Raw genomic sequence first — 71,383 nt, forward strand, 5'->3', positions numbered from 1 at the left:
AAGAGAGGACTACAAGGTGGGAGGAGACAAGAGCTCAGTGCAGTCTGAGGAGACAGTGAGAGGACAGGATCCCCCTTTCCATCTTTGCGTTGGTAGAGATGAAAGGTCTCTCTAGTGGCTGGCCGCACCTGCTGCTTCTCTGATCTCTCAGCTTTCACCCCCCTAATATCTGACTCTGGGTTTTTATTAAGAACAATTAGAATTCATGCTACAGTGGAGGACAATTCCCAAAGAGAACTTGAAATTGTTCCCTCAGTGGTGAAGCTAGGCATGTGTGTAAAGAGGAAAGGTCAACCATGCAGAGGCAGAATGGACCTTAAAGCTGACCTGCACAGCTCCCCGAGGGACCACTCCTGGGACCCGAGGCCTTTGGGTTCTGGGGACGTGCCTGCTGCTCTGGATGGCTTTCAAAAGTCACCTCCACCCCGACAATGCATTCTCTTTTATAGGAGATGCTTCCACTCTGTGTGCTGGGAAGCTGTTGTTTCCTCTGGGTTTCTAGATCAGAAAGAAGGGATGGGTTTGTGTAGGTCGGAGGCTGAACGTTGAAATGCTGTAGATCTTATGTGTCGTGCAGGCCATATTTGGCTAAACTATGAATGGCCCTTGCCTCTTTTCAAATTCAGTTCCAAATTTGTAGCATTTAAAGGCAATTGCTGTTTAAACTGCAGGTGATTTTGTGTGGATGCCAGTCTAACAATCCCAGGTGCTCCAGCCTGCAGGCTCAGCACTGCCTTCCTCAATCTTAGAATAAGTACAGGGAACATTATCCTGCAAGGTGGTGACTCTCACCATGTCTCTGGAGAGAGGATGCAGACAGTACTCTCTGGGATTGGTACAGGCTGAATTGATTATGGGGCTGGAAAGGTATTTCCAGTGTGTGTGGGGGGGGCTATAGGGTGTGTAGGGGGTTATGGCAGGGGGATGGAGTGGGGGGGAAGTTATGGTGGAGGTATGAGGTATTAGGGAAAGGTTATGGTGTGGGGGTATGAGGTGTGGGGGACTAGACAGACGTATGTAGGGGGAATATGGGTGTGTGTGGGGGGTTCTCTGGAAGAGTAACAAGTGCGCTTAACTTCTGAGTGGCTCCTAGTCCCAGAATCTGCATTTATTAAAGTCAAATGGTGTAGGATGGAGCTCCAGGGCTGAACCTAGAATGTTCAAGGCCCGAGTTTGATGCCCAGCAACACACACATAAACACACAAACATGCGCGCGCGCGCATGCACACACACGTGCACACACAGAGTACAGTTGAAGAACATGGTGGCTTGTTAGAAATACAAGATAATGAATTCCTGGCTACAGGGGGATCCTGGAGTAACACATCTCAAGACTCAGAAAGGACCTCTGATAGCCAGCAGCATTTAACAGCCCATAACTCCTTGCTGCCTTCAGAGGCATCAGATTACAATGTTGGCTACACTAAGACAGACCTTGGGGAGACACGCTATAAGAACCTCTGATGCCCCAGATACCTCTGAGGATTTTTCTCTTCGATTAAAACACCACGATTCCTTTTTAGCCAATAAGTAAATAGAATCTGGTTCAAAGACTTGCAGACTGCCACCTGCTACTTCAAAAGCTCCTTCAATTCCCTGAGCAATTTACTGAGGCATCTGGACTCCTGGGTGTGGCGCCGCAGTTCCCTCTCTCTGTGTGGGGAGAATCTGCTGCTGAAGGCAGGTCCTCAGCATCCTCTTAGGTAGGAGCCTTCGTGGCTGTAATGATTAAAACTGGAAGAGGGCCAATTTTGATGGGTGAAAACTACAGACTGGTCCACATTTTTTTTTAAATTGATTTTTATTGAGCTCTACATTTTTCTCTGCTCCCCTCCCTGCTTCTCCCCTCCCTCCTTTAGCCCTCCCCCAAGGTCCCCATGCTCCCAATTTACTCAGGAGATCTTGTCTTTTTATACTTCCCATGTAGACTAGATCAATGTAAGTCTCTCTTAGTGTCCTCATTGTCTAGGTTCTCTGGGATTCTGTTTTGTGGGCTGGCTTTCTTTGCTTTATGTTTAAAAACCACCTATGAGTGAGTACATGCGAAAATTGTCTTTCTGGGTCTGGGTTACCTCCCTCAAAATGATGTTTTCTAGCTCCATCCATTTTCCTGCAAAATTCGAGATGTCATTATTTTTTCTGCTGTGTAGTACTCCATTGTATAAATGTACCACATTTTCCTTATCTATTCTTCGATCAAGGGACATTTAAGTTGTTTCCAGGTTCTGGCTATGACAAACAAAGCTGCTGTGAACATAGTTGAGCACATGTCCTTGTGGCATGATTGAGCATCCTTTGGATATATACCCAAAAGTGGTATTACTGAGTCCTAAGGGAGATTGTTTCCCAATCTTCTGAGAAATTGCCACACTGACATCCAAAGGGGCTGTCTGGTCCAAATTTTTAAGGGCATTGAGAAACCTGGATTGTAGCTCAATGTTTTCAATCCTGGAGTCACTGAAAGAGCCTCACTGGTGAGTGGCACTGCTTCTGAGTCTGCAGCCTGTGTAGAGAAAGCATCCTTTACGGTGGCGGTGCATACCTTTAATCCCAGTATCTGGGAGGCAGAGGCAGAGGCAGGGGGATCTCTGTGAGTTTGAGGCCAGGCTGGTCTACAGAGTGAGTTCAAGGACACCCAGTGCTGTTACACAGAAACTCTGTCTCACAAAACCAAAACCAACAAACCAACCAACTAAACAAACAAAAAAACAAAAGAGAAAAGAAAAGAAGGAAAAATAAAAGAAAGCATCCTCAGGTACCAGAATTATTAGGGAACAAAAACCAATGACCACTGCTGCTAAAGAAACAACACACTATGAGCCCAGGATTGATGGGATTACAGACCTGGAGCAACAGGCCCTGGGTTCTTGGTGGAGTTCAGAGCACTTTCCTACCATATAGAAGATCCTACCCCCCAAAGAAGGAGGGAGGGAAAGAGGGAGGGAGGGAGGAAGGGAGGGAGGAAGAAAGGAAAGAAGGAAGAAGGAAGAAAAGAAAGAAAGCTTGGCATGATGGTGCACACCTTTGATCTCAGCATTTGGGAAGCAAAGGCAGGGGGATCTCTGAGTTCGAGGTCAGCCTGGTCTACAGAGTGAGTTCCAGGACAGCCAGGACTACATAGAGAAACCATGTCTTGGGGGAAAAAAAAGAACCCTGGATCCAGCCTCAAATAACAAAAGTAAATGAAAGAAAGGAAGATGAAGAGGAGGAGGAAGAAAAAGAAAAGAAATGGAAAACAGCGTTCAGGAAGCTGTAGAAAAGCTGGACCCCTTATGCACTGTTAGTGACATTGTAAAGTGCTGCAGCCATTACTGAAGACAATGGGCTGTTCTCTAAAAAAATAAAAATAAAAAATATAACAATTCTATTCCCAAATATATAATTCCCAAAAATAACCCAAAGCCCTCAAATCAGTCTCAGTGAGATATTTGGTCCCACATTCCTAGAAGCCTTATTCACAGCTGGCAAAATGTGGAAGCATCTCCCATATCCACTGATGCGAGAGCCTTTGTGAAGCAGGCCTGGTCAGATGGTTGCTCAGGAGGAAAGCACATGTTTGACATGCATGAGGCTTTGTATTTAGCCATTACTCCAAAAAGTCAAAAATCAGTAGGTGGTATCACAGGCAACAGAATATTATATGACCTCAAAAAGACAAGACACAGATTCTAACAGATGCTAGAACACGAATAAACCTTAAGGATTACACTGAGTGAAACACAGGAACCATTACCGGCAAAGCTGAATGGCTGCCCTCGTGTGAAGGTAGGCAGCCCAGTCATATCAGAGGCACAATGGTGACCTACAGCCCTACAGCTGCCATGGAACAGGAACAGTGCACGATGAGACAGTTTCAGTTCTTCCAGATGAAAAGAATCATGAAGGTTGCATACAATAGGAATGTACCAAATTCTTAATTGTGCATGAAAAATAGCAGCAGTATTGCACAGTAGAGATGAAGATGGAACTCACTGAAACAGCACTTTCTAGCATGCGCAAATAAATTTTGTGTTAGCAAAAAAAAAAGTAACATCACAAAAAGCCAACAGTTTTGAATTTACATTGTGGTGGAACAAGATGCCCATCCTCGTTATATTTAAGTTCTGATGTTTCTGTGCGAAGTTCAAGTGGAATCGGTATAATTCAGTTGGGTGGCCACATGCAAACCTGGAGGGTTGGGTCTGGGTTGCAAGTGAACATCTGGGTTCGTTAAAACATTTAAAGTCTTTAAAGTCATTGGGCTAGGCAGAATCATACTGCATCCCCATGCAGTGTGGCCACTTGTGCTCCTCTGGGCACTGGGGCATTCTCATCTGTGAGGGCCTGGCTGTCTGAGCCTTGCAAGCTTGTTTAGCTGTGAGCCAGCGTCTGCCCACTATATGCTACAACCAAAAAAATGTCCCCGTAGACTGTTAAATGTCACTGGAGAAAGGAGTAAAGGTAAAACGAGCCCTGGGTGAGAGCGGCTGAGTCGGGGAAGGAAGCCCGGGAAAGCTGGAGCAATATTGACATTTGGAAAGTTGATAGAAGAGGAGTGAGCCGAGATGAACAGCAGCAAATAGTAAGATGAAAGCAAAACCAACTAAAGCCCCAAGTGTGGAGGAAGACAGCGCTAGGCTTGAACTCAACGCCTCTAGCTCAGGTGAAACGGGACAGAAAAGCATCTACTAGCTTCCTTCTGGACTGGAACTCTGCGAACATGCTATCTCAGATGCGTTCATCTCCAAAATTCTCCCGAGAGAGGTAGCAGGACTGGGCATGGGGCTTAGTGGCAGTGCACAGGGCAAGGAATGGCCTAACCTGCTTTGGGAGTGGGGGCGGGGCTTGAGCGTCTCCCTCAGGAGGGAAACTGGTGATGTGCGGTGAGTGTAGAAGGAGAGCATCCCTGTGCTCCATTTATGTGGCCCACTGACAACACTGCTCCCCGCAGGCACACAGAGACAGGGGCTGCTGTCATCAATCAGGACTGCCCCTCTGCATGCTACAGCTGCAGCAAGCAGGAGGTGTCCCCACTTAGGGGCTGCAGGGAAGAGGGAACACACCAGGGGGACCTAGCAGAGAGAAGAGGCCCAAAAAGAAGAATATGACCAGGAAGAAAGCCTTTGAGCCCAAGAGGGTGTGGCCTCTCAGCAGTACAGGTGAGGGAGAGCCTAAGTGGAGACATCAAAGAGAACCACCCAGCTGCCACAGATGTACAAGAAGCAGGAAGCGGAGCAGAACGATGCCAGGAGAGCAGCCGCGCAGGTGATAAAGCCGCTGGCTGGTGGCTGGTGGCTGGAGACATGGCTCAGTGGCTAGGGACACTGGCTGGTCTCGCAAAGGACCCAAAGTCAGTTCTCAGCACCCACAGGTCTGAGACTGTCTTTAGCCAGCTCCAGGTTGGCCTTTTCTGGTCTCTGGTCACACTCACATGGTGCACATATAAACATGCAGGCAAACACTCATGCTCATAAAATAAAACCAAATAATCTTTAAAAGACTAAATTCACTCCAATTGGAAGATTTGAGTCTTTAAACTGAAGAGTTTTTATAGGTAGATAGGAAGGAAGGAAGGAAGATCGGAGCACCACGTCAGCCATCAGTTCCTGAGATCATGTTTACAGACAGCCAAATGTTTGAAAAAGGAAAAAAAAAAGACAAAAAACCTAAAATGTCTTCAAATTTGAGGGTACACTTTGATCCTGTTATCAGTTGCTTCATAAGAACCCACTTCAAAACTGGGTGACTTCAGAGCTCTTTGAGGTGTCTTAGAGAGTAAGAGTGTTTGCTGCCAAGAATGAGAGCCTGAGTTCGAGCCCTGGGACCCACAGGGACAATGGAGAGAACCAACTCCATATGAGTGGAGGTCATTTATTTATAGAAGGGTAGAATGCATGACACACACGCATTCTACCCTTCTATAAATAAATAAGAATAAGGAAAATAAATGTAAAAAGAAATAGTGACTTCAAATGGCCACTATTTCTTTCATCATTAAGGTGACAGCATTTCAAGGCAGAGGCACTGGCGGGAGCAGTGGTCCTCTCTGGAGGAGGAGTGCTATGTCTCAAGTGACCAAAGAGATGGGAGGAGGAGCCAAAAAGGTGCCCTGTCTCCAAGATAGGAGTCCCGTTCATAAGGCCAAAGCCTCATAGTTCCGTCAGCTCCCAAAGCCACACCTCTTTAATGCCATAGAATTAGGAAAACACAGAGGCCGCTGCAGTGACATCTGGAAAAAGTGGAACTATGGAGAAAAGGCTGGGGGAGGGGCAGGCCAGGATACCGGGCTCTATGGGCAGGGAACCTGTTCTGCGAGTTCTTAATAACGGTGGGATTCTTGTCATTATCCAGTTGTCAACCCTCACAGGGCGTTCAACTCTAAGGCCAAAGCCTAATGCAAACTGTGGTTCTTTAGGTAATACCCTATCAATACTGGCCATCTACCGTAACATGAACCTAACACTGACATTATACACGCACTGATAGGGCGTGGTCACGCGTGTCAAGGTAGAGTTTCCACTTTATACTCCCAGCCTTTTAGAAATGAACCGCAGGGATGGAGAGAAGGTTCGGCGGATCAAAAACACCTGTTGCTTTGCTGCCAGCGCCTACATGGTGTTTCACAACTACCTCTAACTACAGTTCCGGGAGACCTGATGCCGCCTTCTGCCCTCCGTGGGCACCAGGCACCCACGAAGATGTAGGCAAAGCGGTCATACACATAAAAATAAATGTAGAGCAGTGTAAAAAATAGCCGTGTGTACTACGAAACCATGGTGGTGTCTGGAAAGAGAGAGTCAAGGTTTGTTTCTGAAAGAGACATAATCTGTGTTTCTTATACTTTTGACTTTTTTTGGGAAGCTATGTAATTTTCTATCCTTAATAAATAAAAATAGCTCCACAAAAAGGAACCGGCAAGAAGATAGAAACTACATAGATATTGCTATGAATAAAAGCAGGCCGGGTGCTGATACGAACCATGCCGGAGATGGGAGGTACAGGTGGGTCCTCGGAAGTGTGCAGGAAGCAAAAGAAGAGTGTTCTGCTCCACCTTCCCCACTCCTAATCCCCACTGTAGAGGGGTCAAGGAGCAGGTCTGGACAGAGACCAGAAGTGGAGCTGGGATATGGGTCCACATCCTTCATCCTTTGCTTGACCCTATAGGAGGTTCTGGAGCTCAGAAGGCTTCAGTCAATCAGCGACCATGGGCCCGCCCTGTGAAGGGATCTGCCTGCCTTTAAATCCTGCTGCTTTCCGTAGAGACTCTGCAGCCAGGGATAGCAGATGAATGGATAACATGCTCTCAGCTGGTACATTAAGGAAGGTATCTTGGGGATGAGAAATGCTGAGGTCTAGAGCTCTACTGGGGTCAGTCTTGTGTCCAAGGGAGTCAGCAGTGCCCTGCCTTCTGGGTGTTCCCAGCGAAGCTCTAGAAACCCTTGTCTCAGGGGAGAGAGGCCCAGCTCCTTTCAGCACTTCTTTAATCTCGGGAGGCAGAGGCAACAGGATCTCTGAGTCAAGACCAGTCTGGTCCACAGAGTCTACATAGTGAGTTCCAGGACAGCCAGAGCTATATCGTGAAACCGTACCACAAACCGTGCCACAGACAAAACAAAACAAAAGAAGAAAGCTTGTTTTAGAGCCCGGGGAGGCGGGTGTCCTGAAGATACTTAGGGTTGTAGCACAACTTTTTGTCTCCTTAGGAAGTCTGTGGTGAGAAAGACAAATGATATTGGTCTTTTTCAACCTTCTTTCTTTCCTTGGGAAAGAAGGTTGCAGCATCTTGACTGGGAGAGGTGAACCCCCAGAACTGGCCTGGGGTTTGAGGATCTGCTTCTAAGAAGAAGGGCTGAAGACCAATCTATGACCTGATGTTCTGAGGCTCAATAAGCAGAGCTACTTGGATTCGGACTTTCCTGCAGGCAGGAATGGGAGGCAGATTAGGGCAAGCAGTGTAGATCTGCCAGAGCACAGGTCAGAGTCCTGGCAGGAAAGAACCACCCCCTTCAATTGGGAACTCTGACGAAAGTATAATCAGAGGACTCTTAAGGGGCGGCAGAGTCCTAGCTTTGGCAAGGCACAGCTGAGTAAAGGTCGCTTTGCCCCCCTCAATTTGAGCAGCCCTCCTGGTGGAGCCTGTAGACAGCCAGGCTGTAGGGAGAGGACTTCCTGACAGAAACTGACTTTCAGAGTAGGGAAGCATCCACCCAGAAGGGCACCAGGCATCTCTGGGCCTCCCCAATTTCCATGCCCTGACCAGGGTGCCAGGAATCCCCGGCCCAGTCAGTATGCCCTGCACAGTACAGAAAGACTGCAGAGTGAGCGCGGCACTTAATCATCGCATCACAAGCTACCAGCCCAATCGTTGGGTGTCACACATTTTTTCCTTTATGTTATAAGGACTCGTATCTCCCTTGTGAGGCTGGCGGCTGGGTTCCCCAACGACCACAGGCTTTATTTAGTCAGAGTCCAGGTTCAGCCTCCCACTGAGACTGATGTTGGCTCTTCTTGCCTCAAAGAGGGACCTGGCAGTCCGTTGCTTTTCTAGCCTTTTTGGCGAATCACCGCCCCCAACCCCACCATCTCCATCTCCAGGGAATCCTCACCCACTCCCCCACCCTACGCTTAGCCTCTTGGCTGCCGCATCCTTAGCCTTGGGAGGAAACAGAAAGGACCCCGGCGCCTGTGACGTCCAGGAGGCGCCAGCAGTCGTAGGTATCGAGTCTAAACCTCTCCTTAAGGCGCTGCCGAGAGCAGATGGCAGCGACCATCAATCCAGCAGTGGCGCAGCCGGAGCGCTCCCTGGCGGGCGGGCAGGGTACCCGCGACCGCACCCACCGCCGATCCCTCCCGCCTGGCCAAGGAGGGCAGATCCGGCTAGCAGCTGCTCAGTTCCTGGGGCGGCTGAGCTGGCAAAGAGCGATGCTGAGGGTTCCGGTGGCAGGAACTGGGACTCTGGAACGCCGGTTCAGGCCGCCCAGGAAATGTTGCTCTGCAGTCTCCCAGGGACAGGCGGGGGTGGGGAGTGGTGGTGGGGGAGAAGCCACCAGAAAGGAGGCTGGTCGCAGGCATAGCTGGAGGAGGCGGCTGCGGGCTGCTGGACCAGCAGTCCCAACGACCCTAGGATGGAAACTCAGGAACGTGTTCTGCTTGAATCTTGGTTCAAGCCAGTCCTTTTAGAAAGTTTGGGGACACAACAGGTTGCTAGCAGCAGGACCTGGGGGAAAAGGGCAATGACTACCGCTGCCCTGCAGATTAGGACCGCCATCCAGGCCCTGGGTACGCGCCCCCACTAGTTAATCATAAATAAAACAACCCAAATAAGACCTCACAGGTGTGCTGAATTTGAATTCTCTCCTTAACGTATATTCCAAAGAGCAAACGTTGTGGATAAGATTATTGGAGGGAAATCTTTTCTTCTGGTTTTGGTGGTGGCTCTTGATGGATGCCCAGGAGCGACAGATAAGGGAAGGGGGTCCAGCTGGGCTCTCAGTCAGCTTGGCTTTCTGCTCTGCCTAGGAACGAACCTCGGACCTCACGTTTGTTGCGGTAAGGCCATGTAAGAGATTACATCTGCTGAGGTCTGATCGAGGGGAGCAGAGGCTCAGGTGTAACTCCCAAAGGCTGCAGGACAGCTTCTCAAGAGCCCGAAGGCAAAAGGGCCAAAGCCAGCGTTTGCCGTCTGCAACTCGCTGGCGCTGCGACTCTGACCTTGGGTGGCCGGTGCTTTAGCGTGGCCCAAGGGGAGACCTCCCCTATTGTTTTCCGCAGTGGAACTGAGTGGGCTAAGCTGCGACTTAGCCCTGGGGCGCTCAGCTCAGCGCCACACTCTTGGCAATTTCCGACGCCCACGTCTTTTGCTTCCACTTGCCGCCTTCCTCCTTCCACCCCCGGAAAAAGAGACTCCAAATATATCCGGTGGCCTCGATTTGTAATCGCTTACTTGCTCACTTTGCTAACCCACAGGACAGGGATCATTTTTATTCCCACTCAGTCAGGCCTGAAGGGAGCCACGTGGGAACTACAATTCACCACGCACAAATCAGTAACTTCCTTCCCATCTAAATAACGAGAACTTGAAAACGCGTTTTTCGGAGGAGTCACCGATGATGCTTCCATCTCGATCTCAAAACAAAAAGTCGGGCAGAAATGCATTTGCTCCCTGCATTAGAAGTTTAAAATAAAATGAAATTGACCGATTAAAAATGAGGGCGATTAAATCACTTCGAAGAACAAACATCTTAGGGGTAGCGGCGGCGGGAGGTTGGGGTTGGGTGGGATGGGGACGACACAACCCCGGAAATTCTAACTGCTGTAATAAACTATAAGAAAGAAAAGTGTCCTCCAACCAAATGACTTCCCTCCCGACAGTTTTGGCTTGGGCTCGAGCTAGATACACAGAGATGTCTAAAGAGCATAGCAGAGGCACGTAGGGTCCGGTGGTGACCGCTCTGTCATCTGTACCCTCTTTGGTCATCGCGATGGCTAGGATGCACTTTCAAATCCGAAGTGCGCAACTCAAACTCGCTTTCTTAGCTTGATTCCGATGGCCGAAAGCCGTACTGTGTCGGGGGAGCAGCAAGAGCTCCGGACCCTTGGAGACTTATTCCGGAAGGGAAAGTATGCCCTCTGGTTACCTGTACATTGGTCCCAGATAGCTGAGTGGGGGAGGGGGGGGAGGATAAGGTCTGTTCCGCTTCGCCCGCCCGTGCCCACCGGGAAGAGCAGCATGCCGTTGGCCGCAGAGTGAGTCACCTCCTGGGCCTCCGTGGCGCAGACGGGGGTCGAAATGAATGAATATTCTGCCCCGAATCGCACGCAGCCTGGCACCAGAGTCCTGTCGGCCTTGCGGAGGATGGGTTCCAGGCGATGAAAGGCCCCAAGTCACCCGGGTAAACTCCCAATATCCCGACCTTCCTAACTCTGAAGGCCGGCGCAGGAATTTAGCCCCGCGAATCACCAGCGCCCGCGCTTCCTGCACAAGTGCCGACAGTTTCTGCGAAGACCCTCTTGCCGGCCTCTCCCCTAGACAAATGTGCGAAATTAGGAAGGACTTTGGAATGGATTTTCATTATTAAATAGGTGCTACTCACTACTCGTGGATGTGCCTTATTTCGACATTCTTCTTTTAAAAAATGCTGGAGAAAAACGCCTAAGAATCAATGTCATAGGTCAGAAAGCCATTGTTTCTCCTAAGCAGGGGCAGGCAGATGCTGGCTTTATTGTTTATTTAAGAGAAAGGGAAGTTAGCGTATTGTCAAATTAATGTTGCCAAAGAACAGTTAGCCATATAAAACCTCCTACATGCGACTTTAAGTTTCAGCTAAGGTCTTAAATTAATCAAACTATCTCCCTCCCCTCTACCCACCTCCCCAGCCCTTTCAAGACAGTTGGGAAAGCGCAAGGTAGAGTTTCCGTCTGTCCCAGGCAAGCGCAAGGAGATCACCCTCAACAAATATTAAGACAGAACGGGGGAAAGGCTGTCAGTGACTTCCGCCCAGATTTCCCGTTTAAACTTCCTAAATCAGTCTGTTTCCCCTCCCCTCCCCCATCCTAGAGTGTGGAATTGGGTTCGCGGTGGGGCTTGGGTACAGGTTGGGGTTCCCTCTTCATCTGTCTCCGCCCTGCAGCTCTTACACTCAGGAACCGGATGGAATGGCGGAACTCTTGGATGGGGACTGCACAAGGCGACTACAGCCAAGACTGGCTCCAGGATCGAGTGCGGAAAAGCGCGCGTGTACAGGAGAGCTCCACTCAACTGGGTGGGACCTCTTCCAGCGCCCGGTCACTCCAGCATCCTCACCATCTGCTCCTGTCACCAGCTGGTGGCCCCGCCTCCCCGAGCCTGCCCCTTGAGTTCTGAAGCCAATAATAACCCCAGACTGCTCTACCCCCCCTTTCCGAGCCCTTTCCACACCCCCACGTTCCGAGAGACGATTGGCTGTTTCGACTTGGGTGAAGCTCTGACATTTGCATGCAGCTCGCGGTTCCTGGTAGGTAGCGCAGCCCGTCACTCGGAAGGCCGGGACCGCCCACTCTACCTCAGTGCCGGGCTCTCTTCCTGCGCAGTTCTCCTCCGCAGCCTCTGCGGACAAGCGCCGGGGCTGCTCTCAATCTCCTGGCTGCTAGGAGGCAGCCCCGGCGAGCTGCCGTGCGCCCCGTCCAGAGTATCCGGGGTGCGGGGTACAGCGTCCTCCACAGCGCATCTGCCCGCAATTCCCGCCGCCCTGACTTTGCGTTCCAGTCCCGGCTTCTGGTGGGCAACATGTCAAGAGCCGTCGCCGCTGCAGCTGCCGCCGCCACCCGGGAAAGAGCCGCAGCCTCGGCAGCAGCGCGCACACGAGGGCAATAAGCCGAATCCTTCGGGCGCAGAGCGGCAGGGGACCCTCCTGGTGCTCTCTGCTCCAGCAGGACTCGCGCCATGTGCTGAGCCATGCCCCTGGCCGCGCCCGCCGGCCGCGCATGGGGCAGCGCCTGAGCGGCGGCCGGTCCTGCCTCGATGTCCCGGGCCGGTTCCTGCCGCAACCGCCGCCGCCCCCGCCGCCGGTGAGGAGGAAGCTCGCGCTGCTCTTCGCCATGCTCTGCATCTGGCTCTACATGTTCCTATACTCGTGCGCCGGCTCTTGCACCGCCGCGCCCGGCCTGCTGCTTCTGGGCTCGGGATCCCGCGCTGCTCAAGCTCAGCCAGCCCTGGTCACAGCTCCGAATGAGACATTCCCTAAGATGCCTTTCCGGGCGTCGCTGGCTGCAGGCAAGGATAAGACAGTAGTCGCCGGGAGCCAAGAGGAGCAGAGTCCGGAGGCACCGGACTCCCCCAGCCCCATCTCCAGCTTCTTCAGCGGCTCCGGGAGCAAGCAGCTGCCGCAGGCCATCATCATCGGCGTGAAGAAGGGCGGCACGAGGGCGCTGCTGGAGTTCCTGCGCGTGCACCCCGACGTGCGCGCCGTGGGCGCCGAGCCTCACTTCTTCGACCGCAGCTACCATAAGGGCCTCGCCTGGTACCGGTGAGTTTCCTCTCCAGCGGCCCGCTGTGCTGGCCGCGATCCCGGCCGTGAGCCCCCACCTCCACCTTCACGCCCCCCCCGGAGCCGTTGCGCGTCAGGTGGGAAGGTAGCAGGAGTACAACTTCGGGCAACCGAGGGAGGGCGGGAACCAAAAAGCGACCTCACATTGTGGGTGGACGGTGGCAGAGAATCCGGGTGTGTGCGGCTAGGCTGTGACAGCAACCTACAGAAACTTGTAGCGGGGCGCGGGTGGCTCCGTGGTCCGCTGCGCTCTATAATCATTGAGGCGACCTGGCTGCAAAGACACCCGGCAGCTACTGGGGAAGTGACAGAGGAACCAGCTACTTTCCGGCGGCGGCGATATCCCACTCTAATAACTAACTCTGTGTGGCTAAGATTTTGTTGTAGTTCTCGCAGCCTGGGACGCGGGGAGGAGTGCTGTGGGAGTGTTGTGCGCCTCCGGGTCGCAGCCTCCTCCACACACCAACCGCTAGAGTCGCTTCTACTGCCCAGATGGGGAGGGGGGGGGGGCAAGGTAAGGCTCGGCGCCAAGGCTGCCTTGAGTCTGTTAACTTTTTGTTACAATTCTCCTTGTTACCGGAACCCGAAGGGGTTCTGACCCACTTGGCTGGAGAGCCCCTGTGTTTGGGATGGTGGCGGGGTTGTTGCGCCGCTTTGCTGGCTGCTGTGCGCCGGGCGTGGAGCTGTGCTGGTCCCTGTCGGGCAAAGGCGCGCACTGCAGCCCGCAGCCACTTCGAAGGCTTCTGGGCGCTCGCCCGGGGAGCTGCCGGCGCGTTGCCGTGTCCCTGGCCTCTGTACTGAGAGAGCCCCGGCCAGGACACTAGTTTCCGCGGACCTAGTAACACGTCCGGGCTCAAAGAATATCCCTGGACCATTGATTGAGAAATGGGGGTTGCTTCGAGGTCGTGACTTCCGGATGTGTGTCCAGTTCCAAAGGGACCCAGACTCCGGGGTCACAATCGCGACCTCTGCCCACTGCATCCCCCGGGTTGTTGGGCTGGTGTGAGCTGCTGGAGGGGTCACACCCCAGTCTCCGGAAACCCGGTCGGGTCCCCAGTCCCTTAGGTCACCACCCAGCCCTCTCCTCTCCCTCGAGTTTTTTTTTCCCCGACCCAATTACTTTCAAAGAGGGTCACGACTTCCGAAAATAAGGAGAGACATGAACCGAACCTCGCTCTCTGCTTCGACCATACTTTCCAGGACCCGGACGGCGTGGCGAATAAAAGGGCCTGACCCCCGAGGATTAAAGCAGCTCCTTTCCCAGCCTCGCCCGCCCCCTCCCCTTTGTCCTTTATGCTTTTTTTCCTTTAATTGTGAGGAGTTGCCCAAGTCTCGAGATTTAAGCCATCTGTGACAACCGCCCTTTTCTCGGTTCCCAGGACACTGCGGGTTAAGAATGGGGACTCGGATGCAACGTCCGGTTTCACGTCCCACCGGCGGGTATGGGTGCTCTTAACGGAGCCCTGGAATAACGCGGATTCTGGATGGGCCCGGAAGGGCCAATACTTTGGTGTAGCCAGGTGCAGTTTACCATGGGGTTAGCCTCGCTAACCATAGGCTATTTCCATCGATATGTTGATAATATTGCCTCTATCCCACATCCTCCCCATACACACCCCGCTCCTGGGATAATGTTCAGAGGACCGGGTGGCAGGCTAATGATTAGAACCATTTGTGGTGGAGCAGAGCCCAAGGCAACCCTGTTTTTTTGGTCAGACCCACATGAGGCCGGGTCGGGAGGAACTGGAAAGCGAGTCACTGCGCACTTGAGAGTGTTAGAGGCACCTGGGGCAGGCGGTGGAAATCCCCACTGGAAGATTCGCGCGGAGACAGAGGTGGCTGCCTCCACCTGCCACCGCCCTTGCTGCGCTGGAGGCCCTGGGCTGCACTCAAAGGGCGGAGAGCGCAGCCCAAGAGCGTGGCGGGGACCGGCGACCCGAAGCTGCAGCGCCAGCAGCCTCGGAGACCGGGCTCAACCAGGTCGCGGTGAACCTGGGTCCTCTACCTTCTGACGCCACCGGGAGGCACAGGCCCCGCGGCGGTGACCTGGTGGATCTAACTGCCATGGTACAAGAGTCCTGACTGCGGCCTTCCCGGGCTGTCTCACCAGGGATCGGCGTGCCAGCAGAGTTACTGGATATTTTGTTAAAGAAAAAAAAAAAAAATATGTAGAATGCTTTCTGTGTACTTAAAACTTGTAAATCACTTTAGACTTTTCTGGGTGACTGGGCCATTGTAAGGACTTCACAATTAATTTGAAAGCAATCCTGAAACTTTAATTTCAACAAGCGCCAGAAACCCCGACCCAGAGCGCTGCACCTATCCGGGCTGGAGTCCACCAGGCTCACAGGGCCAAATCAGGCCTGCAGGGTCCCTTCTGCTCTGTCCGGAGAGAGGCCCGCCCGCTGGAGAACAGCATAAATAATAATTAACCAGAGAGTTGCAAAGCAGAATAATGGTTAAAACCAGCCCTCAAAGCCAGAGTGTGAGCGAGGAGTGGTCTTTTTAAAGGCATTTGTGACAAAATGGGAGGGGTTGTGGAATGGTGAGTTTTGGGGTCAGCAAGCAATGGGTTGTAGAATGAGATCGTGGCTGTGTCTGAGCAAGTTGTTAATGAGTTTAATGGGTTAATACAAAGCCCCGCCAGGGGCCTAACCAGGGCCTGGTGGGTTTTCCTGGATGCCAGGGAATTTGCAGTCCTTCTAGCTCCCTACCAAGAAACCAACAGCCAATGGGTGACCCAGACTCCTGGTAGGCCAGAGTCTGCAGAGGTGGCAGCTTGGAGCTGACTCTGTGCCACCACCCAGACGTAATGATTCTTTACAGCACCCGAGTTTACAAAAAGCACCAAGCTAATGCGATCTAGTCCCAGCCTCTGGCTGCCTGAGTCCCACTTTGTAGAACTGAGTAGATTTTCTAGTTCTCTAATCGGTCTCCAAACTTAGACAGTGCGCGATGGTGATGTCTAAGAGCCTCATGGAGCTGTTGACTTTTACCCTCAGGTGGGAGTGCGGTGAAGGAGAGATTTGGGACTAGGGGAGCAGGAACTTAACCCCCCACCCCTAGGTGAAGCAAACCTCCAACCAGCTTGGTACCTGGATTTAAACTGGAGAAGTATTAATGCTGCAGTTTTTAAAAAGCATTTCTTCTTGATCCAGTTTAAGTTTTTGTATATTTCCATGAATTTGATGGTCCAAGTTTAGGAATTAACTTAGTTCTTGTTGGCTTGTCATTTGCTCCACATAGTTTACTGGTGGTGGGAACTCCTGTCACAGAATGGCTTTCCTTTCCATTTCGGAAAATTAGGCGGCACTTCAATGACCATCCCCCACCCCCACCCTGTGCCCGTGCCCGGGTGGGTGGGTGTGGGTGGGTGTGTGGGTGTGGGTGTGTGTGTGGGAGAGAGAGAGAGAGAGACACGTGTGGTTTAACAGTGTTGTAGTTAAACTGTCCTAAATGTTTGAACCAGGCACTGTTTCAAATGATCATGTTAGCTAGTTTAATCCTCATTACCATCCATGAAGTGGCTACTTTGATAGTGAGACACTGGCAAAGAGGTTAATCAACTTGCTCAAAGTCTCCCAGCTAGAAGTGGCAGAGGTCTTATTTCAACAAGAGGTCATTCTGTGCCAGGCTCCCTGATTTTAGTGACCAAAATATGCCGTTACTCATGTGTAATTATTCAAAGTGATTTCTGCTCTAACAGCGTTTGTGGGTTTCCTGCCCACCTCCAGCCCCCGCCCCACCATGTAGAGTGCCCACTCTATCATTTTTTATCTTAAAGCCTTTGTAATGTCAGGATGGTTTGGAACCATCCTACACTGGTTTCTAACTAGATGTGGACAGTCATACCGTTCTGGCACTTTTATTTCTCTGTACCACACAGCTAGAAGCAAAGGAGTCATTAAAATGACAAAAATATCCCTCAAGGATATTGGCTGAGAAAACAGCCAGTGTCTCCTGGAGGAAGTGGTTTATTCGATGCCATTTGCCCCTTGCAGGCCGGGAGGCCCAGGTTAAGTGACATATTCTCAAGCCCCTTGGAATTAATTTCTTCACTGGAAAAGATAGAATGATCCCAAGACAAGAAAGACACAAGAATGACTTTGCACTTATTAATCAAAAGGCAGATGTAGCAAGAACTCTGCAGTTTTCCTAGAGGTTCTAAAATCCAGCAATAAATGTCTCTCCAAGACCGCTGAAAATAGTAATTTCCTTTATATTTTTAGCTGATCTCCTGTCTCCATATGCCTAGTCTGTTTCGAAAAACTTGGTGGCCAGCCCTGTTATTGACTTCACTAGAGACTAAGATCTCATTGAGGATGGCCTGTTTCTAAATAATTGCTCTTCCTCGGTCCTGGAGTTTAAGGCAAGTATGGGACCCACTTCTAGGCTGCTGGGAGGAAGTCAGACATCTCCATTGAGATGCAACAATTTGAAATACAAACCATTATGTAAGAACGCTGTCGAGATTTACCAGCAAGACTGTGTAGCATGTGTTGGGCTCTGTTTTTAATTAGGTTCCTAAATTACACCATAAAATGGTTGATTAATCTTTTACAAGTTGGGGGGAAAATATAACATAAATTAACCTAATCATAAGTGTTTTCCCAGATGCTCAGTTAATAAAATTGTCAATATTTAATAGCGGCCTATTAGTTTTAGATAAATAAAATGCCAAAATGTATGAATTGAATTACACTTATTATCTTCCAAATGACCTTCCAGCAGGTCTGGGAAAATTAGTTTGTAGTTTATATCTTAGGACAAATTCTTAAAAGATAGGCTACTACAGTAAATATGGAATCAAATGCTGATCACGTTTGATTTTTGCATTTTTAAAAGAATCTACTTATTTAAGAAGTGGTGACTTAATGTACACTAATAATTACAAGATGTGTTTCCCCTGTCAGCAGTATTCTGTTTGCCATGGCAGAGTGATCTTACACAGCTCCCGATTTGCTCATTTTTTTTAATGTTTTGAAAAATCAGCACGTCACAAATTCTCATTCTAAATATGCTTGCTTCGGTTTAATCTTTTCAGTTTAAACCAGACTATGAGACATAAAGTTTTCTCCTACAAAGTGACTTTTTGAATCCCTAGACTTATTTCCAATTGAAAGTTGGCTAGGAATAAACTTTTTTTTTTTTCAAGCAAAACAAAAACAACGGGCAGCTCTCTGAGATCAGCATTATGTTGTTTACACAGCATCAGATCCGAAGCCCAGAACCAAGACCCCTGGGGTGAACACAGAAGTTAAACTGACTGACAGAAGTACAAAATGCCTGCACTACAGGCCCTGCATGGAGACAGCTTCTAGGGCTGTGAAGGGCATTTCCAGAGGGTTCTGAAGTTCCTGTCACTGGGTTATCCCAGAGAGCAAGAGGAATTCAGGGCAGGGCAGTGAGAGACACTTGACCCCCCCTCCCAGGGTGTGGCACAGTGTTGAGGGCAATGAGAGCATATCCTGCCTTCTTCAAGTGACAAGAAAGATGACATGGGACACCAGTATCACCGAACACTAATAGATCAGAAGACTTCTTTATAATCTAAATTGTTACCTTGTTAGGGCTGTCTAATTCCTTGCTCCCAGACTATCCTACCTCAAATAAAATTGCTGCTTATGCATATAGACTGGTTCTTATCCTTGTCCAGAGATGGGCGAGGTTACCTTTGAGGAGCAGTAATTATTCTTAGTAACTTGCTAGAAATTCCATATAGCCAGGAGGCTAAGTGTTACAATGTCCCTGGTGCTCAAGAAGCCCTACAACACCGTTCTGAAGCACAGGAGTGGCCCTCTATTATATCTGCTTAAAATTCTTTGATGTGTGCCCTTTACACACTTTGCTGTCATTTGATACTTTTAAAAATTAGCTTAAGTTCCTGACTCACTCAAAGAACTGACTTCACCATGACACGTGAGAAGCATGCACAATGAAGTTGTACTACTCCGCTTTTGCCCCACAAAGTTATGAAGTTCTGTGGCACAGCAGGGAGAATCCAATCAACAATAACGCATTATGTAACAGAAGAAACTTGTATGTCCCCACTACGAAGAAGGCGTAAGGTGATGGATATGCTAATGACCCTCGTGTATCCAGGAATTGAGACATCACATTCGGCCTCATGACTTCATACAAATGGTGTCAGTTAAAAACTACATGTAAAAGTTGAGTGTGTATCCAGGGAAATAGACGCTATTAAAGACCTTTAGTAAAGAGTTCACATTTCTCAATATTTAAAAGGACACGAAGTACGTTGGTTGTTAGAACGAGACATTTTCTTTGTGTGCAGGGTAGATGTGAACAGTAGTGAGCACCCTGTTAATATCAGGTCTCTGTCACTTACGGCCCAGCCTGACCATGACCATTCCTGGTGTGTCCATCCGCGACTTAGTGGGATGTCCAGATCTAAAAATTGCCTCACATAACTTTGCAGCGCACGCACGCACGCACACACACACACACACACACAGTAAGCTGGGATTCTGGGCATTGAGATCGGGGGTACCCAGTAAAGATTGTAAACTGCACTGCGAAGAGCCGAGAGAGAGAAGCCGTTTTCCACACCCTCTCCTGATGTGAGGGAGGAGCCGCCGCCCCCTATCCAGGCCTGGTGACATTAGCGTGCAATGGGACCCACGCCGGCAGGCCGCTGCCACGCGTGCGCTTCTGGCAGGACCTCACCTGTGGGGCTGAGCCGGGCGGAGCTGCCTCATCCCGCGCACATTGGTGGGAAGGGACTGCCCAGAGACCAATGGCGTCGGGCTTGCACGGAGGCCCGCCCACGGGCTTTCTCTGAGCGATTCTTTGCCCAGTTTTAGCCTCTTGTTAGCCTTGCAACAGCATTAGACTCACCAGTCCGGCAGGGCCAGCCTTCGGGACCCCAGCCTGCAAGCGTTCAGTGGAAACTAACTTCCTTCTGGCGTGAGGAGAGGGGAGCAGTTGCTTTCTTATTGCTGCAAGTGGCGCTGAAAAAACAAAATCCAAGATTTAGCCCATTCTTGCCCTAAAGAACAGACTCTGTGGAAGAGAGGAAGACTGGGAGACTGACACAATCAGACACCAATCCCTCCAGACCCCTCCCTGCCTCCTGGAAGCTGGTCCTCGTTCAGTCCATGCCTTACGAGTCCCTGGAGGCCTCCCAGATGATTGTTCCAGAGGCTCCAGGCATTTAGCATGTGCCAGCTCTGCCAGTTAACACAGATACACAAAGAAGAAACATCCTGTTTCCACCCATGAGCTCCACAGAAGCCCCAGGTGGGTGGGTGGGTGTGTACCGGAGCAAGTGGAGCAAAGCTTAAATCCAAGGCAGATCCCAGTCAGCTCACCCAGGCTGACCTTTATCTTGGGGTCCTTCTGGCTACTGAGTAGGTTGGATTAGAGGTGTGTGTAACCAGGCTCAATGAGTAATGAATGCACTCTTATAAACTGTATTTACTTTCCCCCCTACTGCTCTAACAAGGGCATATTTATTGGGCAGTTGCCTTCAAAAGATAGGCTTCATTTTCTGGAGCAGTTTTAGGCTCACAACAGAGGCAAATGTGAAGCGCAGAGATCTCCTGGGTACCCTCACTTCAATACATCATTCTTCTGATACCCATTCTCCACGTTTCTTACAGTGGAAGAGCCTGTGCTAACAGGTCTTCACTCGGACCTTGGTTCAAATAAGGGCCTTGCCATCACCCTGGCTTTCCTTAGCTGTTCGGGAGCTGTGAAGATGCTGTCAGTGTTGAGGATGGGAACTGTGTACAGCAGTCCAGATTTGGTGCTACTTTGGCAAAGGGTCCAGCGGGTTAGCCCCTCTCAGCTGTACTGGGCACGGAACACATCTTGCTCACCCCTCCCCCATTCCCTGTCGTTCCACATGTAGCCTAGTTCCCTCATTGGCAACCCTGGCATTGGAGAGAGCTGCATGCTCTGTTCCATGTCAAGGATGCACTTTTCATTGTGAAATTTCCGCAGCCTTGTTCTGTGCAGACATTCGGAATGGGGTTTACCATTTCTTCTCACCCATTTCGCTGCATTTGTATTTGAACCTCTGCAGTCATCCTGGGACAGGCCTTACTCGGCCAGGTGCCCTAAGTCAGTTTCAGCAAGAAATTTCTGTCTTGAAATGTTTAGTTCCCTAATAGATTTTTTTTCCCACCGGTTGGTAACTCTCAAGGTCAGTTCTTTGCCACAGATACTTTTATACCTGAGAAAGTCACTTATCTCTGATGCCAGCACCCCCTCACACAGCCAGGGCAGGACCTGAACTGAACCAAAGACACGGTGTGGGAGATAACTATGCTGCCAGCTCTACCACACAGAGTGGCTGCGGTGCACATTGGCCTGTTCTCTGTTTAGTGAGCTCTCTGGCTAAAGTTATTGGTGTTACAGGAATGTCTAATTCTCTGTCCCTCTCTCTCTCTCTCTCTCTCTCTCTCTCTCTCTCTCTCTCTCTCTCTCTCTCCACACATATGACATACAAAATATATGTTTAATTTTGCTTGACCTAGCATCTCCTTTTGAGCCAGAATCCTGTTTGTATCCTGTTTTCGTTCATGTCAACCATCATCTTGTGACGTGTTTGTCTCGATGCCAACTTGGAGTATGTTGGTGGAACAAGCCTCTGAGTTTTCTTGCAGTTCGTTGACCTCCTGATCCTGTTCTGTGTCTCTGCTTTTGCCTCCCTTCCTCCATCTCCAGCCTCCCTCCACCTTTACCCTAGGAACAGGTAGTAGCCCCTTCTTACTATTTGAATAAAATCCCATATGCAAGCCTGCCTCTTGGGCTCTTGGGGATAGCTGTTCAGATACAATGTGGCCTCCTCCAAGAGGTTTGCTACAAAGTGAACAATAACAAGGAGAAGCAATGGGCAGTAAATCAAAGGCGGGGGTTAGAAAGTGGCCAACTGAGGAGTGGGAGGCAGGCTTGCTAAGGAGAGTTTCAAGTCCGGTCTTGCCATTGGTTTCTTTAGCAGGCCTCCCCTGGCTGTTGTTCCCCAGAGCAGGCTAATTGCAGGTTCTGCTTTCCACGAACAGCCTAGGTCTGCTTTCAAAGGCGAGTCTTGGGGTGTTTACCGAGCAGGAGGGTGTTTGCCTGCGTTGGAAACGATGGAGCTAGTCTCCGCCCTGCTCAGCAGTGTTCCTGTGGTCTCTTGCGTGTTTTGCCCTGACCCCAAGATCATTGTTCTTCCTGGATGCAGTGCCGAGGTCTTCACTAAATAATGTGAACAACACTTCAAAACACCAACAGCCTGGGGCTGGAAGCAAAACAAAACAAAAAAAGCACATGTTCTGTTTTTGTGTCTGCACTCTTAGAGAATGCTGGAAGGCACCCTGAGCCCCACAGCACCGGAAAGAGAGGAGCTCTCCGGATTGGGTGTCATTAGGACAGGAGGTGGGTGGGACATTTTAGCTGAACAGCTGGGGGTTGATTACTGCTGGTGTACACTTAGGTTTCAGGAGTGTCTGTATTTCAGCCTGCTAGGATCACCTTCTTATCTCCTGGCTCAGTGTCTTGGGTAGGCCCCTCCCACTTGGTGTCTGTCTAACACCTGCCAGGCCAGGATGCCATCAACCCCGACCCCCTGCTCAGAGGCAGACATTTGGCAGAGGCAGTCCACGGGACAGAGAGAGAGCAGCCAGGCACACCGCGAGATCCTGTTTGCTGGTCCTGAACTTTTTATGCTTACCTCTTTCTGGTCCTCTAAAGTTCTATGTCTGTTTGGGGGGGGGGGGACATTGAATGCTCTCTCTCTCTCTCTCTCTCTCTCTCTCTCTCTCTCTCTCTCTCTCTTCCCCCCCCACTTGGGGCCTTGTGGGATTTGGGCAGTTACAGGGCAGGTTTACCACCAGTCATGCCTAGGTAATACTTCTCACCTCTGCCATTCATTCTTGATTTCCTCTGCCAAGTTTTGAACATCTAAACTGGATCAAGTAGTAAGTAGGCACTTAGTAAGCAAGCTGTTGTTTTCTGTCTGGGTCTTCAGGGAGCCCACAGTGTTGGCTAGGGTCAATTTAATAAGAAGCATAAGGAATAAAGAGAAATACAGCAGGACCAAGCAAAGGGCCCTACTATGTTGGGCTTTGAAGGGTGGATTTGAGTTTACTGGCAGATCATTAAGGAAGCTGTTAAGGTGTTCAGGGCAGAAAAAAAAAGGCCTGAGAGTCTTGGTAGAATACTAAAAGTTGGTCAGAGCACACAAGAAGTCAGAGTTTAGGCATGGGGAAGAGTTAGGCAGGGGAATCCTTCATTTTACTAGTCATAGGGAGTTTTCAGGTCACCAGATTCTCCTGTGTCAAAGATTGTCACCAGCCTTGTTTGAGCTATATGTCTGAATTCTTCCTATGGATCTCTGAGGGAAATGAAGTAATTTGATAGGTCAGGGCAGGCTAGACAGGAAAGTTGGTAGGCTTCACCCTGAGGTAGCTAGCACTAAGCCTGCTTGACCAGGCTTGCTCAGGCATCTTGGCCAGATGCTGTGTCCTCCCCAGTGTGGTCACCGCAGTGTCCATGCCCAGCTTTTGGGTACCTGAGTGCCCTCGGTTCATGGAGGTCTCCTCCGTCCTGGCTCTGAAGCTCTGTGGGAAAAGCCGTAGTCTATTATTCCCATCTACTCCAGACACCGGAATGTGTAAGGACACATGGGCCCTAGTCTGCTGTGGGCATGGCTGCCGGCGTCTGCCTGTCCTTTACCCACTTCTGTGGGTTTAGAACTCGGGCATGCCTGGACAAGACTTGTCTGCGAGCACGGTGAGCCAGGAGGCCAGTGAAGGAATGCCACATGGGCAGGGCCAACCTTCATTTCTAAGACTCAGACTTCTGAGGCCTGGAGAAGCCACATTGCCCTCTTTCCCACATGGCTTAGGCCTGTCCCTGCTTAGGCCTATCCCTGCCCTGACTTCAGAGTCACTCAGTTTGGTCTGGAACCTTCCATGAGAACATATAAAAGTGATCGCAATTGCTGATTGGCTCTGGCTTAGAACTACACCCTTTTATCTGGGGTTCTGAGGTTATAGGAGACCCCAGGCGAGGTGTAGCTCCTGGGTTGGGCTGCCCCACCCCTGCCTCCCTTCCCACCATCTCCTCCAGGGCATGACCACTCGTTCATTTGTAGTTATTTTGGGGATTGCATTTTCTTCCAGTTACAGCTGGAAACCCCAAAACAGGCTCCTGAGGATTCTGTGTTCTGAATTAAGAATATTTGCTGAGAGCGGCCAACTGCATATGGATGTTCTCTCCTTTGAAAAACTTTGAAGCCCCCTCTTCCTACCCATGTGGCCCCCGGTGGGGGAGGTGAGTTTGGGGGAGTAGATAGTGGGTTCTGAGGCTCTAATGTGAAAGGCTGAAGCAGCCAGTGGGGGTCACCAGTCAGGATCAACAGTGGGGCCCAGCACCTGGCAGGCCAAGGCAGGAGGCTCAGGAGTTGACGGCCAGGCTGTGTGGAGACATTGCCAAATATAGATCAGCAAAAAGCTGGCCTTTTGTTTTGCCATGTGACCTTTATACAGAATTCAATTCTTCTGTGTTTATGGCTCTTTTATTCGCTGTAGCAAATATTTGAAATCAACATAGTTGTCCATCAACGGATGGATAAGAAAATTTGGTGTCTATCTATATATCTACCTACCTACCTACCTACCTACCTATCTATCTATCTATCTATCTATCTATCTATGTATCTATCGATCTATCGATCTATATATCTATATACTATACTACCCAGCCATAAAGAAAAATGAAGTTAGATATTTGCAGGAAAATGATGGACTTAAAGTGTATAATATTAAGCAAGGTCACATAATCTCAGAAAGAGCAAGGTCACATAATCTCAGAAAGAGAAAGCTGCATTTTCTCTCTCATACACAGAACCTAAGTTAATTCTCTCTCTCTCTCTCTCTCTCTCTCTCTCTCTCTCTCTCTCTCTCTCTCTCTCTGTGTGTGTGTGTGTGTGTGTGTGTGTGTGTAAATAAATATCCGTGCGGATAAGAGTATCAATGTAGAGAAGGAAAGAGGAAAGGTTAAATATGAGGGGATGCGGGAAGACTGAATGCAAGTGATGGACAGGAGTCATGAAAGAGGATAGAAAGCGGATAGCTTTGCTAATTCTAACTCTCCCGGGTTTTTGGTTTGGGGTGGTGGGTAGGTATATAACACGTATTTGATTCTGAAAGTGTGAGGTTTAGTGTGAAACATCACAGCTTCTATTGAACGCTAGTTCTAACCGGATACGGATTCGTGAAGTCATATTGACTTTGGGTCTGGTTAATTATGGTGTGCGATCTGCTTATGTAGTTTCAAGTTTTTCTTCATAATGTTTATGAAAAAAAGAATTTTCCACTTGATGCTTGCATGTCAGTTGCGTGTTCTGGCTTGGAATTGTTGGGAATTTCCCCCAGTTCTAAAATCCATTTCTCATATATCCATAGAATAACTTACAGAATTCTCCCTGCCACCAGGGTGGTGGTGGCGCACGCCTTTAATCCCAGCATTTAGGAGGCAGAGGCCGGCGGATCCCTGTGAGTTTGAGGCCAGCCTGGTCTACATAATGATTTCCCGGACAGCTAGGGCTGTTACACAGAGAAACCTTGTCTCAAAAAACAAACAAAAACAAAACAAAGAACAAAAAAAGAATTCTCCCTGCCAGAGGTCTGCCTTGGGGACCAACCAAGGGCTCGGGAACAGGAAGGAATGAGGGCTTTTCAGCAGGGATTTTGTTTGTTATCTGGATGTCCCCTGGTTTGGGTTTTGTTCTTTATAGTTGCCGTCGTGTTTGAATGTGAGGTGCCCGCCCAGGCCCACGTGTGTGAACTTTTGTCCACAGCTGCTGCTGCCTGGGAGACTGTGAACCTTTAGGAGACGGAACCTGGCTGGAGGAAGTATTTTAGCAAGCTCTACTTCCTGTGTTGCCACCATGTTTCCTTCCAGCCAACTTCCTGTTCCTGCCACCATGCCTGTCTTGCCATGGTGGACTGTATCTCTTTGGACCTCGAAGCCACACAAGCCCTTCCTCCCTTCAGTCACTTTCTTTCAGGGTTCTTCCTCACAGCAGCAGCTCCCAGAGACTTGCAGCCTGATTTTTTTTTTTTTTTTTTTTTTTTTTTTGTAATTTACTGAGCACTTGCCTTTTGTTTCAAGGATATCACAGACCACCTTCTGACTAGCACGCTCTTGCCAAGATGTAAGGGTTCCTGCCTGCACCCTCCTATCACAAAAGGAGCTGTCTGCCTCCGGGCCTTTCCTTCTATAGGACTGTGTCCCCTTACAAGCCCTTCCTCTCTACAGTTGCTTCTCATCATGTATTTGGTCACAATGACAAGTGACTGAAGCAAGGTGACTAATGTAGACTCTCCTGGGCTTCTGTCCCCATGCCCCAGTATTCAACCTGGAAGCCAAAATGGTGGTTCTGTTGAACAGAGTTCAGCAGGGACTGAGCGGAAAAGAGGGTGCCCAGAATAAGAGGTCATGGCTCGAGAGCCTTCATGATGAAGACCCTCATCCTCAAAGAGGTTCTGTTGCTTGTTGGGATGGAGCCTGCCATTAAAGGAAAGCCCTGTAATTAGAAATTCTACTTCTAAATGGGATGGGCAGCTGGAGCAGCTGTAGACTCTGTGCTGCATTCCTGAGCCAGGGTACCCACCTGACAGTAAGCGGGTGACTCTGCAGGTGACCTCTGTATTGAGGGTGTGGTCACCACCCTTCTGTTTGCAAGGCCTGGGAATTGGTGCATATGCAGCTGATTCCCTCTTTACTGGCTCCGCGTTTTCAACCACACCCTCTTGGTCCCTTCCTTCTTTCTCTGTTTCTTTCTTTTTTAGTATTTATTTTTATTTCATTTGCATTGGCGTTTTGCTTGGATGTATGTCTCAGTGCGGACATCAGATCCCCTGGAACTGGAGTTACAGAGATGAGCTGTCATGTGGATGCTGGGAGTTGAAGCTGGGTCCTTTGGAAGAGCAGTCAGTGCTCTTAACCACTGAGCCATCTCTCTAGCCCCCCTCCTTCTTTCTTTCTGATCTCAATATCCCTTCATCCCGCCCCCCAATGACAAACTTCTTTCTGAGTACTGAACTCAGGCCCTTACACATGCTAGCCAAGTGTGCTATAGACATGAACCATCATCCTTAGGCCTCAGTACCAAACATCCTTAAGATGTCTACTCTAGCCAAGAGTAGGTAGTGCACGCCTATATTCCCAGCACAAGATAGGCAGTCAGGAGGGTCTCAATCGAAGGCTCCCTAGTGCAAACTCCACGTCAAAAGACAACAGCACAAAAGCTGTCTTTTCATTCTTTTGCACGGCACAACCTGTTTACTTTCACTTTTATCTAGCCACCAAAGGAGAGGCTGGGTCGGGGACAAGACAGATACAGGGGCCCAGTCAGTGGCTGGGTTTTCCCCAGGATCGCTGTCTCAACAGACACATCCACTCTCTGGTTTATAGCTAGGCTAATTTAATTTTCAGCTCAGAGGCCACCCCCCATTTGGTGGTAATCTCAGATAGTTAATGAGCTAGAAGGAGAGCCAGCCTATGGGACAGCGTCTCACTCCTCGCCTCAGTGGCTTAGCAGGGCTGATTTATTAGCCGTTTGTTCCCGGTGTGAGTGGGCCCAGGCAGTCTGGCACAGCTTCCTGATTCTCCCCTCTGCTAAAGACCAACTGAGCTCTGGCTTCTGGCCTTAGCTTTTGGACCTCTCTCTTCCTCTTACAGCTGGGGTGGAGTAGAAGGGAGGAGCAGAGCCCTGGACACAGAGAGCCTCAGACTGGCTCATCTGCCCAGCCAGCCTGCAGTGCCTGTGAAACTCCTCCAGCTCTTTATTTTAGAAGTATCTGCCTCCAGCCAAGCCAGCATCGAGCAATTCTGGCCTGAAATTCTGTCTCAACATTTGGGCAAGTGTTTGTCTTCTGTAGGACGATGACACACTTGAGAAAAGAGGGAAAGCCTGCGGTATGGAGCAGGAACTCGGGAACTGAGGTCGGCAAAGCTGCGGGCTTTTGGCTTTGTGACTACTGGCTTTAGGGAAGGCCATTTAGCTTCCACTTCTTATATTAATCTGTCTTATGCACGTGTACACACAGTCACACTCCGCTTAATGGTGTTCTGAGCGATGGCTCATTATGCCATCTCCTTTGTGTCAATAGCTGAGCACACTTAATACCCGGATGGTTCAGCCCAGGACCTGCTGAGGTCACATGGGACTCCTGTCACATATACAGCCTGCTAATAACCAACCCCTGCTGTACGCACATACCATCTCAGATATGTCCTCTCATGGACATGCATGTGTAATTCCATATATATATATACATATATATATGTATATATATGTATAAATATATATCCATGTTGTTTGTTTCATCATCACATGTGGTCCTTAGAAACAACATTAATTTTCAACCAAGCCCTTTCAGGTTTGATTGGCAGGTCGGGAGGGCAGAGATCTTTAGAAAGGAGGTTGGTGATAATGACTGGGTCAGAGGGTGCTGGTGTTGGTATTTGTACATTTTGATCTCATAGGTTAACTTCCCTGCTAACTCATTAACTATCTCAGATCACCAGCACGTGGGGAGTAGCCCTTCTTAGAACTATTGCCTTGGGGTGGAGATGACCCTAAAAACTCAGCATTCTAGAGTCTGACTTTTGCTTCTTCATTTGCCTGGTATTGGACTTGGGGACCAGGAGTCTGCCCTCCCTGAGCTGCATTGTCCCCATCTTTAAAAGGGAAGAACCAGAGGATCCCCTGGGGTCCATCCTTTGCTCACCCCATCTGCAGGGCTCCATGGTAATGTGGCTGATTAGAGTAAGCCTGCTTCTTCCTCGCCAGAGGCAGACTGCTGTGTCTTTGAGATTTGGCCAAATGGCAGACCTCATCCTTTCAAAGCTTAGTAAAACGCAGTGCCCCCAGCCTCACACAGAACACCTGAGAATGAGCTGAGCCTGTGGGCTTCAGGGTGGTGGGATCCGAACACTCGGACAAATCTGTCCATGTCCACTCTGGCCTGTTAGCACCTTGAGCAGGAGGTGATTGGCCAGCGGTCCACTGGTACACTGACAGCAGGAGCTCTTATCCTGTGTCTGTATACCCCCCAAACTGAGGAGCAACTTCCATTTATTTGCTGCAAAGAGGTCCTCTGCTTTCTCAGACTCTGTGACTCTGGCCCAAGGCATGGAATTCAGTCATTGTCATTAGCTTCTTTTTGGTTTTTGTCCCCCCCCCCCCCGCCCCATCCTCCCTACCCTCTTTTTGTCCAGCAGAAGGCTTGCTTTGTAGCGTAGCTCAGGATTTTCTTCATCTAGAAACCTCCTGCCCTCAGGTTCTGGGCTTATCCCACCATGTCTGGGCTGCATATCCTCTTTGCCTGCTGTAATATTTAATGAACCTCATTTCTGTTCTTCACAGACAGGAGCTCTGGTGGCTATGCCTTCCCCTTTATGACAGATGGTATCCTCAAACCATGAGAAAAAAAAAACAGACCTTTCCTTCCTCTTTTTTTTCTTTTGCAGGGGGAGGGGGTGAGTTTTGAGACAGAGTTTCTCTGTACAGCAGTCCTGACTGTCCTGGAACTCTCTCTGTAATCCAGACTGGCCTCGAACTCATGGAGATCCACCTGCCTCTTCCTCCCGAGTGCTGGGATTGAAAGCTAAAGATGTGCGCCACCGCCACCCACCTTCTTTCTTAACCTGTTCTTAAAGCAGCAGTGAAGGCATGACTCATCCACAGCCTTGTGGAGATAGGGTCACACTGAATGACACTAGCCAAGGAGACTGGAGCAGGGCCTCTTCACACAGTGCTTGGTCCCTCCCGGGCTGTCTGTCACTTGGGCATTTTGACACCTCAGGATGACAAGTTAACTCTGTGCATTTAGCAAACCCAGGGGAGCTTTCAGTTTGATTTGTTTCCCAAACGTGCTAATGGGGCTGAGGAAAGCCAGGCTCTGATCCCTCCTTTAGGTGCTGTTTACTTATGGGCTTAGTGTGTGTTCTCAGCCCAGGGACTTGGGAGTGGATTCCCAGGGGAGAGCCTGGCGACACTTAGAAGTTTGATCTGGCTTTGTCAGAGCCCGGAGAACCCGGAGGCTCAGTGGCGCCTCTCTGAGGGAGGCAATCACTGACTCACGCCGGACACCCCCACCCCCGATATGCCCAAATGGCTTTGCAGCAGCTTGATAGCCTAGAATCGGGTACGACATTGGTCTGCTGTCTGTTTCTGTCTGTGTTCATTCTTGGGCCAAGAGCCCGAATCTTCTCAGCCAGTGTTCTTTCCCGAGTGACTCCATCCTCAAAACTTCTGGGGAAGGGACACTGCTCCTTCTCAGGTGGATGAATTCAGAGCACACAGGTGCTATACTCTCGGACAGTTTCCTTAAGACTTTCCGCCTAGCTCTTCTGGGGCAGCTTTCCCCTCTTCCAAAGTTGTTTTAGAATGAGTTGACCATTGCCAGCACACCACTCCCCAGCCCCGCTCCGGCACATGCCTTTGGGCTCACGCCAGCCATTTCATTTATTTTAATATACTTTCTTGGGAAGGTCCATAAAGGGTTTGGTGTGTGTGTGTGTGTGAAGCAAAGCATATAGAATATGACACTAAAAGGTGTCCAATAGCAAGTGATGCAAAGAGGAATCAGGAATTAGCCTCATTTGGTGCCTCTGCTGCAGGTGCCTACGGCTTTTCAGGCTTCGGAGAAGGTGAGCTGCAGCCATGCAAGTGCAGAGTCTTGCTGTGTAGCACAGCTCTGGATTTTCTCCAACTCAAAATCCTCCTGCCTCAGGTTCTACGGACATGCCACCATGCCTGGCTATACACCCTTCTTGCTTGCTGTAATATTTAATGACCCACATTCTTCACAGACAGGAGCTCTGGTGGCTATGAATTCCCCCGTATGATGGACGCCTGACTGGGCGAAAGAAAGGATGACTGTTCTGGTACTGAGACCGGAGGCTGGCTGCTGGCATACACACAGCTAAACCTCAAAGTTCATCCAGCTTTTTTTGTTACAGGATAAGAAAAGGAAGAGAGAGATGACAGGAGAGGGGAGGAAGGAAGGAGAGGGAAGAAGGAAGGGCTATGACTCATGTTCCAAGACAGATAGACCAAGACCACACGAAGGGTTTTATCTCACCCATTGTTAGTGAAGGAAACAGGCGAATCTTACCACTTTATGGGAAAAAGTCAAAGGATTTGTAAGTTTCCTTGCAATAAAGGAATATTGACATAAATTTACAAATGGACAATGAGCTTTGTCAGGGAGAGGTGGGAAGGAAGATCCATGCAGCGTGGGCCCGAGGCTTGATCTGCATCTCCATGTTCAAGACTTTCCACCCTGCTGGGAATTCCCAAGTCACCAAAGCTCGAATCTTAACAATGTAGTTTTCGAGTGGAGACATCTCTTAATGTTTTCTTCTTAGTCCTTTAAATTTTTTTTCAATTTCTTTCTGTCCTTCTGTATTTATATATTTATTTTATACTAGTCTTTGGCAGACCCATGGTACTGATAATCAGTTAAAACCTCAGATCTTTTGAAGACCCTCCTGGTGTTGGTGTCTCCTGCACCCCTAAGATGTCATTTCATGCTACTCATCTCCTGCATCGTATGACTTCTCATTGGCTCCGAGGCCAAAGGCAGATTCTACCTGCCGCCTGTTTGTTTACTCTTCGTCCCTCTAACAATCATTCATTCTTGTCAGAGTGCAAGCAAGATGCACAGCCCGGCCTTGGGACTCTCTGGGGACAGTCATGGCAGATGGACAAAAGCTACGGCGGGGGCGGGGCTTGTGTGCTCTTTTGGGGGGTAGCGGTTTCTAAAGGGACCCAGGGCTGCATACAGATCATTAGGTTGTTCCTGGAGGTAGAAGGTCTCAGGGGAGCAAGGAACATCATTATGCCTGGAAGAAACAGCTCTGAGCTGGACTGAACGGTTGGGGAGGGAACTGCTACAGAGCTAGCTCTCTCAAAGACTTCTAGTACTTCTCACTTGGAGAAAGGCCATGTGGCCAGCGAGCATTTGGTAGTCATGCTTAAAACGCAAGGAAAGGCTTAGAAGGTTTTGAGATTTGCCTTTTAAAAAGACATCTGCAGAAACAGCAAGTAGACGTGATGGGCAGGGTGGGGGATGGCAACCTCAGTTTGCTTCCCAGCATCGATGGGGAAGGAAGCAAGAGACAGTTCCTTCTCTGAACCTGGTGTTCACAGGTAATCTCAGCAGCTGGAAGGCTGAAGCAGAAGGATCATGGGTTCTGGGTCAGTGAGGGCTGCAAAAACAAGATCCCGTTATTGAGAGAGACAGGAGGATATGCAGTAAGAAAGAAAGGGAAAGAGAGGTAGAAATTCCTTTCCTGGGACAAAATGAGTTCTCATGGCCTGACAGTAGAAATTCAGGGTGCCTCAAATGGCATGTTTTACCATCAACACGGTGACATATGCTTTTATCGTCATAGAACACTGTCGTGAATCAGTGCATTTCCGGATACACTCCTGGGGACATCAGCACAGCAGGCAGGGGTAGGAGGACTCTGTTATAGGTCTGAGATGCTATCTGATGACATTCTTTCTTTGGGGGTTGGTGGCATGTGGTGGCGTGCTAAGTTAATACATTCTAGAGGTCTTATCTGATAATCAAAAGAATATCAGTCCAAAAGTAGAAGTGAGCAATAATTGGCTACCGAGAATAAAGATAGCCCAAGATTATTTAGGCTTTTAATCTGCATCATTTCAACTTCTAGTCACAAAATTCAAGCCAGTCAGTCTCCAGTCTCCGACATAAAGTGTGGCATTTTCCAGGAACGTAGTTTCACCCTCGTGGGTTCTTTTCCCCATCTTGAGCCATATGGGATTGATTCATTGGGAGGCTACATAAGCACTACTCGTGGGGAGGTTTCCTGCCTATAAAATAGCCCTCCCAGAAGTTGCCTCACTAACTCATCCTCCGTGGAGGTCCTGCTGTTTAAATGACAGTCTGTTCTCCTCTTGCTACTGTCCCAGTCTTGATCATCTTGGTCTGCCATCGCCTGATAGATGCCTGGGCATGCAAACTGATGTTGAGAAGAACCTGGACAGAATGGGGCATTCCTTTAGCCATCTTCTTCACTGTTACTAATTATAGCCTTTTATGAGTTTGAACCAGAGGGCACAGCTTATTACCGGCCGACACTTGCTGGCTGTTTGCTCATGCCTCTCAAGTAGCATAGATTCTCTGATCTCAGAGCACACTTCCTCTTTGCTCTTGATTGACATTCAAGCCCGGGACCTTCTTAATGTTGATGGCCTCTTAATGTAATTGTGTCACTTAATGTAATGGGAGTGGTGATACATAAATGTGTCATCTTTGAGAGTTGGAGACTGAGGCCTCATGGTAATTTATCCTTCCAGGTTGCCCCCAATTCTCTTTACATGTCTGCCCCATGACCTTCCATTCTGAGCTGTAAGCATAGCTCACTGCTTCCTTTTGGATTCCTTGACAGCTTGCAAACGCTCACTAGTATTTTGCTATCTTATTTCGAAGATAGATATCTTTAAAATTCACAGACTAGGGGATGGAGAGTTGGCTCAGCAGTTAAAATCACTGAGTATTTTCCCAGAGGACAGGGTTCAATTTCCAGCACCCACATGGCAGCTCACAACAGTCTGTAACTCTAATTCCTGGGGTCCCAACACTCATGGCAAAACACCAATGCGCACAAAATACAAATAAATACGTTAAAAGCAAAAACAATTCCATAGTCTAATAAGTATAAAGCAAAATATGGGAGGCAGTAAGATGATGAGATGTCATAAAAATATTTTGCTTTCAGATATGTAGGCTTAGGACTCAGCGGTTCGGAGCATTGCTTGTTCTTCCAGAGGACTGAGTTCAATTCTCAGCACCTACACGATGGCTCATGTCTGTAACCACAGTTGCAGGAAAATCCAATATGCCTTCTGACCTCCAGGAACACCAGACAGGAAAGCAGTGCACAGGCATCTAGTAGGCAGAACACCCAGATTAATAAAACAAGACAGGTATTACAAACCAGATACATGGTCTTTTAAAGATAAGTTACCCGGTTAGTTTTTCAGTGAGCCTTGTGCAAGGCAAAGAGCTAATCTCTTGTCATCCTTGGCTCCCTCAGTAACTGTGGTCACACTGGATTTCCTTGTTGTGGCTACTTTTGTTCTCTTGGAGTGGGTGTGGAGGCAGGGTGAGGATGCTCGCTTTTGAATGCTGAGGAGATGAAGGAGATTTTATCTCAGAACTCACCAGTTAGGCAACACCACCTTCTAAAGAGTTTCCATAGGATACAGTCAGTGATGACGGGACATAGTCAGATCCTGTACAATATTTAGCAATCGCTTCAGCCAGCAACAAGCTCTCCCTTTCTTCTGTCTTCCAATGTGAAATATACCTAGCAAATTGGAGTCTGTAGTGGTCTGTTGAAAATCCACTGGGCTTCTAGAAATCATGGTTGACTGCAGCAATGGAAAAGTGAGCCCGTATGGGGTGGGGAATCTTTTTCTTCAGCTGAAGGCCGACTCTAGGGAGCTTCCAATCATAGTAAGCTGAAAGTGGTCTCTCACCTAGGAGGAGCCTGGCTGGGGCTTCCAGTGGCTGTTAACCTAAGAGCTTTCCTTGGTCAGCTTCAAGCACACAGACAGACCAACCAGGATGTAAACCAGAGGGAAGCTGTGCAAGATGGGAAACCCACCTGGTCCTTGGTCCTCAGTCAGCAGTGTTTCCAGGTTTTGCACCTCCTGAGTCGTTGTGTTGGAAAGTGTTTCTCTTGTTTTCTAGGATGTTCTTGAGTCCTTTAAAGTCAAGTGATAAGAAGACTGGACTTGCACTCACTATTCTGAACCTGCCTTCCTTGTAGACTTTTGGTTGGTAAACAGAAAATGGTGGGTGGGAGGGTTGCTTGCTGAACAGAAGGGGTGGGGGAGGGTTAGCCATTATCTCTTACTTAACTTCCCAGGATGGAGAAGGGAGCTCACTGGTGGCTTGGATTATGACTTTTCACCAGCCTCTCATGGACCTCTGTCGCCACACTCCTATCTGCTGTATTAAAAGCTGCTCCTCCCCATGTCCTGCCTCCCTTATCTTTATGGCTGTCATCCTTCCTGGGACTGAGAAAGGGAGGAAAGGGGCTCCAGGAAATCAGGACTATTTCAAATGTTTGTTTTTAAATCAGTCTTTGAACTGAAGTACTGAACCCGTGCAGTGTCTGTGCCTTTCCAGTTGTCCATCCCTCACCCCACAGCTAGGAGCCATCAGAGGGAATGAGAGTAGCCTACCCCACTCACCCACCTTGAGAGAATTCTGTTGCTTTCAGAGCTCATCTGCCTACAAACTATGTTGGATAGGAGGAGGAGAAAGAAGAAGAAGAAGGGAGGGAGGGAGGGAGGGAGGGAGGGAGGGAGGGAGGGAGGGAGGGAGGGAGAAAGGAAGGGAGGGAGGGAAAGCAAATGGATGTTTCTATTTCACAGACCTGGACCACGACCTCTTTTCTTGCTACGACAACCAGACAGCTTACAAGTGGGTGCCTAGATCTGAGGTTATCTGACACTGACCTTCCCCAGTCACATCTCCTGCCATCTCTCTGATTCCTCTCCCACTTATAAGTACGCAGCCATCGAATGTTGATGGTTTCGCTTGTAATCCACTAGCTTATGCCAACCCAGTGCTGGTAGTAGGGGAAGACAGATGTGAAGGCCATTGTCAGGGTTACTTACACAACTTGTAAGCTGTGTAGAGAAGTTGGCTCTCTGTCCTGCCCTGTGTATCTGGGGTCAGGTGGGGTGGGACCTTACTCGGCAATTTCCATTGGCTCTTTGTTGACCAGGAATGCCCAAGGGGTCTGCATACACACACACACACACACACACACACACACACACACACACACAGAGCAAACTGCCTAAGCTCAACTCCTAATAGGAAGGTGAAGTCACAGGACTGGGTCTGCACCCACCCTGGGTATTTCTGACCCTAGGGACCAATCACTGTGTGGTGAAACTCTGCAGGTAGAATCTTGGGCCATTCTTTTCTCTCTTCTGGGTCTCTCTCTATTTTTTCTTTTGCTTTTTCTTTTGCTTTTTGTAGTCTGCTGTCCAGAAGAATCTTCTGTCTTTTTTCCTAATGATTTTAAGGTTTCTTTTCCCAGGGAAACAGGACACAGACCCCTCAGCTTTTGCAAGATTTGCCCCTCTTCAGGCCTCAGTGAGACCCAGTAAACAGAAACAGAAGCCTGGGGATCTGGAACACAAAAGCCCATTAGCTTTTCACTCCCCTTCCAAGGCCCAGCCCCTTCCCGGAACAGGAACCACCCCTTTTGTGAGCTGGGCCTAAAACCCAGGCAAAGGCCTCAAGGAAAGGGGGCTCCAGCTGCCCGGCAGTGAGATGCTCATTCGCACCCCCCCCCCCCCAGCATTGAGAAGCTTTTCTTTCTGAGCAGCATTGAAACTCCAGGACAATGGAGGCCAAATCCTTGGGCAAGGGTTGGGGCCGGGGCTGGGGAACTATCCTTTGTTATTTCTCTTCTTTCCAATCCATTACCTTAAAAAAAAAAAAAAAAAAAAAAAAGTGAAAGCACGAAAGGACCTGTGAACTTTTAAAGAATCATGACATCACTTCCGCAAGACCTGAAATCTAGACTATTTACAGTTTCATTTGAAATTATTTTAAACTCTCCCAGAGGAGTGCTTTGATATGCAAACATATCCCCTAAAGGGAGACATTTACTTACGGAGATGTGACCCTTTGAAGGGGCTCAGCTGCGGTGGGCTCCAGACCTCTGCGGAAGTGAGAGGGCCCAGATGAAGGTCCCCACTGACAACTGATAGCATGGTCCTCCTCCACCAAATGGAGCCCCCTGGGAAGAAAGAGGAGTGTGCCATAAAGAAAGGATCCCCCTTCAGCTTCTACTTCTCTTTGGCTGTCTGTCCCGGCATACTCGGACTAACTTTGCTAGAAGAGTTTCTTCCCCAGCCCTGGCTGGGACTGGCTTCCTGTAGGATAAGGGAGGGAGGACAGACCTCTCCTGAGTGTGACTTCACATACTGCCAGGTCCAAACACAGCAGAGAATCTGGGGCAGCCTTCTTCAGGTGGGGGACAGGCGTTCAGAGAGGAGTGTTTTCTCACAGGCCTGCCACTGCGGCCGGCTGATCTTGTGACGGGGACAGATGACCTTGGTGCGTTCTGCTTGCCTTAGAATTTCTTTTGGAAAGCGCTGGAGCATGCCTGCCTGGAGCACCCCTTGCCCTCTGTGCAAACCCTTCTGTTCCATTGGGAGTTGCTGGAGCTTTTAGGGGGTTACCCTTGTAGAAGGCAGTTGAGTTACAGGGGGTGTGCCTCTGAGCAGGATATTGGCCTTCCCCTACCCTCTCCTCACTTTGAGCCTCAGGTGCAATCCTCCACAGCCCTGAAGTTCTGTCTTGCTATAGGCCTAAAGGCAACAGGGCCCCTGAGATGGAATCACTGAAACAATGAACCAAACCTTTCTCCCTGTAAGTGGTTGCTCTCCAGTGATTCGTTGCAGCTATAGAAAGCTGTCCCCACTGCTTTAGTGTCCTAGCAGGTTTTCCTGCCCCTAAACACCTCCCACCTAGTCATCCCTCCCTCCCTAGACCCCTAGGACTGCTAAACTTGTGTTCATGATTTGCCAAATACCCCCCCCCCCCAAAAAAAAAATGACTCTTGGTTTCCTTACCCACATTTAAAGGCAGCTTCCTCCTTGCTGGGATTTCCTGGGGAACTGGTTTTTTCTTTGGAAAGGAGTGTGGGACACAATCTTCCTAGAAACCTTGGTTCTTCTGTTCCGTGTCTATGAACTGGCACAGGCCTAGACATGATCTTCCTGGAAATGCTAAGCAGGTGGGACATCGGCTTCCTGGCATGGGCCTTGAGTTTTTGGTCAGAACTGTGGGACTGAATGGGCAGAGCCATTTTGGCCTCTTCTGCTGGCTGATTGACAAGTATGGAACCCAAGGCCTGCGAATTTGGGGATATAGCACCACGAGGTTGTACTGAGGAGAGGTAGAGAGCCCCATAGAATAACCTTACTTCAATACTTCAGAAACTACACCTATTTTATGAATACACATGTTTAGTGACCATTTTCTCATTTTACTTGTGTTTTACTGGTATTGGGGACTTGGTAGTCTTTCGTCCTGTATTGGGGGACACGCCAAGCCATGGTGGGTAAATGCCAGCAACACAGGAAGCTGCAGGATGGTGGGTCTGTCAACATTCTTAGTACTGGACACGAGTGAAATTTTTTTTTCCTATAATTTTAAAAAGTAAAACTTTTAAAAGAAGACACAAGTCTTCATGGGCATTCATAAAACATGGAGTATTCCTGTAACTGAGCAAGGATGTGATTGCCTCTGGGAGAGGAAGAGGGATTCCATAGCCCCTGCCTGCTCAGCTCTCCTCAGTTGACTGAAGACCAGACCTGACCCACACCAGCGTCGGCTCTGAAGGCCATTAACTCACATCAACTGTTTTGTGTGACTGTCCAGCATCTGTCAGACTACAGCAAAGGCGTTACGCCCATTTTAATAATCTTCTTTTTTGCCGTGTCATTTCCCCATTCAAGCAGGAAATTCCACTGCTGGATGGTCAGACGGGGAGGGGTGGGGTATGGGGGGGTATTTCTAGAGGAAAGAAAAAGGACAAAGGAAGAAAATTGGGGCAGCATTTGGAGCTCGGAAACATCAAACTCGGTGCTTTGTAGAACTTTTCTGATCCATTCTCATTTCTTACTCCCTCGGGCTTTGTTTTTAACAACTTGCTTCCAGCCAGTCCTACTAGGGCTTAGGTTGGTGCTCGTGAACCCTGAATCTCTTCTGGGGAAACAACCAGCATTCACGGATTCTTCTTCTGCGCCGAGTTCTCCAGTCTGCAGATAATAGCATGGAGCAGTTGATACCTCACCCTAGGCTAGGACTCTATTTGTCCACTTTATCCTCCCTGTGTGAATATTAGAAGGGATGACCAAGCCTGCTCATGCAGGCCTGTAGGTCCAGTGGCTTCAGGAGCTGAGGCAGGAGGATCACAAGTTCAAGACCAGTCCAGGCACCTTAATGACACCCTGCATCAAAATAAATAGAGGGTTTAGATTATAGTTCAGTGATGGAACATTTTCTTAGCACAGGCCTGACCCTGGGTTTAATGTCTAGCATCACCACCAAAAGGGGCAGTGAAGACAGCTCAATAGCCTTTTTTTCCTTCCCTCCCCACTCCTTCCTTTTTTGTTTGGCTGCTATAACTGGCCTCTCACTGGACGCAATCCTCCTGCCTCAGCTTCACAAGCGCAGGGGTTCCAGGCATGCACTACCATGCCCATGCCCAGCTCTAGTGGCCAATTTTTACATTCATTTGAATTCTATGGGACTTGAAGAAATAGGGGTTTGCACTACCTGCTTTGAGAAAAAGCACGAACAAGGTGACGGAGAGTTGATTCTTTCTTCGGCTTGTCACCATGTGCTCTGACTTTTGGCAAGGAAAAGAGATGCCCCTCTTGGATTTTCTGTGTCCCATGAGTAAGGATGCTGCTTTCCTGGCGGCAGTTTCGGTGTGCCCCCCTGTGGCTTTTTGCTCATGATCTGATCTGTGTGTGGGGAGAGAAAGAGCAATTCATGACAGGAAATACCTTTGTTTCTGTTTGCAGGAAGCCTGCATATTTGTATGTTCTTGTCTGCAATTTGGAGACCACCATGACACACAGCCTTACTCCTATAAAGTATAACGACAGCTGAGAGAATGAGATCCTCTTCCCACCTGACCTCTGGGACTTTGGCCCAAATAGTCTTAGATTGACCAAACAACTTGTATTTCTGCTCACAGTATTGTACCTGATGCACACTTTTAAAAAGATTCATTTCAATTTGTGTATGTGTGCATAAATATGCATGAGTATGTGTGTGCATGCTCTGTGTGTGTGTGTGTGTGTGTGTGTGTGTGTGTGTGTATACTAGTGTTCTCGGGGACCAGAAGAATGAATTGGAATTGGATCCCCTAGAGCTGGAGTTACAGGCCGTTGTGGGCTGTTTCCTGATGTGGGTGCTGGGACTCGAACTCAGACCCTTCCCAAGGCATCACACACTCTTGACCACAGAGCTATCTCTTTTGTTTGTTTGTTGAGACAGATTCAGATGACACAAACCCAGACTGGCCTGGGATTCACTATGTAGCCAAAGCTGCCAGCTGTCAGTCCAGAGTACCGGGATTTTCAGTATGTACCGCTGTCTTTTCTTGACAGTAGCCAGTGGGGGGGGGGGGGGAGGGAGGAAGGGGAGCACCACAGTGCACGAGAGTCCAAGGTCACAGATGCCGCATCCTGTCTGCACAGACGAATCGTTGGAGAGAGTCTTGTGCTGGAGCGCTGCCCAGCCAGGGTCTCTGGTTCATGCAGTCTGTGTGGGTGGAGCACAGGCATTTAGTCTTGTTAAACCACCCTCAGGGGTTCTGATGTGCACCTACAGGAGAACCTGGCCAGCAATGAGACACACATGACTTCCTTGTAAATATTCCCACACGGTCTCAGCCCACGCCCCTCTAAGCCCGCCTAGCCTGCAGTGTACGGCTCTCAGATCCAGCTATGGGTTTCTCCAGGAGTTCCTGAGCATCTATCTCTAGGCTTTAAGATAGGGTAACAAGTTTGCCTTGCTCTGCAGGTTTCACTGGAGGAACTGATCCTTTCTGCTCTCGGTCACTGTTTTCGTGGGAGGCACACAAGCCAAGACAGTGTCTCCCAGGCCGTCCTAAGGGGCTTTTGTACATAATTGCTATGGGTAGTGTCTCTTTCTTAGCCTTGGACTGAGAGATCTGTTCTCAGCTTCACAAGAGTCGATTCCTGATGTGTACCAGGTTTTTGTGCTTTCAGAAAGGTGTATTTTCCCACCCAAGTGGCAAAGAGGAGAGGAGGGGCTGAACCAGGGGTGCTGGAGGGCAGTGGCTGTTTGGAACCATGGGTGATTTTCCAGGTACCATGAAATGCAGGTAACAATGGGGATATGTGAGCCAAAGAGGCTTATTGTTTCGAAATCTAACTCCTATTTGGACAATTATGATCAGCAGTGGGTCTGATTGGGACTTAAGTATCTGCCATTAAGATTCTAATCTGTGACCCAGAGGTATTGAGTCTATGAACACAGAGGTATCTAAAGAGAGACATGCCAAGCTCTGTGCACTCTTGTTCAGACACAGGGATGTCTGAAAGGGAGACTGGGGATGGGTGGGATGGGGTGCACCAGCAGTCCTGGCTCTGTGACCCACATATCACCCCCTCTGCTTTAGACTCAGCTTCTTCATAAGTAAATTGGGGATTACAATACCTACCTCAAAGGCCTGTGGTGAGGGATTAAATCAAATAATGCCTGTGAAAGTTCCTTTGTGAGTTTCCAAATCGCAGCATAATTATTAGCTGGGACTATCCATTTGAGAGACTGGATTTCATAATGAGCAGCTCAATTACCCCATGGGATGTGCTTCTGTGGGGGCCAGCCTGGGGATGCAGTGACCTCTGGGATGCCTGGGGTGGGCGGGCAGCCCACTCCAAAGGGCAGCTCTTGCCTTTGACTGCCAGTTTATCCTTTCTCCTCTGACTCACTGTTGAACTCAGGAAAGCTGTGGAAGGGGTGTGTGTGTGTGTGTGTGCACGCACGCATGTGCAGATCCTGGCTTCGGAACCTGCTGGTGGAGTTGGGGTGTAGGGAAAAGGACAGATCCAAGTAGAAGGAAAGGGCTTCCCTGTAAGCACCTAGAAAGTTCCATGGAAGGGGTTCTTCGTATTCTTGCTTAGTGTAACAAGGGTTCAGGGCTTGACTAAATTTGAGTCAGATCTCTGAGTCTTCCCTTAGGCCTACCTATAGCTGTGTGTGCAGGAGATCAATGCCAGGTCTGTCAGAACCCCAGAGTTTGATCTAAATGGGCCTGGAGTCTGCAAAGGGGGCCCTGGGAGCATTCGGTGGAGGAGAACCCAGACACACTCACTTCTGACTACCTGCTGTCTGCATCAAACTCACTGGGGAGGGCAGCCTCAGATTCCACCACACCAGGGACTGAGTGTCACAGTCACCTGAAGTAGGTGCCCTGGCTTTGTTATTTTAACAACTCTCAAAGTCCCGAAGCTTGAGGAGTGTCCTATGGGGCATTCCTGGAGGCAGGGGTTTCCCCAGTCAACATCCCCCCCCCCACTCAGTCTAGCAGACTAGCTAGTGTTCAGGCACATGAAGTGTCCATAACTCGGGGACCTTGTCACGGAGCCACCGTTCCCTTCTACTGCTCCTACTGTATGGCTTCCTACTTGCAAATGACATTTGGAACGCTTTGCTCAGTTACCACCAGGCCCTCCTAAGAGGTGCTGTGGGACCAGGCAGACTGAGAGCAGGTCCTTGTATCCATTGCTGTCTGTGGGCAGAGCTGGCTGAGTGGCCAGTGCTCTGTGTGCAGAGATGCTCTACTCCAGCTTGCCAAGCCCCTGGCAGAAGGTGATGGGTAGCATTTTTCTAGTGCCAATGAGCTACCGTCAGTCTGGGTACCAAGGTCAGCTTCCCGGTTTCCTAAACACCTGTAAGAGCAGGACACCATCCTTGCCGTCAGCGTTCCTCTGAGGATGCTGTCATGGACGGGCACGTCACCCATCCAGGATTATACACTCCTTAAAACATTGTGGTCTTGAGAGCTACACCAGGCAGCCAGACTTCAAAGTCTATGTCAGGTCAGACTGGCTCTCTGAAAGCAGGCAGATGTCACCCTCAGTCCTCTCATCCCGAGTGGCCTGGCCACCCTGAGGTGGGACGGGGGGGGGGGGGGGGGGTTACGGGGACAACGATGACGGTACCCGATTGCCTCTCAACATGGCCATCTTGCTTTTATTTTGAGTCTGGATTTCTTATAAAGCCACCCAGTCACCGCTAGCTCAGCACAGAGAAGAAACCTGGCCCGTGTCTGAGCTGACCTGCTTTTTAGAGACTTGCTAAGTAAGTTGAGAGCTGGGACTCTTTAATCCTTGATTACCTTAGCCTGATGGCACCGCTACCCTACACTAAGTGGGCAAAGTGGGTTAATCTGGCTTTAGCACCCACCGGGGCTGTGCGGAGCTTCCTCTGGGCTGGGCAAAGTGTGCTGCTGGTGTGGCATTCCCAGTGGGCTTGTCCTGGAAGGAGCCGTGCTCTCCGGCAAACCAAACTTTCCTTCTTATGTAATAAAGTTTATGCTGTCATCTCTAAAAATGCACTGGGATTACTGCCGTGGGCAGTATGATGCCCTGAAATTAGACATTTAGAATGTTCTGCCTGGTGAGAAGGACATATTTACCCCCCCCCCCAAAAAAAAAGATGCGAAAATTGTCCTTTTTTTCCTCTCATTTGTGCCCAGGTGAAAATCAATCAGGATCTCCACCCCACAGCTAACAGGTGTCTTAGATCTGTGACCAAATCTAGTACCTGGTTGTTTCCTGTACCTGCTTTGATACAGCTACACTGGCAGGACTCATGTGCACAGGAATAATAAATAGTGGGGCTGCAGTGATATTATCAGGCATGTACCAGACATGGTGAGCATGTCATGTATACTCTAAGCATATTGATTAGTGACTATTTTATCTTTATTGAACCCCCAGGAGGTAGCTACTGCTGTTTCCATTTTTACAGATGAAGAGCTTCTCCCCAACCCATAAGACAAAAACACACAGCAAAGCCAGGAGCTGAAACCTAGACCTGACCTCCAGACTCACAGCCACCAAGCCTTAAGCTAAACCCTCGTGGCTCTGAAACCCTCCTTTAATTCTCTCAGACAACTCAGCAGGTAGATGGAATTACTCCTGTTTTGCACATTAGGGCACTGAAGCTCAGAGGCGTTAAATAACTCATCTTCTGGCTACAGAACTGTTAAGCAGTAGAGCGGGGGTTCCAAGTTCAGCTCACTCACACTGGGAAACAAAGCTCAGAAGTTTGCCTTTGATATTTCCAGTTGGGCCTTACCTATCAGCAAGACCACTTACCCGTCACTGTTTATATTTATTTAGTGGATAGCTGCTATGATTCTATGCACCATGTTAAGTGTTAGGAATCGAACAGAGTGTGTGTGTGTGTGTGTGTGTGTGTGTGTGTGTGTGTGTGTGTGTGTGTGGAGGCTTTTTAGAATTGCCCCTACATCTGGCCATCTCATCATAGAAGGATGTATCACTCAGATCCTTCCTTTCTCTCTGTCCTTCAGTCTGCCACTGCAGAGACAGGCGCGGCTGTATGCCATAGTCTCATTGGCCTCTGCCACCCTCCCTACCCAGAGTTTCCTGAGTCTTCTTCTCCCATGTTTCCCTTTGCTTGTCTTTGATGGGTGCTGTTTTACTCCCTAGAGCTTCTTCATCGAAGTTACTGGGAATGTCCTCAAGTAGACAGGATCCAGACTCTTCAGTCCTAGGTTCAGGGCTTGGCTTCCACCCACCCGGCTTCACAGCTGTCTCAGCAGGGTCACATAACAAGCTATGGAACAACCCAAACTACTACAAGTGGCTGCTAGTTTACCTGCCTTGTATCCAAGGTGCCCCATCACTAACTTATGTAGTTAGAATGATAATCATTTACTGATGCAAAAACCCAACCCAGATACCATACCCGGTGTTGACTGTGCCAACACTGTTATCTGGTACTTTTGGTGAAACTCATCCTCTGGTAGATATCTTGTAACTATTTGCCCTAATGGAACCTAAGATATTTTTTGGAAGCTTCTCAAATTGTGTCTTGAGATTTTCACGTGGTACGTTTCCGTCCATTTGTACTGACTTCATCGAGTTTTTGGATAAAGCCTGCGTGGTCGCGTTTCTGGTGCCCAAGACTGTCTGGGCTTAGTGGGCATGCGAAGGACTGATGGACAGGGGCCATTTCCGAGGGGAGACCTATCAGGTGTGGGAGGAGGCAGGGTATTGTGAAAACCGGATACTCTGAGTTAAGAAGAGGCAACACCCACGCCAGCACGTCAGAGAACTTGGCCTTGTCTAGAGAAAAATCGTTCAGTTTCAACCGGGAGCTATCTGGCCTCCAATTCTGGGGTTGGGGTCGCATTAATGCACCCTACCTCTAAAATCCTGTTTCATTTTTGTTTTGAAAAACAGCTTCAATATAAGAGGGAGCAAGGTTTAGGTGTGATATTGAGCCGGGATGCTGAGGAAGCTCCATTTTTGACCCCAGATTGTTTCTTTGCCTCCCGCAGGGACCTGATGCCCAGAACCCTGGAGGGACAGATCACCATGGAGAAGACGCCCAGCTACTTCGTGACCCGGGAGGCACCAGCGCGCATCTCGGCCATGTCCAAGGACACCAAGCTCATCGTGGTGGTGCGCGACCCCGTGACCAGGGCCATCTCGGACTACACGCAGACGCTGTCCAAGCGGCCGGACATCCCCAGCTTTGAGAGCCTGACGTTCCGCAACCGCAGCGCGGGCCTCATCGACACGTCCTGGAGCGCCATCCAGATCGGCTTGTACGCCAAGCACCTGGAGCCCTGGCTGCGCCACTTCCCGCTGGGCCAGATGCTCTTCGTGAGCGGGGAGCGGCTGGTCAGCGACCCGGCCGGGGAACTGCGCCGCGTGCAGGATTTCCTGGGCCTCAAGCGCATCATCACCGACAAGCACTTCTACTTCAACCAGACCAAGGGCTTCCCGTGCCTCAAAAAGGCGGAGGGCAGCGGCAAGCCGCACTGCCTGGGCAAGACCAAGGGTCGTGCGCACCCCGCCATTGCGCGCGAGGTGCTGCGGCAGCTGCGTGACTTTTACAGGCCCTTCAACCGCAAGTTCTACCAGATGACCGGCCGCGACTTCGGCTGGGACTGAGTCTCCCCTCGGGGCTTATCTATTGAGAGAGATTATATGTATGTAAAATGTACAGAAATCTATTTTATAATAATTTATTTTTAATTCACAAGCAATTAATTCACTAAGCTGCCTAGCCACACTCTGCAGAGTTCGAGTCACGGTCTGTTAACATTCCAAAGTGTTTATCTCCGATGTTTTGTTCTGTCCCTCACAATCGACGGTGCTTCCTCCCCTCCCCATTGTATTTAAGAAGAAAAGCACAATTTGAGATTTTTTCGATACGGGTATTCAGCCTTTAATCACCTTGGGTCCTCCGCGGGCTATCTCCCTGGGTCTTGGCTGCTTCGGTTGGTTGTAAAGTTTTCTTACCTGGGTACCTCCTGGAAGTACTGAGCTGCCTCAGCGTGCTGTAGTCTGAAGGTGGGATTCTCACAAGCAGGTCATCACCTCACTGATATAGCACCAATGTGAGTTTCCCTTACCTCCCTTACAGGGGCCCATGTCCTTATGCCCCCGAGTCCCCTTCTGCACTATCCCTTGGTCCATTTTAGCCAGCTGGAAGTGTATGCAAACAATTGACCCCTTTCCCAGATCCCAGGAGTGAGACACTCAGAGCACTGCTTTCCATAAGAGGTGACATCTCATTTACAGAAGCGTGTGTGCATGCATCACACCGTGATCCTTTCCTCTGTCATGCAGCTCTGCTGTGACACACCAAAGAGTCCCCCAGGCTTCCATACAGAGCCACTGGCACAAGCCTAGGCTGCTGGATGCCGAGACCCACAGGGGTCAGATGTATCCTTTGCTATCAGCATTTAGAGAGGTTTGCTATGTGTAGGCTCACAGCCTCAGCAGAAAGAAAAAGACAAAACCCTCAGATGTGATAAGCAGGCTGGCAGAAGAAGGGGACATACAGCCAAATGCGTAGGCCATCCCAGAGACGCTCTGTCAACAATGACTGCTGCAGGCTTTGAAGGCTGTCCTAGAGGGCCCAGGCTGGAAAAGCTGGCTCCAGGTTGTTTGTAGGCACTCAAGTCTGAAATTTGTACAGCTTCCCCCGAAGCAGTGTGGTCTTAGCAGAACAGTTGCCAGCTCTGTTACTAATATGATTCTCCCTGTACCTCTGTGTTAGGAGGACACTTGGGGAGGTCCTCTGGCTAGTTTGTATAACTGTGTGGTGGCATTACATCGTGATATACTTTAACTTCCTAAACCAGAATGCTTCTACCCCAAAAGGATTGTTATCTGAGTTAGACGTCCATCGAAAATGCATGGGTGGTTGGAATGCCTGCACTGTGGTGTTTACAGAGGATTATTTGGGATATGTTATGGGCTAACTTGACTGAATGAGCAAAGTTAATGTGGAAAGAGAAGACATCCTGTCTTTAGACACTCGTGAGAGGTGTCCATGGTCTATAGGGATATTTTGGTAACCAAATTTGTGATTTTTCTATATAGTCCAGCTTGAATTAGCTTATTCTGGGCAACAAAATGGTCCCTGGGCAAGCTCGGAGTGGGAAGAAGGCAGTTATCAGCTATGTTTGTCCCTTAGATGTTACATCCAGTTCTTTCCTCTTTCTTTTCTGCAGAGCTGAGGGTAGAATCCTGGGCCTATGCACACTGGGCAGACATTGAGCCACATCTCCAGCCCGTTTCATGGTCATTTGTTCAGTTTCTTCAGTCTGTGCGTAGTGGTGTTTTGCCTGCCTTTAGGCTGACACCACAACCCTAGCATCTCCCGGCAAGCTGCTGGCGTGTGGGAAAAAGTGCTTGCCACGCTTTTCTGTGAGAAAGGCTGATGGAAATCAGAACGAGAACACCTTCCCTCACACACAGCAGACTCTTGTTCACAGGCAGAGCCTTGTCAGAGGCCTTCACCAAGGTTTTCTGGCTGCTTACAGAGTCTGTTGTAAATGATGAAGTAGAAGTGCGGAGGGTTTGGAGAACGGTACCCAGCCAAGTGGGAAGAAAGCAAGTGAGCGAAAGCGAGTGAGCTTTCCTGACCTCTTTCCAAGCTGAACACTTTTTTTTGAAGGTGTTTACGCCTTGCTTTAGATTATAACAAAAACAAGACATGTTGAGCTAGAAGGAGGTCATTTAGTCATGAACACTGAAATGAGCTGAAGTCCTTGAATCTAAGCAGATGTCAATAATTAGTACTGAGGGAGCAGGGTGAGGTTTTCAATGTTAGTCAGATAAATCAAACAGCATGTGTGCCTCTTCATCAGGCCCCGATTGCTTACAGTTCCCCCGACTGATCCGGATGCTGCATCTGCCCAGGAGGCTGCTTCCCCCTGTGATGGTGATTACTGACCCACATGGCCTCTTCCTGGAGGAGTTAGGCAACTTGGAACGTGAAGTCTTAGGTCTCTTCCTGTTCTGGCCATCGGCAGAGCCACTGAGTTTCACTTCTGAGCTGCTAGGAGGGAGGCACCAGCCCACGGCTTGGCAGTTTGTCCCGCCACATGTTCGAGGTTTCTTCCAGTTTGTAGGAAAGTTCTGACACATTTTTTGGGGGTACTTTCTTTTTCAAAAGTTTCATTTCTTTCCTTGTTTGAAAATAAACAAAAAGTCCACAAAAACTTGGAGATTTTTAAAAAATTATTATTCTCTCCATAGAAAGCCTTTTTGGGGGATGTTTGCATACAGGTGTGTTCATTTACGCTATAATACCTACCAAGGTATTTCAGGCAGAATGACTGGGGAATAAACTCTTCGTTGGATGGTAGAGAAGAGATGTTGTGGGGGGCATAGGACTCTTGGGGAGTCATTTTGAGTGACAGAGGCACTTCAGCTCTTGGGGGAAAACCCAGTTTCAGGTCCCACCTGGCTGTTTTCCTAAGGAAGGGGAATGAAAGGCTCCCAGGTCACGTGAGTGAGTATCTAGGGTGTCGATGCAGATGTCGGTGTCATTTCTCTCTTCAGTTTTCCAGAAAGAATGATTAATGAATTTTGAAGGTGTGGTTAGTTTTTTTTTATTTTTATAACATTAATTTATGACTGAGTTTCATTCAGCCCAGTAATCAAAAATGCGGTGCAACTTCTAGCAGTCTGTCTCCAGTAGCGTGGGTGGTAGAGTAGCCAATATGTACAAAAAAAATTAAACCAAGTATTTTGTCCTATGTATAACACAAATTAATTTTACACAGAGAAAGATGTTTCTAGGCAAATGAAATTCTGGTAATTCATACCTTTTCTTTGTATGAAGAAATAAAATATATTTTACCAACATGTGGGTTTGTTCCTGTTTTGCTGTGTGTGGCAATTGGGAAAAGAGAGTGATATTTCTCTTTCTGTCTCTCCCTCTCTCTGTTTCTCTTCGGTTTTTTGAGACAGGATTTTTTCTGTGTTGCTCTAGCTATCCTGGAACTTGCCTTGTAGACCCAGACCAGCTTCAAACTCACAGAGATCCGCCCGCCTCTACCTCCTGAGTGCTGGGATTAAAGGCTTGCGCCACCAGTGCCCAACTTCATACTTTTAATAACTTCTCACGTGTAGACAGACATGTTTGCACACTCACAAAGTCATCCTGAGGCAGGCAGATAGAATTTTCCCAGGCACCCTTGTTTATGTTTCTGAGACATTCTCACCCTGTAGCCTCAGCTGCCTTCAAATGCATAGCAATCCTGCCTCAGCCTCCTGAGTGCTGGAATTACAGGCTCTACCTTAAAATAATTCTACTCAGGGCCTATGTGCATTCGTGTGTGTGGTGTGTGTGTGTGTGTGTGTGTGTGTGTGTGTGTGTGTGTGTGTGTGTGTGTGAAGGTCAAGTTGCAAGATCTGATCCTGTCCTACCATGTAGTCCTAAGACTAAGGATTGAACTCGGGTCATCAGAATTGGTAGCAAGCAGCTTTACCCACTTTGCCAGCCCTGATTTTCCAGATATTGTGTATGGAGTCTCTGTTAACTGGTTGTGGAAGCAAGACAGAGCGTGAGAGTCCAATATTGTCCACCACTCAGGGATTCTAACAGCTACTGAAGCCAGCATGTCAAGGACTTCCAGAGGCAAGGTGGGGGAGGAGTGGGTAGCCTCATGTCCTGTAAAGGTCTGGTGTGAACTTGTGCCCACGACTAGGTGAATTTAAGTTTGAATAACAGTGTTCCTTTCTCACATCTTCTGTGCTCATGTTAAGTTAGATCCTTATCTGTGAGGTCAAGATAGCTTGGACAAGAAATCTAGATCTTCAGTTTTTCCAAGTCAGCTTATTTACTTTCTGACTCAGCATAACATCTGTATGACTGTAGGTTTTTATGTTAAAAATAAAAGCACCCCAACACCACCACTACCACCACCAACAAAAACTTAACTGATTCTTATTGTGCTTAATTTTTAAAACAAGAACCTATTTTATTTTTCCCAGATATAGAAGTTTGCTTATTTCACAAATATTGCTGTAGAATAGCATCTGTATATACAGGGCCTTCGGTCTAATAGCATGTAAACACAAGTGTGTATCACGGGGCAACATCTGTATGTACAGGGCCTTCTGTCCAATAATGTGTAAACACAAATGTGTATTTCGGGTGCAGATGTCAGCTCAGCAAGGGGTTCACTTCACATACGCTCGTCAAGTAAGCAGAACGACTGATCACACCAGACTTTTGTCAAGGTGATTTTCTATAGGTGGATAATTCTTCTCAACAGAAAAAAAATTAGGCAGTGCACATCTATCCAAGCGGTACCAGGGGACTCCAACTTAGGGGCTATTTACTTTGACCCAGGGATTGAGAGAGGCGACTGTCAACATGGCTTTCATGGTAAGAAAGAAGATTCTTACAACATAGGGAATTGTCCTACCTTCTTTAAGAATAAAGGCCACAGTGAAATTTCACTTCTTTCCCAGAAGCTAACATGACCATTTGCAAATTAGGATTGTTCAGTTTCTGCCTTTATCTTTGAACAAGACATAAAATTAACTGCCTTCAAAGTCACAGCTTCCCCAGATGCAATACGCTATATTCAAGTGTAGTTCCTAAAAAAAAAAAGCCTTAATTTAGAAAAAAAAAAACCTATTATGTTGGCTTGTGTGTGTGTGTGTGTGTTTGTGTGTGTATTCACATGTGTACTCAGAGAACAACCCGAAGGAGTTCTCCCCTTATACCATGTAGTTCCTAAACATAGAACTTGTGTCATCTGACTCAGTTTCAAAAGGAATAGTACACTTTACGAGGAAACCCATGAGTATTAGCCATATGAAAAGAAAGTCGTCACCTAGGCATAGTGGAGTAGTACCACAATCCCAGTACTCAAGATGCTGAGGTGGAACTCGGCCTTTGAAGTCTGCATGGGCCCCACAAACAATGCCTGCTCCCCAAGGATGTAATAAAGCATGCGAGAATAAATAATAGTAACTTCAGCACAGTGTAGCGAAAGCTCCACTGGTCTCAGCTGGGCTTACTACTCCTGGCAGGGGCACTGCTGGCAAGATGGACACTTGATGGAACTCAGGATCTTGGCTGAAGCACGGAAGGTTACCGAAGGAGCTGCCTGTTGTTCGGGGTTACTTTGTGTGGAACCCAGATACTCATTCAGCAGGAGCACCTTCCCCCAATCACTTGTATACTCAGCTTCCCCACGTTGGAAAGTACTGACTCTTGGTGTAGGAGGTCCTTCTGTATTTGTGTTGCTTCCATTGGTTATTAAAGAAACTGCCTTTGCCTTTTGATAGGGCAGAACTTAGATAGGCAGGGGGAAAGAGAACAGAATGCTGGGAGAAAGGAGGCAGGCAGAGAGAGCTGCCACGGAGTCATCAGGTCAGAGACGCTGAATCTTTCCCGGTAAGCCATGAATCCTCATGGTGACATACAGATTATTAGAAATGGGTTGAATCAAGATGTGAGAGTTAGCCAATAAGAGGCTAGAGCGAATGGGCCAGGCAGTAATTTAATTAATATAATTTCTGTGTGGTTATTTCGGGGGTTAAGCTAGCCAGGTGGCGGGACGCAGCCCGCTCCTTCTACAACAGACTCTCACAAAAGAGGACCTCTTGGGTAGAGTCACAGAGACGGGGATTAAAAAGCTATTTGGGGGAAGATGGAGAGGAAAAAAAAGGCAAGTTGGTCAGTCCCCGTTCATGTTGCTCCGCCGTGAGGGGCCCTGTGCTTTGGTGTTGTGACTCTGCATCCCACCCTGTCAGTTTACAAAGAGGTGATGAGGTGGGCAGGTGGACAGTTCAGCGACTCGTGGATCTGACGGCACAGATCAGGTTGGAGCAGAAGTTGATGAGTTTGGGCCGTAGATGACCTGACCATAACTTCTAAACATCAGGAGACCCCAGACCATTTTAGGTTTAAATTCTCTAATAGCTGAGACCTTAAAGAGGCAGGCAGGCAGTCAGGTGATGGATCTCTAGTCTAAAAAAAATCTGAAATCCAAAATGCTTCAGAAAACAAAACCTTCTCACCACCCACATGAATTCCCAGGCAGATGATTCCATGTGTGCGTCAAAACCATGTACTGTGTGAGGGTTGCACGTTGGACGCAATTATCTTCAGGCTGTGCACACGAGGCATATATGGAACACAAGAGAGTACCTTGTTTAGATCTGTGTTTCCCTCCCTAGATATTCCACTATGTAGACACAAATGGGAAAAACACCCAAAATTTGCTGTGTGCTTTTAACCCCAAAGATTTCAGATAAAGACTCTCAGCCTGCACTTACAGAATATCTTCATAAACTGAATGGCCGTGGCTAAGAGGCACATATCATAGTGGTTCTCAAAGTGTGGTTCCCAGATGACATCAGCATGTGACAGACATGGATGTTCTGGGGCCCCCCCCCCCTCAGACCTCCTGAATCCTAATTTTAAAAAGTCTTCCAAGTGTGTATTACTTTTCTCACCGCTGCGATTAAATACTTGGTGAAAACTGACGTAAAGGAGGAAAGTTCATTGTGACTCACAGTTTAGGGGCAGAAGCAGCCCACCATGGAGGGACTACAGAATCGGGAATCGGCACAGAGGCAGCTCTTACGCTGTGCATGCTATCAAGAGGCAAGAGGGCAGTGGGTTGCATCACAAAACCTCAAAGCCCTCCCCCAGTGGCCCATTTCCTCCAGCAAGGCTCCTCAAAGGTTCCTCAACCTTCTGAATCAGTGCCACCCAGCTGGGGATCAAGAGTTCAAGCACATGAGCCTGTGTGGAGTGTTCACGTTCAAGCCACAAGGTGATTTTGACTGATTAAGAACCCTGGTGCATGAACACAGACATGATATCATGCTAAACAAAGAAAGCTGTAATTTTTCAATTAAGAATGTTTTCCTCTGTTGCATGTTTTACATCAAAAAGTTGGGATGAGCTATAAAGTCGCCCCTTGTAAGTCTGAACCCCCTCACTGTTGGCTGGTAGCCTAGCGACAGTGCCCAGAGCACGTGGCTGCCGAAGCTGTCTGTACGATGTGTGCCTGGACTCCAGGAAGAGACTTCACTTTTCCTTCTTTTGCAGAGTTAGACTTCAGGAGTCTGTCCAGTGTCTTGTGGGTGATTGACAACTGGTCATTGTTATATTCTATGCCTTGCAACTGAACATTGCTGACAGCATCCCTGGTCTTGGGGCCGTCTTCCAGGACAAATGCTCACCTGCATCTGCAGTTCCCATCACTAGCATTTAGTTTAACTGCCACTCATTATCTTTATGTGCATAGAGGGCAAAATACACAACTCCACAAGGTCAACTGTAGACAGAGCTACAGCTTTATTCCCAACCCTCACCAGCTAAGGACTTGGAATGTTTTCATTGCCATTGCCATCCAATACTCTGTGTGTGTGTGTGTGTGTGTGTGTGTGTGTGTGTGTGTGTGTGTGAGAGAGAGAGAGAGAGAGAGAGAGAGAGAGAGAGAGAGAGAGAGAGAGAGAGAGAGAGAGAGAGAGAGAGAGAGAGAGGAAGAGAGGAAGAGAGGAAGAGAGAGAGAGACCCCATGGGGAGGAATTTTGAGAAAAGTAACTGCAAGGAATTGACTGTTCCCTGCAGCCTGCTTCTATACCTTTAAATCATCCCCTTCTCTACCCCTACCCCTGCCAGCTTCTCACTCAGTGTCCCCTTTGCTGTGTAGAAGCTACTCATAATTCATCCAGAAGATCCTGACATTGGAGGGTCTAGGACTTGCCCGATTCTCTTGTGGTACAGTCTGTAAGAGAAGAGAGGGGCAGCAGCCTCCTTAAGAGCAAGGAACAGCTGGAAGTTTCTAGATACTCTCATAAAAGGAGGTCCCAGGTGAGAGTGACATTAGAGGAGGATATGCAGGAGATGGGTTCCCTGGGAACTGGAGCAAGAGCAAGTCAGTCAGGTTGGATCATTCATGGCATAGATTTACCAGATGCCTGCTATGCCAGGGACACACCTCCTGCCTCAAGGAATTCACTCCCCATGGTGAAAGGGAAGGGCCCACAAGCAGTGTCCCTGGAGTGTTTTGTGACACTGGAGTGTTAGGTGAAATGGGATATTGCCAAGCATTGATCATGCTCTCTGGGGAACAATATTGAATAAATATTTTCCTTTGATTGGATCAGAAGACCACAGAGGCTAAGTTTTACTTCAGGCCAGTGGAGGGAGAAATTGGCAGTGAGACTTGGTCTGCAAAGTCACAAGCTTCGGAAATGGGGGGGGGGACCAACTCTGCCTTCTTTAGTCCAAGGCTAAAGCCTGAGTGCTCTGGAGGGACCCTGGTCCAAGTTCCAGAGGCCAAAGGACCAGGAGTCTGAAGTTCAAAGGCAGTAGCAGGAGACTCTCATCTGGAAGGACAAGTCAGCTCACTTTTCTCTCCCATCAGGACCCCGAGATGAGCGGATGGTGTCGTGTGCATCCAGAGCAGCTGGGCCGTCAGTTTGTTGACCCACATGACAACCTTCTCTGGAGACAGCCCCGCAGGTGCACCCGTCAGTCTGCTATCAGTCCTCTAGGCATCTCTGTGCAGGGGTGCAGCATGGAGAATTCCCAGGAGAGAAAGGGGAAGGCCAAGTGGATAAGCCTGCAGGTCTGCAGCAGCCCAGCTGCTTTGAGATCCCGAGCTTGCGAGCTTGCGCTGCTTGTGTGCCTGGCATCATTTACGGTCCTCACTAAGTCCTGTCAGGGTGACTTCCGTACTAACTTCCAAATCCACCTATTCCATTCTGTCTCCTTTGGAACTACACTGTTCTGTGTGCTGAACTCTAGTAGGAGAGAGACATTCCCCTGGCCTCCCACGCAAGCCCCCTCTGCCCTCCAATCGATTCTGTACACAACAGATTAGGGACCTTTAAATCACCCGTTGGACTCTGCGCTCCCCTGTCAAAATCCCTGACGTAGCCTTCTATTTCATCTCAGACATATACTTAGAGTCCCGGCTACTCAGGATGTTGAGGCAGGAGGATCAAATGAGCATGAGAACAGGCCAACCTGCCCCCCCCCAAGTCTTTTAATACAAATAATAGCTACACCTCAGTTCCTCTGTGTTTCTGTGTGTCCATAGCCAGTTTTATTTTACCTCCTCTCATCCTCGGTTCCCTGCTTCAATCACAGCCGGCTTTCATCTCTCAGAAGAGGCCATTTACCCGAGAGAAGTTAATTTCTCCCACCATCCTTTCTTCCACTGGCTAATTTACACTCTGTCAAAACCCAACTTCTTCTCCACCCCTGACTTCCTCATTCCCCATGATACTTTCTAGTTTTTCTTAAGGGTAGAGATGGTGAGGACTTGGCGCTCTCTCTCTCTCTCTCTCTCTCTCTCTCTCTCTCTCTCTCTCTCTGAGGAAATTTAAGCCAGGGGTAGTGGTACCAGCCTGTAATCTCACTACTCAGGAGGCTGTGGCAGGAGGATCACAAGTTTGAGGCCAGCCTGGGCTATGTAGTGATCTCAAAGCTAGCCTGTATTGTATAGGAAGATTTGTCTCACAAGTGAGCAAGACGTCATAGTACTAGATTAGGTTGGAAACTTCATGTTTAAGTAGGCTACCAGTGTGGTAACAGTGATTTTGCTCCATTGTAGGCAGAAGCAAAAGGCTGGTCCTAGATTAGATGAGGAAGGAAAGGTCTCAGAGAATGATTTCATCTTAATCTAGCTACATTTTCAAGGGCACAATGTCTAAGTAAGGTAACCAGCATAGGTACTGGGTGTTAGTACGTCAATATGTCTTTGGGGAAGGACACCATCTACCCATAGAAGCCTCAGATTCAGTGTGTTCGTTGGGAGGGGGCACTCTGATTTCCTTCCAGTATGTACCCTAGAGCCTAGCTGAGTAGTGATAGTTTTGTGACCCTTTACAGTGGAATACTAGAGACTTTATCTCTGAGGCGCTACACAGCAAGACCCTTAGGAGATGCGAGCCTCAAATGAGAAAGATAAATGCGGCCTTCCTGCAGTTCTAGTCTGGTTATTTTATTTGGCTGTGAAAGAAAAGCAAGAACTTGGAAGGTTGTGGGACTTGGGGGAGGCTCGTGTTGCAATCAGATTAGCACTTTAGAAAGATGATGCTGGCTGCACTAGAGAATGGATTGAAGAATTAGGAGCGGAGGCAAAAGAGTCCCTTGGGGACTCCCACGGACTCAGAGGAGGGGTGTGGCGACCGGGATGTGGAAATGAGTGGGAAATGGAGGAGAGCCAATGGTTTTGGGAACCACAGAAAGCAAACTGAAAGATCTAGGGGTAAAAAGTCCCCAGGAGGACAGACGGGTTGGGCCTCTGACTCAGACACTCGGGTGGAGAGCAGAGAGCCGATGGGAAATAGTAGAGGAGCGTGCTTTGCAGTGATGTAGGCATGAAGAGCAGAAATGGGAGCCGGCTGGGCAGGGCTCTGACTTGCTGATGATCCTTGCTTTTCCCAGCTGGCTTGCTGCTGAGATGTCCCAACCTGGGCACTGTCAGATGACAGGAGCTCTTAGATGCTTAGGAAGGCACCACCAGAAGTCAGAGAATATTGATACTAGCCTACTGGGGACTGTAGAAACACACACTTTTTTTTTTTTAAAAGAAACTCTGACTGACCATGCTCCAGGAAGCAAAGTTATTCTAGCTGAGGACTTATTAACAAAAATACAACCACATAAAAACGTAAATAATAAAAAACCCAGACACAATGTGCCGCCAATCCCTAAAGCCCAAGTTCTTGAGCCCTCTTCTGTGGGTGGACCAGGAGAGGCACCCCTAAAACTAAAAATGCCATAGCTCTAGGTTCCACAGGGTCACTCAGGTGCCACCTCTGTGGGTGGTAGTCGGTGGAGCAGAAGAGCTCCAAAGTCCAGGTTAATGGGGGAAGTCCGGGTCGTGGTTGTTCTCGGTATTGGGTCACGTACTGATTAGGCACAAAGGTCCTGGCCATCTTCACTATCGGGAATTATTTCACGCACACACCGTTTCCAGGGCATGTGTGAGGACTCGGAGCTGGTGGAAATGTTGCTCTGCTTGCGAAAGCAGGTAAATTCCACGTTTAAGTAGGCTACCAGTGTGGATGACTACCAGAAGTAGTCATTCTGCTTCGTTGTAGGTAGAAGCAGGAGGTAAAGGTTGGGGCTTCCACACTGATGTGTAGATGCCTATTTTCTTTATGAAACTGGAATTGGTGACCAGCTGCTTCAGGTCCATCACGCCCACCAGGAGCACCTTGATGGTTATGCCTAGGAAGATGAGGGAACACCAGAGTCATACCTGTTCTCCCACCTGTGGCTTTAGTAGTCTTTGTACTGCTGGTCCCTGATGGCCGCAGCAGAGAGGGTGGTCATGTTGAGGCATTGGGTTTTAGCCTCTTGTCACAAGCATGCCGTATAGTGTTGAACATGGAGATGTCTACTTTCTCCACTTTGCCCTTGATGATGGTCACCACGTGGTCTATGTTTCTGGCTTTGAAGATCTCAGTATAATCTGAGAACACTGATTTCCAAAGACTTTCTAGGCCTGGCCTTGGTGGCGACCAGGAAAAGGATGCACATACCTGAGCACGTGTCCAACATCACCTTGTCCTTGGAAAAGTGCTGCTTGAGACACGGGAGCTGGGGTACATGAGGGCGAACACCTTATCTTTGGCATCTCCTTGCAGATGCCAAAGTGGGGATAGAATCAAGGCAGCAGTCTTTGGATGTCAATGTCTGCAGTGCTGGGCTTCTTGTTGCTTTTGGTTTGGACAGAGGAAACCTGCATGATACAGTTTGTGTCCTTGGCCATATGCACCCAAGTCTTCTTGCCTCTCGAACCTCGAACCTTTCTTCTTCCTATTGAGTTTTAAAAGTTCTCACATGTTCTCTGGAATTAGAGACTACTCTGGGATTCACTCTAATTGGATCCCCCATTGGTTAGCTTTCTGTTGCTAGCAAAACACTTGAGATAATGAATATATAGACAGAGGAAAGATTAATTCAGGTCCACAGTTTAGTGGAGTCGATAAATGTCAAGTAGCAGCACATTGTGGTGACAGCATATGACAGGGAAGATCCTGTTTGCTCCCTAACTGGAATGTGTAAGATAGAGACAGAGCACACCACAACCTTCATCAAGTTGGAACTCCCATTGACATGACTATTCTGTACCCCAGGCTCCACCTCTTAAAGACATAGACCACTATCCAATCAAATCAAGTTGAGAGTCAAGTGGTCTTCTTGGCATGTTCCATATCCATATGAATTCAGGTGCCTAACATCTTAGGCAACCCTGATTGCCAATTTCGACCTCTAATGTTCTCTAGCTACGACCCTGAAATTTCAAAGAAGTGAAGTAAATCATGAGGTTATATAGCCAGGTGTGGTAACTCACTACTTTAACCATGTGGCTCTGAAGGCTGAGGCAGGAGGATTGCCATGAGTCTAAAACTACCCCAAGTGACACGTCAAGACTCTGTCTGTCCTGGGTGTGGTAGTGAACACCTTTGATCCCAGAACTCAGGAAGCAGAAGCAGCTGAAGCTCTGTGAGTCTGAGTTTGAGGCCAGCCTGATCTACATAGGAAGTTCTAGCACAGACAGCATTCCATAGTGAAACCCCATTTCAAAAAATAAAATAAGATAATATAGACTATTAAAAATGGGATTAGAGAGATGACTCGGCAATAAAAGCCACAATGCACTGCTCCTGCAGGGTACTTGAATTAAATTCTCATCCTCCATGTTGACGGGTTGAAGAGGTTCACAGCTACTGCAGCTCCAGCTACAGGAGATCCAATGCCCTCTTTTGGATTCTTAGCGCTCATGTTCACACACGCACACACGCACACGCACACGCACACATACACACACCCCAAATGTTGAATGATAGCCAAAAAAAGACATTAAACAGCTTTGGGAGCTCTGAATCAGGGAGTCCCTGAAGTCTCTTTCTGTACCTATATAACCTACTACCTGATAAAAAACATATATCTCTATCTATCTATCTATCTATCTATCTATCTATCTATAGATATAAATATATATAATCTATAGATAGATAGATAGATAGATAGATAGATATAAATATATATAATCTATAGATAGATAGATAGATAGATAGATAGATAGATAGATAGATAGATATAGATATATTAGAGTGCCAGGCATGCTGGCTCAGGCCTTTATTTCCAGTACAGAGAAGCAGAGGCAGGTGGATCTCTGAGTTCAGGGTCAAGGTCACTGGTCTACAGTTCTAGTTCCAGGGTTACATAGAGAGACCTCATCTCAAAAACAATAATAACAACAGCGAGAATCAATAATAATAATAATAATAACAATAACAATAACAATAATAATAATAAAGCAAGACAAAAATAGAGGTTTTTTTTATTGTACCATTAAAATATCAGATGTTAGTGTTATAGTCCGGGAACTCTTGGCCCTTGTTCATCAACCTACTGAACAGTTCTCTTTGAATAGACATAGATATCATCCAAAACTCTTCCCACAGGCTTGGTTTTCATTTCTGTGGCTTCTTGGATCGGGCAGATGAAACCACACAACTTCAGGGCCATCTCCTCAAAAGAGGAACTCATCTACTGGGCCTTGAGTTACTGACCAGGCGACTCCTACCTCATCTGGCCCCTGAGGATGTTTTGGACCCCGGGAATTGTGGATTTCAACAAGACACCCATTCTCTAGAGCAAGAAAGTTACTGAAGTGAGCCCACAGGCATCCTAGAGGGGAGGTCTACGTCATACACCGCCTCACTCCGCACCTGGCTGGAGGTGGGGGATGGAAGCCAGATCCATTTCTCCATTGTCGCTTGTCAGGCTGGGGCGTCTTGCACTTCCTGAGAGGTCAAGTCCCATGCAACGTGGATGTGACTTTGGGGGTCTCCCAGAGACCCTCCACAGTAACCGTATTCTTGCAGAGTGATGCTCCATTTTCTGGAGTTTCCATAGTGTGAATGCTGAGCTCACAGGGAATACAGTAGAAAGCCTTTGGCTGTAACTTCTAAAGGGCGGTGCCCCCTGGTCCAGCAGTCTGGTCCTGTCCTCTAGCAACTCTTCCTCATATGGATGGTTCCTCTCATCCTGTTCTTCCCTGCTTCTTTTCTCTCTCCTGTGGCCTTGTAGACTGGGCTGGCTGTTACTTTGGGGTCACATTACAGATTCTTAAACGCATTCAGTTTCTCTGCAGGCCTTCGTTGTCTTTTCTTGCCCGTGGTATCCTGTGGATGGGCTGGATTGCATTACTTAGAAGTAGAAGCAAGATTCTGGAAAAGTAAATTTTTGACCTGATGAGTTTGTAAAACTCAATTTTCCATCATCTTTGATCATCTTTTGTAGTCTCAACGTTGGTGAAATAACATTTCTGAATGTTGCCTGAAATTTGGCCTGATACGAGGGTTGCGCCACATGCCCGACAGCTCTGGTGCTTAGTTTGGGATTATGAAGCCGAAGATTAAAATTAAACCCAAGAAAGTTTCTTTTGAAGTATGACCGTTTCTCTCCTAAGGACTGCCACGCAGCTGTGATTTCCCGACAGCTCTCCTTCATAAGGAAAGTAGGGCACTCTGAGTACTCTCCCCCCACCCCCACAAAAACCTAAAGATCTTTGTACCTTTACCCAAATGGAGGCATTTCCAAACTCGTCTATTTCCTTCCAGATTAAAAAAAAAAATTACCGTTCACTTACATAAAGTTTAGAAATTACAGAAAAAAAATACTGAGAACATAAATGTCCTTAGAAAGTAACTGGGTATAGTTATGGTGAATCCTTTCAGGGCAGTCTTCTTATTTTTTTAATATATAGAAACACTTGAATTTATGTATGCAAGTTATAAGCTGGAAAAATATGGGTTTGGATTTTACTTTATTTATCTAACGTTATGTCATAAATTATTACCCTTTATCAATTAGTGTTCTTAGAAAATAACTCTTATGGCTTCCAGGTTATCATCTTGTATGTTTCATATATTTGTTTATCCTTTTTTGTGTCACTAGAAATTCTAATTGTTCCTGGTTTTCTACTTTTACTATTATAAATACTGTTTTAATGACTAGTTTATGTTACCAATTCGGATAGTTTTCTCTGTCTGGATAGAAGTAATTTGGGAGAATGGGTATCCAATCATTTTCTGCTGTCCCTTCCCTTTAGGCTCTTTCCACACACAGTCTTTCAACTTTTTTGTTTTGTTTTGTTTTTGAGACAGGGTTTCTCTTTGTAGCCCTGGTCATTCTGGAACTTGCTCTGTAGACCAGACTGGCCTCAAACTCACTGAACTTTCATGGGACAATAATGGTGGAGATTTGCTTACTCCTGCTTCCCAAGTACTGGGATTAAAAGCATCTGCTACCACTGCCCAGCTGTGCTTTTACTTTTATCCATTTAAAAGAAATTAATGATTTTTGTACCTCAACCAAATGTCTACATGGCACTTTTTCTGCTGAAATAATATATCATACTCCTCTCTGACTATTACCTGATTTCTGTTATTTTTAACATTTAATTTACTATTTTCTTTCCTTCTTTTTTTTCTTTGTGTTCTTGTTTTGTTTTGAGGTGCTTCTTTAAAAACTTCTAAGAGAAACCACACTGTCCTGTGTTATTTATTCCCAATCCTCAGAGAGAGTCAACACATTCTGAGGCCTACTTCACATATTCTGATGCCAAATCACTTTAAGGTCCCATTTTATTAGTATGTAACTCCACCAGAAAATTTTCTGTATGTTGCCTTTAAAATGTTGGAGTAAGTACATTTATTTAGAAACACATGTTTTTAAAGAGCAACCACATTTCTGGCAGTTGTCTGTAGGAACGGGGAATGGCTGTGTGTGGATGGTAGAGATTGTCTAATGAGAGAGAAACCAAGGTGCTTTAGAAATCAAGAAAGCCTCCAGACAGGTTGACTCTTTTCATGTCTTTTATTTCCTTTTTTTCGGTGAATTTTATTTATTGTTTTTATTGAGCTATGTGTTTTTCTTCGCTCCCCTCCCCTTCTACCCTCTCCCATGGTCCCCATGTTTCCAGTTTACTCAGGAGATCTTGTCTTTTTCTACTTCCCATGTAGATTAGACCCATGTTTGTCTCTCTTGGGGTCCTCTTTGTTGTCTAGGTTCTCTGAGATTGTGAATTGTAGGCTGTTTTTTTTTCTGTTGTTTTGTTTTTGCTTTATGTCTAAAAGCCTCTTTTCTAGATCCATCCATTTGCCTGCAAGTTTCAAGATGTCATTTTTCCCTACTGTGTAGTACTCCATTTTGTAAATGTACCACATTTTCCTTATTCTTTCTTCGACTGAGGGGCATTGAGGTTGTTTCCAGGTTCTGGCTATGATGAACCATGCTGTTGTGAATATAGCTGAGCACATGTCCTTGTGGTATGATTGAGCATCCTTTGGGTATATACCCAAAAGTGGTATTGCTGGGTCTTCATGTAGGTTGTTTCCTAATTTTCTGAGAAATTGCTATATTGAAACCCAAAGGGACTATACCAGCTTGCATTCCTACCAGCAATGCAGGAGTGTTCCCTTTATCCCACATCCTCTCTAGCATAAGTTGTCATCAGTGTTTTTGATCTTGGCCATTTGTACAGGTGTAAGATGGAATCTCAGAGTTATTTGATTTGCATTTCTTTGATGGTTAAGGATGTTGAACATTTCCTTAAGTGTCTTTCAGCCATTTTAGATTCCTCTGTTGAGAGTTCTCTATTTAGGTCTGGATTATTTGTTCTTTTGATGACCAATTTCTTGAGTTTATTTTGGATATCAACCTTCTGTTTGATGTGGGTTGGTGAAGATCTTTTCCCATTCTGTAGGCTGTCGTTTTGTCTTGTTGACTGTGTCATTTGCTTTACAGAAGCTTCTCAGTTTCAGGAGTTCTCATTTATTACTTGTTTCTCTCCGTGTCAGTCTTCTGTGCCAATGGGTCCAAATGTACTTCCCACTTTCTCTTCTATGAGGTTCAGTGTGGTTGGTTTTATGTTGAGGTCTTTGATCCATTTGGACTTGAGTTTCATGCGTGATGATAGATATGGATCTATTTTCATTCTTCTACATGTTGATATCCAGTTATATGCTTTCTTTTTGCATTTCATATTTTTTTTGCTTTTTTTGTCAAAAATCAGGTGGTTGTAGGTGTGTAAATTGATATCTGGGTTTTTGAGTCAGTTCCATTGGTCCTCCTGTCTGTTTTTATGCCAATACCAGGCTGTTATCAGTACTATAACTCTGTAGTAGAGTCAAAAATTGTGATGCCTCCAGAAGTTCCTTTATTGTACAGGATTGTTTGGCTAACCTTGGTTTTTTGCTTTGCCATCTGAAGTTGAGTGCCATTCTTTTGAGGTCTGTAAAGAACTTTGCTGGTGTTTTGATGGGCATTGCATTGAATCTGTAGATTGGTTTTTGGTAAGATTGCCAGTCTTACTATGTTAATTCTACCTACCCAAGAGCATGGAAGATCTTTCCACTTTCTGGTGTCTTCATCAATTTCTTTCTTCAAAGATTTAAATAAAGTTCTTGTCATACAGGTCTTCTGCTTGTTTGGTTAGAGTTACTCTAAGATATTTTGTTATTTGTGGCTATTGTGAAGGGTACGTTTCTTTGATTTCTTTCTCAGCCCATTTATCATCTGTGTAAAGGAGGACTTTTGATTTTTTTCAAGTTAATCTTGTATCCTACATTACTGAAAGTGTTTATGAGTTGTAGAAGTTCCTTGGTAGAATTTTTGGGGTCACTTATGTAAACTATCATATCACCAGCAAATAGTGAGAGCTTGACTTCTTTTTTTTTTCAATTTGCATCCCCTTAATTTCTTTCTGTTGTCTTATTGCTCTAGCTAGAATCTCAAGTACTATATTGAATAGACATGGAGAGAGTGGACAACCTTGTCTTGTTCCTGATTTCAGTGGAACACTTTGAGTTTTTCTCCATTTAGTTTGATGTTGTCTGTTGTCTTGCTGTATATTGCCTTTATTATATTTAGGTATGTTCCTTGTATCCTTGCTCTCTTCAAAGCCTTTATCATGAAGGGATGTTGTGTTTTTTTGAAGGCCTTTTTAGCATCTAATGAGATGATTATGTGGGTTTTTTTTTCTAGTTTGTTTGTATGGTGGATTACATTGAAAGATTTTTGTATGTTGAACCATCCCTGGATCTCTGGGATAAAGACAATTTGATATCTGGATGATCTTTCTGATGTGTGCTTGGATTCAGTTTGCCAGTATTTTATTGAGCATTTTTGCATCAGTGTTCATGAATGAGATTGGTCTGTATTTCTTTCTTAGTAATGTCTTTTTGTGGTTTGAGTAGCAGGGTAATGGTAGCCTCATAAAAAGAGTTTGGCAATTCTCCTTCTGTTTCTATTGTGTCAACAGTTTGAGGAGTATTGGTATTAGTTTTTCTATGAAAATCTGTTTTGAAACTGGCCCTGGGAGGTTTTTTTTTTTTTTGATTGGGAGAGTTTTGATGAATTTTTCTATTTCTTTAGCAGTTATAGGCCTATTTAATTTGTTTATCTGGTCTTGAGTTAATTTTGGTAAATGATATTTATCCAGAAAATTGTTCATTTCCTTTAGATTTTCCAATTTTGTGGAGTACAGGTTTTCAAAATATGATGGTTTTCTGGATTTCCTCTATGCCTGTTGTTATGTATCCCTTTTCATTGTGACTTTGTTTATTTGGATATTCTCTCTCTGCCTTTTGGTTAGGTGGATAAAGGTTTGTCTATTTTGTTGATATTTTTAAGAACCAGCTGTTTGTCTCTTGGTTCTTTGAATTGTTTATTTTGTTTATTTTGTTGATTTCAGATCTCAATTTGATTATTTCCTGTCCTCTAGTCCTCCAGTGTGAGTTTGTTTCTTTTTGTTCTAGAGTTTTTAGGTGTTCTGTTAACTCACTAGTGTGGGATTTTTCCAGCTTCTTTACGTAGGCATTTAGTGTTATGAACTTTCCTATTAACACTATTTTCATTGTGACCTGCAAATTTGTGTATGTCGTGTGGTCATTGTCATTGAATTTTGGGAAGTCTTTAATTCCTTCCTTTATTTCTTCCTTGATCCATTGATGATTCAGGTGAGCACTGTTTAATTTCCATGTGTTTGTTGAGCTTTGTGAAATTAGTGTTGCTGTTGGATTCTAATTTTACGTCATGGCGATCCAATAAGATATGTGGGGTTATTCCAATTCTTTTCTATCTGTTGAGGTTTGCTTTGTTACCTAGTATTTGATCAATTTTTGAGAAGGTTCCATAAGATGCTGAGAAGAAGGTATATTCTTTTATGTTTGGACAGAATGTCCTATAGATATCTATTAAATCCATTTGAGTCATAACATCTGTCAGTTCCCTTATTTCTCTGTTAATTTTCTGTCTGACATATCTGTCCAGTGGCGAAAATGGGGTGATGAAGTCTCCCACTATTAGTGTGTGAGGTTTAATGTATGAAACAAACAAACAAACAAACAAACACCCCAAATCCAAAACAAAAACAAACAAAAATAAAAACCACTTTATAACTCAACTCCTTCAAAATAACTAGAGCAGCCAGAGTCCTGAGCAAAGCAAAGAGAATGGCAGATGATTACCGAGGGCTTTGGCTTGAAGGGACTTTTTAATTTAACGAACACTGAGTTTCAGTTTTGCAAGCTGAAGACTTCTGGAGTTGGATGATGGTAATGCCTGCAGAACAGTGTAATCATACTCAATAGCACCAAATTGTGTGTTTGGAATGAGTCACAGAATACATTGCGGAATATGTTCTAAGAACAAAACAAACAACAAAACAAAGGAACAGGAAGAAAAGAAAAGAACAGCTACAGAGGAGGTTGCTTAGGTACGTGTCTCTGCACCAGTCCTAACCTCAGTGTGTGCAGCAGCTCCTGTCCCCACTGGACAGGAGAGACATGCCTGGCCCGATGAAATCCCTGCTCCTCAATGTTTGAGGCCAGCATGCCAGCATGGAAGCCAGAACTGCTTACTCTTAACCACCAGTATGAGAAGCAGACAACTCAGTGTAGACTTAGAACACCAAATAAGGAATGTGTAAGCATCTAACAAAGGCCAATGGAAGGACAGACCGGAAGGCTAGCCCGCGAAGCCTCAGAGAGGGAAATGTGAATATGTAGAATGGTATCAACCAGAGAGCTTCCAGTGCCAGGCGGAGAACAAGGCTTGAGGGCAGGCTCTTGAAGGTGACGCTTATAGGAGACTTGTGTCATTGCTGAGCCTCATGGGGGCCATTAATGCATTAAGGACCCCACTGTCAGTGCAGAAAGGCACCATGCAAGGATCAAGAAGTTGCTAGAAACCCTAGAAGCAGCAGTCACCAACCATTGAGAAATGTAGTCACCCCTGCCCCGAAAGTCTCCCTCCTGTGATGCCCTTTTCTGGTCACTTCTCAGGCTCAGGACTCAGGCTGGATTCCTCTCACTCATAACCTTCCTGACTGCTCCAAGTCACCCACTTTCTCCCAGTTACAGTAAATCACCCACTCTCAACTGACTGGCTCCCACCTCTGGGCTCCTGTTTATATAGAGCTCATGACGGAGTCCCATGGTTCTGCACGTTAATCTCAGGTGTTGTGACTGCATTGCAGTGGGGGTTTCTCTAGACACAAAATGAAGAGGCTTAACTTTCAAGGTTCTGAAGTCATGTCCCATCCCTCGACCCCCACTCCACCCTCTGTCCGCATCTCAAGAGTCTCAGTTCTTGCACGCGCAAGGTCAAGACACAAGCTCTGGGATCTCCAGGCACCGTTCAGATAGCATCTGCTCATTCCTCCTCATTACTCTATCAAAAGAAGAGACATCAAAAGCATAGACCAGGATCTGTGAGGTGAGACTGAACACCAGCTTGACTGGGTGCATTTAAACTTGTCGGTTGCTGGTGGGGCGGGGCCCCGATGCTCTAGCTTGGTTCTATAGAAATCATGTCTTACCGGAAAGAGCTTCAGGAAGTCACTTGACAAAGTGGAGATGGAGTGTGCTGGTTGGTCTGGCTCGGTGGCCTGGTGATTCGTGCACACTCAAGCTGCTGTCGTGCACAGCACAGCCTTAGGTCATTCTCAAGGGCAACAGACTACAGCCCAGCCCGAGTGAATGGAGACTGATTACTGTAAATGATAAAGAATGGGGGTGGATCTAGAGATAAGTCATGAGCCCACTGCTCATTGGAGGAAACACAGCAGGTGGTGAGGTGTCTGCTCTTGACGGCCCGGTCAGGAAAGGAGGAAGTCCTATTGTTCTAGACAGAGCTCAAAACATTTGCAGAGTCCTTGAGGCAGGAAAAGACTTGATTGTCTGGCCATTGAGGGAAAGAAATTGACCAGATGGTGTGGCATTGGTCTGTGCATTGGTGACTTTCAATTGTTGTGATAAAACCATGACCAGAAGCAACTTATGGAAGAGTGTGTTTGGGATTAAAGTTCCATAGGGAACTGAAACACGTCAGGCATGATGGCCAGATCAGGAGGCTGAGAACTCACATCTTCAATGACAAAGACAAAGCAGGGAAGGAGAGAGAAGGGGAGAGGAAAAGAGAGGAGGAGGGGCAAGGGAGGGAGAGAGGTTGGAAGAAGAGAGAGAGAGATGGAGATGCAAACTGGGTAGATACCAAATCTTTGAAACCTGCTTGCCTGCCTCCGGTGATGTACTTCCCCTCAAAAAGGCCACACATCCCAAACAGTACCACCAACTAGGTATCTAGTGTTCAATTCCTGAAACTATGGGTTGAGTCTCATTTAAGTCACCACAGTCTATACCTCAGAATTTGGTGGCTGAGGCAGGAGGATCATGAATTTGAAACCAGTCCAATCTATCTATAGAAAAAAAAAAACAAAGCAAACAAAGAAAACAAAACCAAACCATGGCCCGAGATCAGCCAGCGAGGGAAGAGAAGCGGATTTGCACAAAGTTCATGTTTGACTCTAGGCAAAGGTTTTTGCTTTTTGAAAAAGGTTCACTTAGTTTATGTGTATGACTGTTTTGCCTGCATGAACTTGCATGCCTGATGCCCATGGAGCCTAGAAGAGAGTGCCGGGTCCCCTGAAGTTGGAGTTAGGATGTTTGTGAGCTACCATGTAGACACTGGGAAACAAACCAGTCCTCGGCAAGAGCAGCAAAGGCTCTAAACTGCTGAGCCCCCTCTCCAGCCCGTTATAAAGTCTATATCCAAAGAGAAGCATGCTCCTATTTCTGCTTCTAAAACCATCATCATGGCCATGCTGTGGCCGCACACACAAAGCCAGCAGAAGCTCTGGAAATCGTGCGTACTGCTGAGGTTTGGCGTTTCCCACACTATTTTGCTGGTGTAGCCTCCTCCCTCTCTAGCCACTTTGAGGCTTTAGGATGGTGCTCAGGAGAGACCCTGTGGGGTGCGTGCGGGTCATGAGTTTAATGTTCCAAAAGTTTGGGGCATCCAAATTGAAATCTTGCATGTTTTCTAAAAGGTTTTAATAAAAAAGGAAACAATAATTTCTGATATGGAGTCCATACTGTTTGGCATTCCCGGCAAAGGGTTTATTTATTTTTATTATTATTATTTCTTTTTACTTTATATGCACTGGTATTTTGTCTGCATGTATGCCCATGCAAGGGAGTCAGATCCCCTGGAGGGAGAGTTACAGGCAATTGTATGCTGCCATAGGGGTGCTGGGAATTGCCTAGTCCTTTGGAAGAACGGCCAGTGCTCTTAACTGCTGAGCCATCTTCCAGCCCTGCAAAGGGTTGTTTTAATCATCTTCATTTTTCAGCTAAGTGAAGGGGTGCTTTAGTCCTGGATCAACCTTCTACAGTTGCAGAGGCTCCTTAGCTTCCATGTTGTAGGCAGGTTCCTGAGTTTTAAACACGGGGAGTCTTCACACACCGCCCTCTAGTGCAGATTCTCCTGGGAGTTACAGAGAATAATGAGGTCCTTCTGCCACACAACCTTTTCTTTTGTTTCTAAAAAGGCTGAGAGCGCTTTCTGGTGTGCTTAAACAAGGTCAATGCATCCTTTCTAACTCACTAATTCTCTTAAAAGCAGGTTATAAAAACAGTAGACCTGGCCCTCGGGTGCCCCGGCTTCTTGTTTCCCTGGATTTCTGTCTGGCACTGGGGTGTTTCCGTCTCTCCACCCTGTTCTAACACAGCTGAGAAGCCTCTCAGAAGCCAAACACAGTGTGCTGTCTGGTCGTGAGCTTTCTAAAACCGAGCCAAACAGACCTCTTTTCTTCTCACACATTCAGCCTCAGGCCTTTTGTGACAATGGCCCGATGCATATGCCACATTCTATTTATGCCTTCCTCGGCTAGCAGACACCGGGGTGAGCTGTGCTCCTAGGGATATGGAGTAGAGTATTGGAGCCCTTGTTTTGAATTCTTTGGCCTGCAGACCCTTAAATATTCTTTAGGGATAGATATACTCCTGCTATTGAACACCATGGGACCACAAAGCAGACTGTTCCTGAATTCATAAACTGGAGGTGGGAGGGGTTATTTTGGGGTGGAGCCCCTCCCATATTGGCAGGGGGCTGAAACATTTTAAGTGCCAGCAGCAAGGAGAGCTTCTCAGAATGGCTCTCGAGGGGGAGAACTGTTGCAGTCAGCAAGGCAGTAATGGGGATTCTGGGTTCAATGTCATGGCTGACTTCCCCCACCTCGCCTTAAACGGCTGTACAAATGAGGGAGGATGTGGGTAAAGGATTATTGTTACCTTAATTATTTTCAGTTCTTGAGAAATTAATTAGTGCCCCCTGATGACTGTTTATGTTAGGCCATGAAGAACTGATCCCAGCTCTGACAATCTCTCCAGCTGTTCACAGATGTTGAAAGGGACCATACAGAGCATCTGGGAGGCTTGTGAAGGGTGAAGCCCAGGATATAGTCCTAGAGACTAATCAAACATGGGCTACTTGGTTCTACTTCCGTTTTAGTTGTTAATAGTGACCTTCATTTGATCAGAAATAGGGGTCCGAGGAAGCACTATGAGGGCAGGACTGTTTTTTTAAAATAATATTTTGAGATAATTTCATCATTTATCCTTTCCTCTCCCCTTTTCTCTCTCCAACAGCCTTTCTTATGCTCCTTCTTGTGCTCTTTCAAATTCATAGCCTCTTATTTCATTAATTGTTGTTACATATATGTATGCATGTATGTGTATATTTTTTTCTTAACACATATTTCTAAACACATAAATGCAAGAATCTTAATCTATGTAAACTCTTTTGAAGATAGCCTTCTTACTAGGTGAAATGAATACTTCCACTACTGGAAGAATGCAGCCAGAGGGTGAGGGGCTGGGGTCCGGGAGACCTACTTTGTTCAGCTCTGCGTGGAACTTGTAAACAGCCTTGCATTGTTTTATGGGAGTCAAGGGATGCAAGTTCACCCTTTTTCCTTTTACTGGTCTCTCTCATGGGTTTATTTATATGAATGATGTCCCGTTATATACCAGAAAAGCCTTTGCTACACATCACTCCCCAGTCAGACACGGTGAGAGCGGACTCAGTCATCCTCTCTTTCAACATATTCCTCTCTCAGCCATGCAGTCAGCCAAACGCTTCAGGTTTGCTCACGCCAAGGCAGGGCTGGAGACAAGGAATGAGGGTGCAGGTGCGCCATTTGGTATGTCGCTCATCAAGCAAGGGTCAGATAGGTCGGAACCTAAGAATACAAGGACGGGAAGCCCGTGAGGACGACATTGATGAGGGGCTCAGTCTTGCTGAGGTCACTGAGAAAACACAGAGCGTTTGAGCCTGGTCTACACAGATAGGGAAGCAGGCTGGGTAGGGTACCAACTCCTGGCCCTCAGCAGTTGAGACTGGAGGCTTTGATTTGCCTGGGTCCCTATGGCACCACCCTAGACAGCAATGACTACTTGACATAGACTGCTGTCAAGTTGCAGGTCAGCTCAAAAGTGTCCCAGGTGTTATGGGACATTGTCAGCATCTGATGCCCCCCGTATTGCGCTAGTGCCAGGGACATGGTGGTACACTAAATCAATGTTATTATATGGAAGCTATTCCTGCACTGGTAGACATTAAACAAAGACCATTATGTCAAAGAGATAGCTGTACTCCCAAGCTCATTGTAGTATGTGCATTGTGCCTGCCAAGATATGGAATGAGCCAAGCCATTTATTATTAGAGGACTGGCAAGGAAAATTTGGTAGGTATACATGAGGGAGTCACAAAGAAGGCGAAATTCTGTCGTTTGCTGCAATGTGGGTGGAGCTGGAGTGGATAGTGCCAACTGGAATTAGCCTGTCTCAAACCTGGACACGGCCTTCTCTTGTTTGTGAAAGACACGCAAG

General features: G+C 47.5%; 1 protein-coding gene across 1 annotated transcript; it reads left to right on the forward strand.

The window, feature by feature from the left end:
• The first annotated feature begins 11,975 nt into the window (after positions 1-11,975).
• Hs3st3b1 (heparan sulfate-glucosamine 3-sulfotransferase 3B1) lies at positions 11,976-49,006 on the forward strand. Its single transcript, XM_038326723.2, has 2 exons — positions 11,976-12,984; positions 45,175-49,006. The coding sequence occupies exons 1-2, from the start codon at positions 12,443-12,445 to the stop codon at positions 45,791-45,793; spliced, it is 1,161 nt and encodes a 386-aa protein (XP_038182651.1). The 5' UTR covers positions 11,976-12,442; the 3' UTR covers positions 45,794-49,006.
• Positions 49,007-71,383: the final 22,377 nt, after the last annotated feature.

Source organism: Arvicola amphibius, chromosome 4 (genome assembly GCF_903992535.2).
Source record: "Arvicola amphibius chromosome 4, mArvAmp1.2, whole genome shotgun sequence".
Taxonomy (NCBI): domain Eukaryota; kingdom Metazoa; phylum Chordata; class Mammalia; order Rodentia; family Cricetidae; genus Arvicola; species Arvicola amphibius.

Bases quoted from the DNA above. Each gene is read 5' to 3' on its own strand.
- Hs3st3b1 (XM_038326723.2), top strand. From the start codon at position 12,443: ATGGGGCAGCGCCTGAGCGGCGGCCGGTCCTGCCTCGATGTCCCGGGC. The intron at 12,985-45,174 runs GTGAGTTTCCTC...TGCCTCCCGCAG, and splicing joins AAGGGCCTCGCCTGGTACCG to GGACCTGATGCCCAGAACCC.